General features: G+C 29.9%; 5 protein-coding genes and 1 long non-coding RNA gene across 12 annotated transcripts in view; 5 read left to right on the forward strand and 1 right to left on the reverse strand.

Moving 5' to 3' along the window:
• UBC22 (ubiquitin-conjugating enzyme 22) overlaps positions 1-390 on the forward strand; it is a 3,413-nt gene extending 3,023 nt beyond the window's left edge. For all 3 annotated transcript variants that reach the window (XM_028070833.2, XM_085671231.1, XM_085671239.1), the window contains one exon: positions 1-390. This exon is cut by the window's left edge and continues 101 nt beyond it. In XM_028070833.2, coding sequence (XP_027926634.1) covers positions 1-218 — 218 coding nt within the window. In that variant the 3' untranslated portion in view covers positions 219-390.
• Positions 391-5,079: 4,689 nt separating this feature from the next.
• Positions 5,080-7,210, forward strand: LOC114194871 (uncharacterized). The gene is made up of 4 exons (XM_085671398.1): positions 5,080-5,254; positions 5,421-6,277; positions 6,365-6,499; positions 6,580-7,210. Exons 3-4 carry the CDS (start codon positions 6,446-6,448, stop codon positions 7,060-7,062), a joined length of 537 nt encoding a protein of 178 aa, XP_085527524.1. The 5' UTR covers positions 5,080-5,254; positions 5,421-6,277; positions 6,365-6,445; the 3' UTR covers positions 7,063-7,210.
• A 10,837-nt stretch (positions 7,211-18,047) lies between these two features.
• LOC114183694 (transcription elongation factor SPT6 homolog) lies at positions 18,048-26,094 on the forward strand. The gene is given in 19 exon segments (XM_085671254.1): positions 18,048-18,138; positions 18,637-18,763; positions 19,170-19,242; positions 19,361-19,514; positions 19,934-20,045; positions 20,125-20,371; positions 20,469-20,678; positions 20,766-20,879; positions 20,975-21,361; positions 21,436-21,540; positions 21,615-22,394; positions 22,927-23,068; positions 23,178-23,665; positions 23,668-24,351; positions 24,808-25,017; positions 25,096-25,273; positions 25,276-25,596; positions 25,745-25,866; positions 25,868-26,094. Coding segments are annotated over 19 exon segments (4,551 nt in total). The 5' UTR covers positions 18,048-18,116; the 3' UTR covers positions 25,943-26,094.
• A 4,508-nt stretch (positions 26,095-30,602) lies between these two features.
• LOC146888862 (uncharacterized) lies at positions 30,603-41,517 on the forward strand. Of its 4 annotated transcripts, XR_014987452.1 has the most exons (6): positions 30,605-31,031; positions 31,147-31,240; positions 31,469-31,715; positions 40,999-41,037; positions 41,197-41,256; positions 41,338-41,517. It is a non-coding gene; the product is annotated as an uncharacterized LOC146888862 (long non-coding RNA). The 4 variants fall into 4 exon arrangements; XR_014987086.1 differs by having other exon boundaries at positions 30,603-31,031; positions 40,999-41,256; XR_014986693.1 differs by lacking the exons at positions 40,999-41,037; positions 41,197-41,256; positions 41,338-41,517 and having other exon boundaries at positions 30,616-31,031; positions 31,469-32,373.
• An 11,990-nt stretch (positions 41,518-53,507) lies between these two features.
• LOC114183735 (calmodulin-7) lies at positions 53,508-55,034 on the reverse strand. Its single transcript, XM_028070862.2, has 2 exons — positions 54,819-55,034; positions 53,508-54,074 (listed from the first exon to the last, which is right to left on the reverse strand). Exons 1-2 carry the CDS (start codon positions 54,892-54,894, stop codon positions 53,701-53,703), a joined length of 450 nt encoding a protein of 149 aa, XP_027926663.1. The 5' UTR covers positions 54,895-55,034; the 3' UTR covers positions 53,508-53,700.
• A 9,384-nt stretch (positions 55,035-64,418) lies between these two features.
• On the forward strand, positions 64,419-67,436 carry LOC114190408 (alpha-L-arabinofuranosidase 1-like). 2 transcript variants are annotated; one of them, XM_028079279.2, is made up of 12 exons: positions 64,419-64,559; positions 64,643-64,888; positions 64,965-65,083; positions 65,162-65,385; positions 65,473-65,618; positions 65,692-65,737; positions 65,825-65,877; positions 65,963-66,107; positions 66,188-66,306; positions 66,389-66,460; positions 66,534-66,694; positions 66,771-67,436. In XM_028079279.2, exons 1-12 carry the CDS (start codon positions 64,419-64,421, stop codon positions 67,204-67,206), a joined length of 1,908 nt encoding a protein of 635 aa, XP_027935080.2. In that variant the 3' UTR covers positions 67,207-67,436. The 2 variants fall into 2 exon arrangements, with proteins under 2 accessions (XP_027935080.2, XP_085523177.1); XM_085667051.1 differs by lacking the exon at positions 64,419-64,559 and having other exon boundaries at positions 64,811-64,888; positions 64,965-65,096; positions 65,187-65,385.
• The last annotated feature ends 4,653 nt before the right edge of the window (positions 67,437-72,089 follow it).

Below are 72,089 nucleotides of genomic sequence, written 5' to 3' on the forward strand. Positions count from 1 at the left end.
TACTTGGTGCTGACGTTAAAACCACTTCAGCGAGTGCTGCATTGCCAGTACCAGTACCTGCTGCAACAAGAGGAAATAGTCAGGAACAGGCAGCCACCTCTGTGATTACTTCTGCTACAGTCATTTCTACTGCTTCTGCACCTCAGAAGAAGGAAGCAAAAGCTCTGGTGGACAAGAAGAAGATAGATGCCAGAAAGAAAAGTTTGAAAAGATTGTAATGAAATTGTTCAACTGTTGAGGTTTTTATTTGTTGCTTAGTTTTACAATTCCATAGAAAAAGAGGAGTGAGTGGAGATGTGTCCTTCTGGAAAGATGGGTTCAACATTTGCTTTATACAATGAATGAGTTATTTCCATTGGGCGTAAAATGAATGAAATTGAACTTCTTGTCTTTGGCCTTGTGCTATACACCCTAGCAGAGTGCGTATAGGTAGATTGAAGTTAGGTTATTTTAGGATTCAAATTATTTAAAGAATTTTTCCTTTCTATTCAAACTGCTATCGTTTTAGATTGATGTTTTAGTTGAACCCAAATGTTTTTATGTGAAAAAAAAAAAGAAAAAGAAGCTTGATTATGTAAACAAGGATAATCTTAACATGTTAATGAACCAATTTTGAGAAAATTGTGGTAAGTAGGTATTGGTCTAAACCCTACCAAATTTGACAAGGCTCACGAGGCCTTCACTATCCACAGTGGTTTACTCAAGAAGTTCCCCATCAAGGTGGTGGAGGGTATTTTTCTTCTCCAGTACATGCTTTAATCTCAGTCTATCTTCAATAAAAATAAACAAAGATGAGTGGTGTTACTATTTCAAAAGTAACTGGGAGATGTGACATGGTATAAAACAAAACCTTGGATAATGTTTCACCTCATTTTCACTTATTCCATGTCCCTCTAACTAACCTCATTTTTAAAAAGTTGTCAAAAAAATTTACTTTCACAGATAGTTATTTCTTTAAAATAAAGTAAAAACTTAATTCATGTGTAGTTCTAAAGTTAAAGATACAATACCAACGGGATAGAAAATAAATGAAAAAAAAAATAAATTCCACTAATTGATTTTATGTTTCAGTGGAATTATTACAAAATTTTACATCAAAAGTGTTGCATGCTAGTGCCGTTTATAGGCAAATTTAAGTAATCAAATATTAAACGCTCTAGAACTAATAAAAGAAACAACAGCAACAAGTTAATGTTTAAGTCAAACTTCATTTAATATCTTAATGTGAGTAGAGGGAGGCAGAGCAACATTTGCAAACTGAGTCCGATTGTCGCAGAGCAAACTGTGCTGTAGATTAATGAAGGAGAGGGTCAATACTTAATACAGAAGCACTTAAATGGTGATAAAATATTTGCTTCATTTAATCTTTAGACCAAGGATTATTAGTAATTTGATTATTATCTGGTAATTGATTTGTTTCCGTTTATATATTTTTTCTCTGTTTCTATTTTTTTTTTTTTTGTAAAAAACTTAATTTGGTTCATAGTGCTAAGTCAGTGTTAACACCGTTTCAAGAATACATTATGTCAAAATGAGTTATATTTTATCTTATGATTCCTTTGCTTTTTTTTTGTCTTTTTTTTTTCTCCACGTTCCTTTACTTCACCTCTTTTCATCCCATCAACTTCTTTCACATTTCTAAACCTCCCATCACCTTCTTCTACCTCTCGCTACCATCTCTTTCAATTTAATCTAGAAAAATTATATTTTGACTCTTTTTTACTCTTATCACTTACTTTCTGACTTGTCTTAATGCGAGTCATTAATTATTTAAAAAGAAAGATATTGATATATTAATCAACAACTCCTACTATAAACTTCTTTACTTCCAATTTTCTTTGTTAAGTTTCATTCCAAAATATTTTTTTAAGATCAAAATTACTAATTAAGTCTTTAAACAATAAAATAAAATCATATGGAGTCCAGGGGTCGTGTCCTCTAAATTTTTGCAATTTAAACTTATTTATATATATATATATATATATAAAATAAAATAAATATATTGATATTAAAAATAATTTATATTTTGAAATTAAATAATTATACTTTTAATAGCAACATTTAAATGCATATAAAAGATATTATATTACTAATAAAAATAATCTATATTAAGAAATTGATAATATTTTTTATAAAATATTTTACTTTTCTATTAATCTTAACTATGGGTTATTGGAAGTTATAGTTATGAAGATTGATGACATTATTCGTGGTTAAAAACTAGTGTTTGGGTTGAAATATGAGTGGCTTATGATGGAGAAGTGTTAGGAATCCAAGTGTGATTCTAAGTCCCACATTAGCTAGAAATGAGAAAATGAAGCACTGTATAAGAATAAAAACCCATAAACCCATTGCCTTAAGGTTTTGGGTTGAGAGTGGTGTCAGTGCCTTATATGGTTAGGCCCAGATCTCATTGGTGTTTGTTCTTTCCAGTGATACCCCTCCTTATAAACCTAACAAGAAGGAATGAAGAAGACAGTCAAGAAAATTTTAATAAAGTGGTGTTCTGATCAAGAAAATATCTATTTATATTTTATACAAAAGTTATCCAATTAATTGTCCAGTAAAGAGATACACATTGACATATCCATAAATAATTTTTAATTTTAAATAATTAAAAAAAAATCTTATAGGACCCCTTGACATCAAATCCTTCAATGAAGTTAGGAATTTCATCCTTTCTCTAATGTCAGCCTATCCTCTCTTTTTCAAGATGTTAGTCTTTATCAATGTCTTGGAAGTCCTATAATCCATCAAGTGATAATAGTATGCGTTTTTTATGTCGTCTGATTATTATTTGTTTTTTATAAAATCTGAACCCTCAATATAAATATTCATTACATGGTTTTGAATTTTTTTAGAGTTATATTTCAAGTTTTATTGTTAATATTTGAATTTAATGGATAAGTCTAAATTAATAATACTTAAAGTATACATCATAGGAGCAATTTAAAAAACAATTCATATAATTTTCTTATCACAATTCTATACTTTGTACGATTAAATTTTGCACTGTATTTTTTTGTACTATTTATTCACGATGAATTTTACTTATAAATATCTTTGGATTTGCATACTTTTGTCATATTCATAATGCTTTTTTTTTTTGTTAGAATTCCATATAATTTCATATGATTTCATACGAGACCGAATAAACCCTTGTGAAGGAAAAATTGTCCAAGTCACAAGAGAAAGAATTGCAAGGCACAATTTATTTTCTGATTGACTCCTACATCTAATTGGTTATCTAATTGGTTGAGTTGGTGTTGGTTAAAACTTGAGGTTTGGATCCATTATTCTTTCTTTCTTTTCAATGTTGCAGTTCAACACACAAACAAAGAAATTAAACAAATTGTCCTTTGAACACCAAAACTCATGCAAAATCAAAGTAAACAGTTAAGTAACAGAAAAACACAAAAAACATATAATTTCTACAAATCAAATATAGAATTTCACAATTTTAATGAAGAACTCGAAAAATTAAAAACTTAATGGAATTGGATAAAATCTTAACCTTGTGTTTGGATGAAGCATTTCAACAATGCTGAGAAATTGAAATGCATTGTATTTGAATTGCTTCTAATTAAATTCCCTTCATTTTCTAAATAACTTGTTTGGATAAAGAAATTAAAGTACCTTACATTTCAATTTCTTGTTTGGATACAATAATTGAATTTCTTATGAGATAAAATTTCATTTTATCAATATTTATTTTAGGCTTAATTATGTTTTGAGTTCATGATAAATTTGGAAACGAGTCGGTCAGGTCAACGAGTCGGTCGGGTCGTTGGGCCTGCCCGACACGTCTGGGTCATCAAGCCCGCCCGACACCTCTAGGTCGTCTGGCTCTCCAAACCTGTGTGGGTCGCCGGGCTCGCCCGTCCTGCTTGGGCCATCAGACCCACTAACTCGTCTTGGTTGTTAGGTTGGTTCAAGCTAATTGAAATACTTCAAAAAAATGCATGCATTTAAAATGCTTTTTAATTTCTCTATCTAAACAAAGCATTTCATTGCAAATAATTTTAAATTCTCTAAATAAATGAATCACCCTCTTGAATTGCCTCATCCAAACAAAGCATTTTATTGCAAAGGGTTATACTTACAAAATTCTAAGAACAATGAACCTAACAAAATTTCAAAACAAAGAACGAAAACACAAACATTCAAAAAAATTTAGGTGTTATTTTTTTCTTATTTCATAAGAGAAAAAATAAGATAAAAGAGGATATTCATACCAGAACCTTGCTCTGAAACTAGATAATACGATCTTATCCACCAAAGAGTACGACCATTTTTGAATTTGAATCCTCAAGAGGTACAACAAAAAATCAGAAAAGAATGCAAAATAATACATATATTATATACGTCACAATCTTGCATATTGATAAGTAAAGAAAAATTCACCACAAAGAGAGGTAACTTTTGGATAAGAACTGATAATAAAGATGCCACAATCAAAAAGATTGATAAGTCAAGGAAGATCTCCACAAAAATATCAATATTTGATGAGAACCTGATGTCTAAGCCAAAAACAAAGAAAATCTTCTCTTTATTGAAATAAAATTCAATATATAACTAAGTTTTTACACCAACTTTTGGTACCTCTATATATGGACATAAGTTTAAGAAAACCTAGAAACTCTAATAAAAAACCCAAACTCAAAAACATAAAAATATAAACTAATTTCTAAAAGCTTGATGCTCCAAAACAGATAAACATAAACTAATTTTCTTAAGAACTTTAAATGTACTCCAAGCCATGATTTTTGTTATTTTATGTCCTTTGAATATATGTCAAAGGCTCCTCCTCAAGTTTTTACTTTTTTTTAGTCATGGGATAGTCCTCTATTAATATATTTATTATGTAGTGTTGAAAAAAAAATACGGAAACGTTATTTTGACTCCCTACTCTTAACTCACTTTTGACACCGGGACACGTGTCAAACGATTAGCATTAAGAGGACACGTGTCAAAGGATCAGCATTAATGTAATAAAAAAAATTTAACGTTTAATTTTTTTTGCAATAAATGCACATGACGTGCTTAAGTGGAAGGAAAAAAAATTGGCATGTCCAGAGAATGGTCGAAAACGAGATCGCGAAATCAAATAGTTGCAGAAGAATTGGAAAGAGGGTTTGAGAAAGGACAGAAAGGCGTGAAAGGAGATATGAATGTAAACGTTCACGCAGAAGCAATTGGGTAGACGACAATTTGAATCAGGGTTGCATCTACCGGAGGAAGGCGGCCAACGAGGGTAAGGTTTGTGGTTTTGAAGAACGAAATAACGTTTTCGTTTGAAGGATCCGAAAAATTGAAGTTTGGCGAACCCCATTACCATTTGTGCTATTCGTTGCAATTCAGGTATTGATTTAGATGTGGATGTAATTTTGTTGCATTTGATGTTGTCAATTTTTTGATAGGTTGGCGGCGGTGACAAACACTTGGGGGGATTTCTGTTTTCATTGCTGCAACATAAATCTCGTTCCATTTGCCTTTCAGTTATTGAATATGGGCAGTAAAGAGCATAACGCGGGCCTATTGATTGAGGATGTGAAGGTAGGTTTGGTTATGTGTTTGAAAATCCTTTGTGTATTGTGTATGTTAATGATAATATGGTATGATGTAACACAATTGTTTGTTTACACAAATGTTTTTCCGGCATTCTTGCAAAGCCAAATATGTTGGAAGTTTGAATGAAAAGTTAAGTGTGAAACAATGAAAGTCAATTGCACGCACACCATTTTGATGGTTTATGTCGTTAAACCATTTTGTTAAGATAAGTCGCAATTTGTTACCTATGTTATGTTATAGATGGGTTGAAAGGAGGGGTGGTTTTGCTATTGGTAGGGAAGTAGTTGAATTTAATTTGTTAGATGTTTGTTTAGGATTGGGTCTTTGGGTCTTGGGTGAAAAAATTGATATAAGTGACGATGATGAAGATAGTGACTGTAGGAAGTTATTTTGTAGTGGGAAAGTTCATGTTAAAAGGATTTATGAGTTTCTTTTGGAATATGACAATGATGGTGGTAGTATAGAATTGTTTACCAGCCTTTATATATTGTTAGGCATATCTGAGTTCCTGTTGCCAAATAGAGACGGGATTGTGTTCCCCAAAATTTTTAAGTTAGTGGATGACTTGCAAAGTATAGGTAAATACAATTGGGGCAACTTAGTGTACGACTATTTGGTTGGTAGCTTATGCAGTGCTTCAAGGGCGTTGAAGTATGAATCAAATACAAGTCACATTCATGTATTTGGATGTGTGTATATGTTGCAGGTAAAGTTTCGTTGTTTCATTTTCATGTTCAGTAATTACATAGTAGTTGGACATTTTGTTGTGGATAATTCATTTTTATTGTTTCAGTTGTGGTCATTTGATCATATATTTGTTTGCAACGCAACGTTTAATTGCGGCAAATCAAAGTTCCCACGATTGTTGCACTAGATGAATATTAAAGTTGGTGACAAATTAGTTAAAAGTTCCTTTGATAAAGAATTGGTTAGTGTGGAGAAGTTATAATATTTTAGTTAAATACTGTTATTTTTTAGTTTTTGTTAACTTGTTTTTGTTGTTCACAGGCTGTTAATGAGGTTGTGGTGTGTAACGAAGAACTTGGTTATGAGTTTGTGAGAGAAGCATTCCAAACTTTTGGGACTTCATACAACAGATCAATTGATAAGGAGAATGAAGAGCTAAAACGTCTTGTAGAGAATGAAGAACGTGAGATTGCTGATTTGGAAGCTGTTTTGTCTCATTTGGAGGATATGGTTGCAAAAAAGGAAGAACATAACCGTACGGAGGGTGACAGTAAAGATGATCAGCATGATGATGGTAATGATGAGGAGGAGGGTGATGTTGGTGTTGATTACACCGTTACTGACCCTGCATGTGATGTTGAAGGTGATGATTCTGGTGTTGATGATGTTGATGTTGGACAACAAAGCAACATGTATGACCGTATGAAGTCCCAACCTCGAAAGCGAATAAAAAGTCGTGCAATAAGGACGCCATTTGCGGGTTTTGGTAGTAGAAGGAAGACGAAGCTTCTTACAATGGGTTGAATTTGTTTTGAATGTAATGGTTGCAAAGACATTCATTGTTGACTTTTATTTTGTTGTTATTGGCGAAGTGTGTGGTCATTTGTTGTGTCCTTTTGTAGTGTCCAACGTTGTTTCCTTTAATTAGGCTTCAGTTGGTGAATTCTGTTGACCATACTAATATTATTTTTGTTATGTTTGAAGTACTTTACATTGGTGCCCATATATACTGTGTTTGGTGAGAACTGAATGACTTTATGGACTTCAGCATGTTTTAGGGATAAGGCAAAGTCAGTGACAGTATGTTACAAATGTTCTTACGGCAAAGTCAGTTACATACATTATTTGGTGTTAAAAAATTTAGGTCCAAGTTCTCAGTTACTGAAGTGTAACTCCCCACTTGTGGTTGGACAGGAAAATGTTGACATTTTTATCCAGTAATGAAGCATTATTACATTATTTGTAAATTTAAGTTGGCTATGTTCTTAGGTCAATTAAAATAATATAAAAAAAAATTAGCCAGTACCATCCATGTATGATTCATGAGTGTAGAAGTAAGGTAGCGAAATTGGTTACTGCATTTAAAGAAATGCTTACAAAAGAACTAAGTGCAAGTCCCCATGTATATTCGTTTAAGTCCACATATGACTTTTTTTTGTAAGTTACGTACAAGTGAACTTAATACAAAATTTGTATGACAAGTCTCCATGTATATTCGTTTAAGTCCACACATAACTTTTGTGTAAGTCACTTATACATGAACTTATTCCAAATTTTGTATGACAAGTCTCCATGTACATTGGGTTAAGTCCAGACATAACTTTTTTGTAACTGAATTATATTTGAAGTAAGTACAAAAGTTTTCCGACAACTTTCCATCTATATTCCTTTAACTCCCCATATAACTTTCTTGTGACTTACTTATAGGTGAAGTTGTTACAAAATTTGCATGACAAATTTCCATGTATAGTCCTTTAACTCCCCATATAAGTTTCTTCTAACTTACTTATAGGTGAAGTTGTTACAAAATTTGCATGACAACTTTTCATGTATAGTCCTTTAACTCCCCATATAAGTTTCTTCTAACTTACTTATAGGTGAAGTTGTTACAAAGTTTGCATGACAACTTTTCATGTATGGTCCTTTAACTCCTCATATAAGTTTCTTGTAACTTGCTTATAGGTGAAGTTGTTACAAAATTTGCATGACAACTTTCCATGTATAGTCCCTTGAGTCCCCATATAATTTTTTTTGGAACTTCAGTTTATGTCAACTTATTATGAAATGTGTGTGACAACTGTCCATGTTTATTCGTTGAACTCCACACGTAATTTTTTTGGAACTCAGTTATTGGTGAACAGAAATTGTTCGATAATTTTCCATCTATAATCGTTGAAGTCCACACATAACTTTTTTGTAACTATTAGGTGAACTTATTACAAAATTTGTCTGACAACACTCCATTTATATTGGTTTAACTCCACACATAAGTTTTTTGTAACTGACTTATATTCGAACTTATTTCAAAAGTTTTGTAACAACTTCCCATCTATATTCCTTTAACTCCACACATAACTTTTTTGTAACTTACTTTTAGGTCAAGTCATTACAAAATTTGCATGACAAATTTCCATGTATAGTCCTTTAACTCTCCATATAAGTTTTTTTGGATGTTACTTATAGGTGAAGTTGTTACAAAATTTGCATGACAACTTTCCATGTATAGTCCCTTAACTCCCCATATAACTTTATTTGGAACTTCACTTTATGTCAACTTATTATACAATGTGTGTGACAACTCTCCATGTTTATTTGTTGAACTCCACACGTAATTTTTTTGGAACTCAGTTATTGGTGAACACAAATTGTTCGACAAGTTTCCATGTATAATCGTTTAAGTCCACACATAACTTTTTTGTAATTATTAAGTGAACTTATTACAAAATTTGTATGACAACACTCCATGTACATTGGTTTAACTCCACACATAAGTTTTTTGTAACTGACTTATATTCGAACTTATTACAAAAGTTTTGTAACTACTTCCCATCTATATTCCTTTCACTCCCCCGTATAAGTATTTTGGAACTTACTTTTAGGTGAAGTCATTACAAAATTTGGATGACAAATTTCCATGTATAGTCTTTGAACTCCCCATATAAGTTTTTATGGATGTTACTTATAGGTGAACTTATTACAAAATTTGCATGACTAGTCTCCATCTATAATCGTTTAACTCCACTCATAATTTATTTGGAACTTCACTTTATGTCAACTTATTATAAAATGTGTGTCACAACTCTCCATGTTTATTCGTTTAACTCCAGACGTAATTTTTTTTGAACTCAGTTATTGGTGAACACAATTTGTTCGACAAGTTTCCATGTATAATCGTTTAAGTCCACACATAAATTTTTTGTAACTTTTAGGTAAACTTATTACAAAATTTGTATGACAACACTCCATGTATATTGGTTTAACTTCACACATAAGTTTTATTGTAATTGACTTATATTTGAACTTATTACAAAAGTTTTGTAACAACTTACCATCTATATTCCTTTAACTCCCCATATAAGTTTTTTGGAACTAAGGTAATGGTGAACTGATAAGAAAATATGTTTGACAACTGTCCATGTATATTTGTTTAACCGCCCATATAACTTTTTGGTTACTAACGTAGAACCGATTACAAAATTTGAATGACAACTTTCCATGTATATTCGTTTAAGTCCTCACTTTGAATTTTTGATATGAAATTTATCCTTTTTGAATTGGTTTGATTGTTATGGTTCGTTAATAAATTGGTTACAATAATCCGATGACAAGTTTCTAGCTATATTAGCATTACTTCCCACTTAGGTACAAAAACACAAGGGCATACCATTAGCTTTTGTAAAAAAAGTTCACAAATTAATGTACAATGTTTACTGCATATAAAGGATTGAAAGCAATTCTCTTAACATGCCCAAACAAACGTCGTTCACAATACATCATCGTGCTTGCAGCAAAAAGGACAGCCTACATAAACATGTACTGCTTTCGTCAAACTCAAATCAACACTAGCAAAATAATCGGTGTAAGTGTAAGTAAAATTATCATGTTGTCAACTTTCATCGCTGGACCAAAACCATTACATTCAGAGGTTCCCAATATCTGACCATTTATATTACAGACAACCCTACCATTAACAAAAAACAATTAGTATTACATAAAAACAAATATTAATATTTCACAAATAAATTACCTAATTAAGTAAAAGAGGACACCGTAATAAGTAACACTATTGTACAGCTTCAATAAGTCCACTTTCATGGCAGCAGAAGGTGGCTGGAATGAAACACATGGGATGACAACTGCACCCGCAGACAAGTCGTTGCTGCCACCAAAATCTGCTGCACAATTCAAGTCTATCCCTTTCGCCATTTCTTCTTCATTAACAGACACATCACCTGTTAAATCAACCTTTTGAACACCTTCACTTTGCTCATCAGCACCTTCTCCATCTTCAGCTACATCACATTCTGCATCAACATCTTCACCATTATCTTCCTCTGCAACATTACTAGCGGACATTATCTTTTCATGGAGGAATGATATTCGCTTCTTCATCTTGCGTATGCTTTTTCCATGCCTTTTCAACCTTTTCAACAAAGCTTTCTTAGAAATTGACCTTTCATCTTCATCTTGATCATGAGCGTCACTACCCTCACCAAAAGTCAAAGCTGCACGAATTAACTCATTCCCATAATCCTCTTCTTTCAAACTCCAATCCCAAATTATCTGAATCACAAAACACATTACACAATAATTTTAATCAATGACAACCACATCATAACATTAAATTGAAACAGCAGTTCAATTTCATTACTTGGGTATCTACAAAATGCATCTCAATCCTTCTTGTCTTGAAGGTTACATCCGGCCAGCTGAGAATTCTTGGGAAAACAAAATCTCTATGTGGGCCACATAAACTGAGTCGTTCAACAGCCCATAGCTGCAACAAAAACACAAACTCCATTAAATGATTAAATATACAATGAAAAGGTAACTTAAACATATATAATACAAATGCTTACTTGTAACACTATAGCTGAACCGCTCAAGCAGATCTCACGTTGACCTAATGCCAAAAATGCCCGACCAATGCTCCTAACCAAATAACTATGTACTGCTTTCGCCCAATTGTACTTTGACAAACCGTCTATATTGTCTTAAATACTACAAGGAATATTACAGACGTTTTTTGAATTCCTTGGAAAATATAGTACGGCGAAACAAACAAAGAGATACATACAACATACATTATCCACATCATCAACCTCGCTCCCTACCAACAACTTCATCTTCTCAATAACATTGTCACTTGTTATCAATTGACCTCTCAAAAGTGAACCCACACTACCGCACACGTTCCTATCAAATTGTACATCTATTCCACCAACGCCTAATCCTAAACACATACAAATGTCACCTATGGTTAAAGGGACAGATCGTTGCATGATACGAAAAGAACTGTTTACAGAAAACCAACGCTTAACCAACTCTAACATAAGTGGGTTGCAAATAGGTAACGCTTTATCCATATGCAAACACCATTTGAATGGTGTGTCTCTAATCTTTGCACGGTGCCTATCCAAGATAAACCCGTTCATTTCCACAATGTACTTTGTATAACAGAAAGTACGCAGCCGAGCCTATCATACACCACAAACATAAACAATGTATAAACAACCAAATTCCCAATAATTGGTACATCAAGCACACAACAAAAACCAATACAATATTCAACCAACCTTATCATTAATTGCATTGGTAAGAGCCATGAATTCAAACACTTGAATTCAATAACACCAAATATCACTGCCCAATGGAAAACAATTCGTATTTAGTCACACAAAAATTTTAAAACAATTAACCACAACAATTATTAAAAGTTCACATATCCAATTATTACAACAACCAAATGAACATATTCAAACATGGCCAATAACCATATAACAAAATGGACATATTCAATCATAGCCAATGCATTTGGAACTAAACAAAACAAATCACACGTACACACAAAAGGAAAATCACAACAAACATCACTATTTGACTTAGAATGTACAAATAAAACTTAAATAAAAATGACACAATTTGGACCGTGTGTTTCAAAAACATAAAACTATAACCCCATACATAAATCACACTACATAGACACCACATTTTAGGATACAAAACCGTGACAAACAATCTTTCTAAGTAAAAATTCAACATGGCTGCAAATTCGATTTCTTCAATAATCACAATAAGATTGTAAAACAAAATCAGAACCTGGTTGCAAAGAGATGAAGAAATGTGTCGCATTGGTGCTCCAACTAAATCCTCCACCTTCTTCTCCGTCTTTATGCGAAAGGCCCAACCTTTACCAAATCCTCTCCACGATTCTCCTCTGCATTCTGCAACGACGCAAACGGAACAAAAAAAAACACAGCTGTTAACTCACAAACAACAACCACAACCTCCTCCACAATTACATCCACCGGGAAAGGCCACACCTTTACAAACATACTCACACAACCCAGAAATGGAAGGACAAACGATACCCACCTGAGAACTTCAATACGCACAGACCAGGTTCTATTCTCCGGCAGCCTTCACTTCACGACGATGATGTGTCGACGATGATGTTTCCTGTGACTTCTTTTCCCATCGGCGAACACTTCGCTGTTTTGTCGTTTTTTCCCTCTCAAAACCAAACCTTCACTTTTCACTTCACTCGACAATTGGTCTTGTTCCTTTTTCTCCAACCACCCGCACGTGACACCATTTTGTGGAAAAAAAAATTAAATAACTGCACTGCTGTGCGTTTGACACGTGTCCCGGTGTCAAAAGTGAGTTAAGAGTAGGGAGTCAAAATAATGTTTCCGAAAAAAATATGTCATATTTTTTTCTTTTATGCTGGGAATGTAAAACTTTTACCACACTTTTTATATCAATTTTAATATCATTATTTATACTAATGAAAATATATGTTACGTACACTTTTTTATGATAATAATAAATAATAATAATAATATTATTATTATCATTGTTATCATTTTAATTATGAAATTATATATAAATAATTTTAATGACTTTACTGTAAATGCTTTTTATTTATTTTATAGGTAGTTTTATAATTAAAAAATAGTTAAATTTTATAAAACCGGTGAAATTAGAAAAAAAACAGTTAAATTTAAAATATATTAAAATTGATTAAATAGTTATTTTAATTTTAAAAAAAATAACTATCTAATAGTAATTATAATTAATGAAAAGACATGTACTATCTAATAGTAATTAGTTATACTAATGAAAACATATGCAATGCCTAATAGTAATTGATTAGGCTTTCAAATTTTTCTTTCAGTCTCAAATATAAAGAAATCATTGATTTATTGCCATGAAAATTTAACCTATATATCTTTCATGTTATAGCTTTTTGGTAGATGAGTTAAGAAACATTAAGTAACAACATCAACATTTAATGTGTTCGGTTAACCTTCTACTTCTTGTTTTTCACATGTAACAATATAACCTTAGACTTGATTAAGATTTTTCTTAATTTTTAAATGTATTCCTTCCAACCACGCTTCATTATTCCTATTGTTTGTCTGTTATGTAGGATATTGTTGCCATCTTATCTATTTTCTCATAAAGGTCCATGCTTTTTTTTATTTCCCTAATTAATATCTCTGGTGAAACACATTCTTAGAAGTAAGAAAACTAAAATTTGCTAAACATTTACTTCTCATGCGTTCATATTAAAGGCTGTTTAACATTCCTTTAAAAGAAAAAGAAGACGAAGAATGTAGTACCAAAAAAGAAAATGGAAAGAGTCAAGGGAAAATAAAATAAAAAAGATAAAAAATAGTAATAAAGATATAATAATTAAACAATTTGAATTAGAAAAATACTAACGCATAATATAAATCTGAAGCAAATGAACCAACACATATACTCATTCATATCATCAAGTTATAATTGGAATAACAAATAATTTTATTTTAAATTAATTCATTTATTACATGGTTAATGATAAGTTTTTTTTTTTTTACTTTTGTTTTTGTCTTATTTCTTGTATTATACTTGGCATCAAAGGAGTAACAGAAAGCAGATAAGATATCGTGTCTAAAATATTTAAAGATACCTCGTAATATTTGATAATATTTAAAAATATCTTATAATTTTAATAATATATTAATATTAAAAAATATCTTTTAATATTTAACTAAATCTAATATCTTTTTAATCAAATAATTATTTATCAAATCTTATTTTTTAAATAAAATAAATAATTAATCATTGATTTTTATATCTCATATTTATCCCAAAGAAAAAAATCATCTTAATTGCCATATACAAACTCAACGAATATCAAGTTTTGTCTCATTATCTTCACCGAATAAAATAAACATATACTCGTACTTGTGTCCATACCCTCTCTCTTCCTATTTTAATATCAATTAATTAATTTTTATAAAATAATAAAAAATTACAACGAAAGAAACATAGTATTAACAAATATTCAATGTGGTACACATTATTAAATATTTAGAAAGAAATTATAATTATATACCTTTCAAATTAGAGTACCAACTAAAAATTGATACGAACCAAAACATTTATTAAATCTACAACGTTAATGGAGCTTAAATGATAAAATTTATGATTAAATATGTTTTTGGTTGCTTAACTTTCACTCAAAATTGGAATTAGTTCCTTTTGAAATTCATAGATTTAGTCATTTTAACCAAATTTTGTGAAGTTTATTTGATGTTTCAAATGCGAAACATCAAATAAACTTAACAAAATTTGGTTATGAGAACTAAATTCACGCATTGCTAGAGTTTGAGAACTAAATTGGATCAAAGTTTCAAATATAGACTAATTCCAATTTTTCACTGAAAATTGAGGAATTAAAAACATATTTAACTCTAAAATTTGAAAGTGTTTTTTAAAAAATTATAAAAGAAAAATAGATAGTCAAATGAAAAATAATTTAAATGTTTCTTTACTTCCATTCTTTCAATTATAATGAAATATTTTTTTTTATACATTGATAAAAATTAAAATACACCATTCTAGCAAAATCACACATAAGAACAAAGATTGAACTAATAATAATTTAAATTTAACATATATTTATTATGTTTTAACTTCAATATATGTTCGATAGTGATAAAAAAAATTCATGGCAATCACATTAATTGACATATATTATTTGAACATAACTACACATTTCATGATAAAAAGTATCTTCAATATTTAGCTATCTATCTATCCATATATGTATATCTAGTTATCAATATATGCATATTTATTTATCTATCTATGTATATATGTATATTTCTCTCTCTCTCTTTCTCTCTCTCTCTCTCTATATATATATATATATATATATTTGGTTACTTAATAAGTTACGAGTATTTTAAAAATTTAAATAAAGATAGGATGGTCGGGGACATGTATTATGACGAGAGTGGACAAGGACGGCCATTATGGTGGGTGGGGACGATGCAAATATGTACATACCTATACCCATCTCTATATCGAATTGAAAATATAGGATATTATCCATACCAAGTCAATACAAGATTTCACATCAAAACGTGGAGACGAGCTCAAATAATATGCATGGAAACGAGTTTATTTGTCATCCCTAAAAGCAACATATACTTAGGGATGCCAATGGGGTGGGGCGGAGACGAGTTTCGCTATCCCATGCCCACCCCCATAGAAAAAATTCATCCACATCCTCATATCCAAACCTAACGGGTATCAAACTTTTATCCCATCCCCACCGGGTAACGGGTATCATCTCGTACTCATACCCGTATCCATTTTCTTACTACTTCAATATTAATTTTAATTAATTTTTATAAAATAATAAAAAAATATGGTAAAGAAAACATAATATTATCAAATATTCAATATTAAGAGGATGATTGTTTCTTGGATATCAAATATTTTGAAATAAATTATAATTGTTTACATTTTAGATTATAATACCAAATAAAATTTAATGAGAACCAAAACATTTATTAAATTTGCACACATTAATGAAACCTAGTTGAGAAAATTTCTAAATATTTAAAAAAAAATATAAAAGTAAAAAAACATATTCAAATTAAAATATATTTTAAATGTTTATTTACTTCAGTTTTTTAAATTCTAATAAATCTATTTTTTATATACTAATAAAATTTATAATACATCCCTTGATCAAAGTAAGGAACAAATAATAAATATAATAATAAAATTTTAACATAGATATTGTATCTTTTAAACTCCAATATGTGTTGATGATGATAAAAAAAATTCATGACAATTACATTAAATTTTTATATTGTAGTAAATAAAAATTATTTACACAATTATAGTAAAAAATTACAGTATTGTTGATAATGTGTTAGAAATAAAAAATAACTAGATAAAATATATTGAAATAGTATTCTATATGATGAAAATAAACAAAAAATAAAAATATTAAAAAATTAACAAATGTTTAGAAACAATTTGAGAAATTATCAAAAGAAATCAAACAAAGGAAAACCAATGTATAATTAACATGAAAATTACCTTAGAGGTCTAAGAAAATTTTTCAAATATCAATATATATACTCAATGGTTGAGAAATAACAAAAATTGTTTTAGTAAAACAAAAGAGTTCTTCAAATGAAACAAAAATTAATAATAATAAGTAAAGAATTTTTTTATATTATCTAGTAAATGAAAGATTTGTGCTATTAAACATTTAAATTGGGAGTATTAAACATTCTCATGTGAGAGGAAAATATACAATAAATAAAAATACTAAAAAATAATAGAAATATTTAAATGTGAAACATAAAAAATTTGTAATTAACATACATCATTTTAACATAATTAGATAAAAGTTATGATAAGATGAAAAATATAGTGGAGATGCGAATGAGTTTCATGACAAACCAAATAATTAGAAGAAATAAAAAATAGAAAGTATGTATATATATAGAGTTACTTAATTAATTGTGAATATTTTAATAATTTAAACGGGGACGGGACAAACCAAATAATTAGAAAAATAAAAATTATATATATATATATATATATATATATATAGGGTTACTTAATTAATTATAAATATTTTAATAATTTAAATGGGAACGGGTATTATGGCAGGGATATGTACATCCCTATATCTATCCCTATACACAATTGAAAAAGTCAGGAATTCCTCGTGTCCATACCCATATCTAGTCAATGCAGAAATTTTTCATCAAAACGGAGACGAGTTCGAATAATATCCACGAAAACATATTTATTTATCATCTCTAAATATACTTGATCAAATAATCAACTTATACTTTGAGATAACAAATAACAATAATAAGTTAACTTTCTTTTTCACTTTTTTTATTTTATTTTTTGTAGTAATAGAAAACACAAGATATTATGTCTATAATATTTAAAGAGATCTCAAAATTTCTGACGTTATCTAATCTAAGAATGTCTCACAATTTTTAATAATATATTAATTTTTACAAATATTTTTTAATATCTAACATTATCTAATATCTTTTTAGTCAAATAATTATGTACCAAATCTTATCTAATATCTTTTTAATCAAGTAATTATTCGCTAGATCTTATCTAATATCTTTTTAATCAAATAATTATTCACTAATCTTACTTTTAATTTTTTTTAAATACAATAAATAATTAATAAATCATTATATCTTTTATCATAATTTTTTTAATATTTTTTAAAATTAAATAATTAATATATGTTTTTTTAAATTTTTTAAGAAATATTTAAATAAAAATAATTCTTAAATTATATAATCAAGAAAATATTCTATCTTGTACTTAAAATAAATATTTGATATTATTTATCTATTTTCTTAATTATTATAATTTATAATCTCACACCTATTATTACAAACCAATACTATAAATATAGCGGAGAAGACCCTCGTCTTTTCATTCTTTTGTTCTTGCATTGATTTCTGTTTGATAGCAGTTGCCTTCCTTCCGTCTCGTTTACTCTATCTTTTTATTAGTTCGTTATGGCAATCTCAGACGAAGAAGGTGAACCCTATCCTTTGGTTGTTCAATATTTTTTTCGTATTCCGATGTTTGAGAGCATGGAATTCTAGTTAGCTTGTGAATCATAAGTCTTTATCTTTTACGTGTGTTGTATCATTAATCCGTGCCCTTCCCTCACATTTTTCGAAGTTTAGTCTTGGTTTGTGACAGTGTTTGTATGAGCTAAGGTGTGGTAGACACACTTCTGAGTGCAGTTCAGTGGTTCAGGGTGATGCTCATTTTAGAGTTTTGTTTGTTCAAATGGTATCAGAGTTTTATGGTATAGTCCCGTTTGTGGTGTCATTCAATTGCCGGTTGAGAGTTTAGCTTTGTTCTTGTTTGATTTTTATGTTTTTTGTTTTTTTGCTTGTTATATAATTGTGATCTATTTGATGCTGTCTTATTTTATGGAACTAATTATGTGAACAGAATTATCTTCGATGGCCTTTATTCAATATCATCTTATTTTTCTAATACACTTTCTTTACCTTCTAACTTCAGAAGGGCAGGATGGGTATGAAAATGATGGATTTATTGTGGATGACATTGAGGATGAAGAGGAACAAGTTCAAGAAGAGAAAGCAGACAGTGATGATGAGCGACAGAAGAAGAAAAAGAGGAAGAAAAGGTTAGTTTTCTGTCCTCATGTTCTTTCACCTATGCTTGTGATTGAAGTTGATGTATTTGTATGTTTAGTGAAGAAAACGGAATGTCTGATAATAAATAAATAACTTTAATTAAAATGGATATATTTGATAATTACTCTTGCATTCCTTTTACAAAACCTTTCCTCTGTTTTTTAAACTACATAAATCATACATTTAGAAGTTCCATGCACATAGGCTTGTTTTTGCCTTTTTCTCTCTGCTACCGCTTAATTCATTCTGTACCCCTCTAGTGGGAGACAGGCAAAGGATTGAAAAAACAAATTGATTGTCTGCTTTTGTCCGTATTTCTTGTTTAAAAATTAAAACATTGATACTAGTGGTCTTATTTCATTATAGATATTTAACGAACTAATGTCACTATTTTAGGGAAGAGTATGTCCTTGACGAAGATGATTATGAGTTGTTGGAGGACAACAATATACATATTCACCGCCGGAAGGTTCTGAACTTTTTATATATATAAATATATATTTTAATTTTTTTATTAGTGTTTGAATTTAGTGGATCATTACTATAACTTGTGTACAAATTTTATTATTTTTTTTATAATTCCTAAGAAGAGCACAAAGTTCAAGCGACTGAAAAAAGGCCGGAGGAGCACTGAGGAGGAGCCCTCTGGGCTGTCTGATGCGGAGGATTTTGTTGGAAGTGGTAAAGTTGGACTAACGGCTGAGGAGAAGCTTAAAAACAGCTTATTTGGTGATGATGAAGGTATGTTCTGGTTATGGCGGTTTATGCTTTTGGTTTTTCAGTGGCTGTACTTTATTGTTTTTGGAAGATTACTTTTCACACAGATCATGGAGATTTTGACTTTGAAGACCACTTTTGATAGAAAGAGTTTACTTTGAAAGTGTAAAATGTTTTTTGAAACTAAAACTACCAAAATAGTATTGAAGTTATTTAAATATTTCCTCATATGTTACTGGTAAAATAGTAAACAGTCCATTTTACTTAAAATATTGTCCTCATGTATTCTGGTTTCTCAGTGAATGTTTTTGGCGTTGTAGTTGGTATAATAAATTCAAAACACTTCATGTGGAATTACATTTTGTATGCCAAAAGGTAACACATGCTCATTCATACATGCTCCAATAACCCCAATCACTTATTATGCCTCTCATGAATTACAGGAGTTCTGTTTGAGGACATTGCTGAAGAGGATGCTGAAACCGGAGAAGAGGATGAAATGGCTGACTTCATTGTGGAGGAAGAAGAAGTTTATGAGAATGAAACTCCTATGAGGTATTTTATATTTTTTATTGTTGTTTAAAATTAGGAATCAATTATCTGATGTTCTAACGATCTGTTACGGCATTCTAAGGCATAGGAAGTTGAGGAAGAAGGAAAGTAGGCAGGCTCCAGCAGTTTCTTCCTTAGCTCTGCAAGAAGCTCAAGAATTATTTGGAGATCCAGATGAGTTAATTCTGAATCGCCAGAAAAATCTTGAAATGAGTGAATACAGAGAGACTAAACTTGAAGATGAATTTGAGCCTATTGTTGTGTCTGAGAAATATATGACAGAGCAGGATGACCAAATTAGGAAGCTTGATATTCCAGAGAGAATGCAGGTCATCAGGGTTCTTTGTGGAAGTTCAAAATTTCCTGATTAATGAAAAGTATTTTTGTGTGATGAAATGTTTTTTTATTCTATTTTTTATTGTTTAGATATCAAATGAAAGTACTGGTGACCCGCCATTGGATGGAAGTAGTATAGAACAAGAGAGTCAATGGATAGTTAATCAACTTGGAAATGGAGCTGTCCCTTGGATTTACAAGAAGGTCCCAAACTCTAAAAATAATGAAAAGGATGACCTACCGATCAACAAGGATGATATTATCAGATTTTTGGAACTGTATCATGTGCAAAAGTTAGATGTCAGTAAAATATGCTCCGTGAGTTTTTTGCATCTATTGTTAGTTTTATGATATCTTCATTTTCATAAGGTGAAAATTTGTCTTTAGATCCCTTTTATTGCTATGTATCGGAAGGAGGAATGCTCAAGCCTAATAAAAGACCTGGAGCAACCTGAAGCTGTTGACGAGAATGACAAGACACCTACTCTGAAATGGCACAAGGTCTGTGAACTTTGATTTTTGTAGTCTTTTGATACTATTATGCGTCATTGGTAATTTTGTTAAAATTTTGCTATGGATTCATCGTGCACGTGTAGGTTCTTTGGGCTCTTCAGGACTTGGACAAGAAGTGGTTGCTTCTTCAGAAGCGGAAGAGTGCTCTCGAGTCATATTATAGTAGACGGTTTGAAGAAGAGTCCCGTCGCGTGTATGATGAAACGAGACTAAACTTGAATCGTCAATTGTTTGAATCAGTCATGAGATCACTGAAGGAAGCAGAGACCAAGAGGGAGGTTGATGATGTTGACTCCAAGTTCAACTTGCATTTCCCACCAGGTGAAGCTGGTGTTGGTGAAGGGCAATACAAGAGGCCGAAAAGGAAGTCCATGTATAGCACTTTCATTAAGGCAGGTCTGTGGGAGGTTGCGAGCAGGTTCGGGTGTAGTCCTGAGCAACTTGGATTACGTCTAACTGTAGTTGAACTGGTAAGTATGCTTTGATTTGGAACTGCTGTTTGTTTTGACCCAATACTAAAGATTTTGTTCTCCATGCCTTGTAGCAAGAGTTGGAAGATCCAAAGGAAACACCTGAGGAGATGGCTTCTAACTTCACGTGTGCTATTTATGATACTCCTGAAGAAGTGCTTAAATGTGGCAGGCACATGGTATGTATATGTAACTTTGTTCTTAATCATTCTAAGGGAGCCCTTGTTTGATCTATTTGTTTATTTTGTTTCAGGCAGCTGTTGAGATAAGTTGTGAGCCTAGCATTACGAAACATGTTCGTAGCCACTTTCTTGACCATGCAGTTGTGTCAACTTGTCCTACTACTGATGGAAATAAAGTAATAGATTCTTTCCATCAGTTTGCTGGGGTGAAGTGGCTGCGGGAGAAGCCATTGTCTAAGTTTGAAGATTTGCAATGGCTCCTTATACAGAAGGCAGAAGAGGAGAAACTCCTTCAAGTTACTATTAAGTTGCCTGAGGAGTATCTTAATAAGTTGATAGATCAGTTCAATGATTATTATATTAGTGACAGTGTTAGCAGATCTGCTCAACTGTGGAACGAACAGAGGAAGTTGATACTGCATGATGCCATTTTTCGATTCCTTTTATCATCAATGGAAAAAGAAGCAAGAGGTGTATTGGCAAGTAAAGCAAAGAATTGGTTACGTATGGAGTATGGGAAAGCATTATGGAATAAGGTTTCTGTAGGACCTTATCAACAGAAGGAAAATGATCTTGGCTTAGATGATGAGGCTGCTCCAAGGGTTATGGCATGCTGTTGGGGCACTGGAAAGCCACAAACAACTTTTGTCATGTTAGATTCATCAGGAGAAGTGTTAGATGTCCTCTACACCGGGTCTCTTACTTTTAGGTCACAGAATGTTAATGACCAACAACGGAAGAAGAATGACCAGGAGCGAGTGTTGAAGTTTATGACAGATCACCAACCACATGTTGTTGTTTTAGGAGCAGTTAACTTGTCTTGCACCCGATTGAAGGAAGATATATATGAGGTGAGCATCTTGGTTTCTATGTCTATGTGCGTGTTGATGAAATTGTTTGAAGGATTAATACCTATCCCTGCATTGTTTGAGTTCTTGTACCATTTCATTCTAGTCGCCTAACCTTACATGGAATGGAAGTGATCAGTTGTCAATCCTATTTTAATTGCCATACTGCCCCCTCTTACAGATTATGCACTTTGTGATTTCAATTCTTTATAATATGCCTTTTATTTTTTTCTCTTAAATACACTGCTAGAATATCCTCCTCCTCATCCCGTGGCCCTATAAAGCATGCAACTTGTAGAATGAACTTTTTTATTGAATTAAATTGGACATCTGCAACTCATGGGTATGTTGATTTTTTATGATAGTTTCATTTAAGCTGTAATAAATAGCTTGAGTAATGGTGTCGTTAGTTCGTATTGTTCTAAGTTATTTAATATGATTATAGGTTGTTTGATTCATGTATTCATCTCCATGTAGTGGGAAAAGGCTCTTGTGATATGGTGGGTGTTACCATTGTTTGCTCTACTTTTGTCAGGTTATTTTTAAGATGGTTGAGGAAAACCCTAGAGATGTTGGACATGAAATGGATGGGGTCAGCGTTGTCTATGGAGATGAATCTCTTCCACGTCTTTATGAAAATTGTCAAATTTCCTCAGACCAACTTCCTTCACAGCCAGGTAAATATTGTTTTGATTCTTTGGTTTGTTATTTATTTTAGGAATCCCATGTTCATGCTATTTTTCTTGCATTCATAGGCATAAGCTTATGGTTTTTTTACTTTAATAGGTATAGTGAGGCGTGCTGTTGCTCTTGGTCGTTATCTCCAGAATCCATTGGCAATGGTTGCAACATTGTGTGGACCTAGAAAGGAAATCATGTCATGGAAATTGAGCCCTTTAGAGAGTTTTCTCAACCAAGATGAGAAATTTGCTATGGTTGAGCAGGTCATGGTAGATGTGACCAACCAGGTTGGATTAGACATTAATTTAGCAATAAGTCATGAATGGTTATTTGCTCCATTACAATTTATTTCCGGGCTTGGTCCGAGGAAGGCCGTATCCTTGCATAGATCTTTGGTAAGGGCTGGTGCCATTTTTTCACGGAAAAACTTTCTCACAGAACATAAACTTGGTAAAAAGGTATTTGTCAATGCGGTTGGTTCCTTGCGTGTTCGGCGAAGTGGGTTGGCAGCTGGCCGCAACCACTTTATTGATTTGCTGGATGATACAAGAATTCATCCTGAATCTTATATCCTTGCACAAGAGTTGGCCAAATATATATATATGAAGAAAATGGAACAGGTGATGAAAATGATGATGATGCGCTCGAGATGGCCATTGAGCATGTGAGAGACCGGCCTATTTATTTGAAAAATCTTAATATTGATAGATATGCTTCCGGTACAAGACGTCAGAACAAAATTCAAACTTTATATGACATGAGAAGAGAATTAATTCAAGGGTTTCAGGATTGGCGCAATCAATATAAAGAACCAAGTCAGGTTGAGGAATTACATATGATTTCAGGTGAGACTGAAGAGAGCTTGGCTGAAGGTAAAACTGTGCAAGCTACAGTTCTAAGAGTACATGCTCATAAAGCAATATGTGGGCTTGAATCTGGAATTACTGGAATCCTCATGAAGGAAGACTATATAGATGACTGGAGAGATGTAATGGAATTATCTGATAGGCTACAGGAAGGTGACATGCTCACTTGTAAAATCAAGTCAATTCAAAAGAATAGACATCAAGTCTTCCTTGTTTGTAAAGACAGTGAAATGAGAATTAATCGGTTACAGAATAACCGTGATATTGACCCCTATTACCATGAAGATAGGAGTTGCTTTCAGAGTGATCAAGACAAAGCTCAAAAACAAAAGGAACTTGCAAAGAAGCATTTCAAGCCAAGGATGATTGTCCATCCACGCTTTCAGAACATAACTGCAGATGAAGCAATGGAGGTTTGTTGCTTAGCTTATTTTTGTTAAATTTTGTATTTTATTGATCTTATTAGAATGATCTTTTGATGTTGTGAGATTGTTTTGGTTGTGTTGCACCTCCGGACATGTCTTGTTAGGCAGAAGTTAGATTTTTGTTTTTGGTGACAATTTTCTTTAATGACTTCATAGTGATATTTCCTTATTTTATTCTATAAGTTCATTGACGGCTTCTTGTCTTGAAGAATAAATGAACTTTGCTTGTTTGACTGTTGGTCTTTAGAGATCGCATATCGAAATAAATCCATTGGTTTCTACTTAAAATTTGTGTGGGTTCATAGTGTGATGAACTTGGAATTTGGCACGCAATTTTGTTTCAAGTAGTTTCTGAAAAAAAAAATCTTAATTAGTTTTATTTCTTTATAAAATATTTAATGTTTAATATGTTGCTAGCTTAACTATGCCTTTGCCTTTATGCAGTTCTTGTCTGACAAAGATACTGGAGAAAGTATTATCCGTCCTAGTTCACTGGGACCTTCATATCTTACTTTAACTCTTAAAACTAGTGATGGAGTATATGCACATAAGGATATAGTCGAAGGTGGGAAGAAACACAAGGACTTTATAAGCTTGCTGCGAATGGGGAAGACACTAAAAATTGGAGACGACACTTTCGAGGACTTAGATGAGGTAAAGTTCCCAAAATTTTGTGTATGTTTTGCTTATGATTATATGGCTAACTCCTTCCCTCCGCTGGTTGTTGCTTAGGTTGTGGACAGATATGTAGATCCGTTGGTGGCTCACTTAAAGACAATGCTAATCTATCGCAAATTTCGAAAAGGTACAAGATCAGAGGTTGATAAACTTCTGAGGATGGAGAAAGCTGAGTATCCTATGCGCATTGCCTATAGTTTTGGCATCTCCCACGAGCATCCTGGCACATTTATATTACTTATTTAAGAAGTCAAAATCCACACCACGAGTATATTGGCCTCTACCCAAAAGGATTCATGTTCAGAAAAAAGATGTTTCAGGACATCGATAGGCTTGTAGCACACTTTCAAAGGTATATTGATGACCCCAAGCAAGATTCAGTCCCCTCCATTACATCGGTTGCTGCTATGGTACCAATGCCTTGCTCCGCAACTGGTGGCTCGGCTGGGCCACCATCTGTGGGCAGTGGATGGGATGGTGGTTCAAATAGTGAGGTTGGTAGAAGAGTTCACTCTTATGATAGGGATCGATCTTCTACTCCTGTTTGCAGGACAGGTATGTTGATTTAGTTTTTGAATTTAGTTATAGTTTTTTATTTCTTCATATATTCTAATTGGAGGTTGAACTAATTACATTATTTTGTCTAGTTATCTAATCTGTACGATTTTGCATTTTTTTAATCTAAATTTATGTCCTTATTTAGGACGTGGTGAGTATAGAAACAATGGAAATCGGGACGAACATCCTAGTGAACGAAGACGTGGTCTGGGTCGAGGTTCATATAAAAAGAGACGACACAATTTCAACAATGAAAGGCAGGACTCTTGGTTATGGAGGCAGCAGGTGGGGTTCTAATAATACAAAATTCAAAATTTTCCAAGAAGGAAAGCTTTTACTGTGATTGGGGAGGTGGAAGTAACGGTGATGGTGGTTCAGGTTTATATCTTAGAAAATAGTATCAAATAGAAATTCAGGTTTAGAATAGGAAACAGAACAATGAATAGTACTCGTAGAGTCATCTTATATTACCATAATATTATTACGATCTTTTTATCTCTGGGCCAACTTGAGAGTCTTTCACTTTGCAGATATTAAAAGATTTTATTAAAAGAATTGATATTTTTTTCTTCATACACAGTTTTAAGTTGAACTCCTATTATTATTGATTAAAAGTTGAAGAAGAACTTTTTAGATTATATTAAATTAATTAAATGGTTGTTAATAACATATGTTGTAAGATACGTAAGGGTCCTCCTTCCTACGAACCATATAGAGGGAAAGATACCTGTAATAATCTACCTTTTCAATATTACATCTTTGCTTCTGCTCTTACATCAACTTTCAATATTTTCAATATTAGGTTCAAAACTTTTAGACTGTGTTACTGTTAATGATTTGTGTTTGATGAAAACATTGAGGTTTTAGAGGACATTGTAATTTTTAAGCTCACGCTTATTGTGTTGGTCTCCAAATTTTATTTTTTTTGGAATTCATGGCTTACTCGTATTTTAGTTGTTCATTATGGATTTTAAATGTTACAACTATTTGTCTTTTGGCGTTTTGTTTTTGATGATTTCTTAGTGCTTAAGTGCATTTTTGAATGAAAAATATATATAATTATTTGTATGGGTTAACTAATGTTTTTAGTCTCTTAATTATTAAACGATTTTGGTTTTAGTCTTTTTCTTGATCTTTACTCTAATTAGATCCTCATCCTTTCAAAAGTTATGAGATAAGTCTTAATTGTTAATGGAGTTAATATTTTTTTGACTTGGCAAACAGAGTGCTAGATCAATATTTTATTTCAAACACGTAGTAGATTATTTAATTTAAAAAGATAAAATGATTTTCCATTTCATCTTCTTCCCGAGCACAGCTTCTCTCCCAAATCTCTACTAGAGAGGATTCTTCTCCAACATCTACCCAGATCGAGGGTCTTTTCAGGAAGAGACCCTACTATCGCTAGTTGTCGTCATGTCGCTGCTGTGAGGCTTGTTGTTGATAGATGGGACAAATTGAGGCCACGGAACATGCAAATGTTGAAGTTAGAGAGGATAACAAATTTTGTTAGTTGAATATGAAATAGTTAACAAAAATTATAGTTTGACAAAAAGAAAATTTTGATAAATTTGACATTATTTTTTACACCAAAGATATTGAACTTTTAATTTTTAATTTTTATATTTTTAATTAAGTTTTTCACTTTAGTTGAAGAAAAGATAAAGGATTGTCAAAATTTATTAAAATTTTCTTTATTAAAATATCATTCCCCATTAGTTAATGTTGGTGAAGAGTGATTTATTTTCAGGGTGAATCTTTGGGTTTACCCGTGGTTTTAATTTTGATTTTAATCATTCAATGATCGACTGCATTGCAATTTTCATATAGTACAATCTTCTTATTTATTCTTAAGATTGTTGTGGTGAATTCAAGAAATTAACTTTGTAAAATAGAGAAAATTTAGGTATTAGTATATGCTTTTTTAAATTATATTTGATACCTTGATTGTCAAGGATCCATTTGTCTGCCAAATTTGTCTATCTCAACTTTAAAACTGAATTAGATTAATGGTCTAAATTAGATTTATTTTCAAAACTAAATTAAGTATAGTATAATTTAGATGTATTGTTTTTTAATTTTGTATTCAATTTCAACATTAAGAAATTCAACTTGTGAGATTTACAAACTTAATGTCGATAAGTAAAAGTTACAAAATTTCTATTCAAAATTAATTTTCTATTCAATTTAATATAATGTCAATGAGAAAACAAAGTCATCACCTACCACTTCTAAATACATAAAGATAAAAATACAAAAAATAAGCATGAATAGGTAGTGAAACACAAACGTTTTAAACTTTCCCATTATACTCTGCAATTTGGTATTAGTTGATGCAATAAGAAAATTGCAAATAACAAAGACAAACATGACAAAACTTAATCTAACATTTACCAATAGAATGTCAACTTATTTGTCATTAGACTTAACTTCCAGGTGGATAAAGTGACAACCAGAAAGAATAAGAGTGTGGGTGATCTAGGTTTCTAAAGTTCCTTTTGGCCTTTGAGACTCAAATTATCCTTAAAATGACTGAATCGATTCCCTCTTCCTTTTGAACCCTACATTTTCGATTAGCATTCAATTAGAACAAACTCAAACAAACATAACCCTAAATGCACTCACCAAACACAAACATTCAAAATAATGAAACCTTTATGCAAATTAACCTCACTTGCAAAAATCATGATTTCAAACTGTTTGGGTGTGTCTTTTATTCTCTAAATTCTTCTACGCCGCTTTCTTAACCTTCAAAATTCGAATGTTAAAACCTTTCATAAGAAGTGTGATTCTTCCTTTCTTCCTTTAATATCAAAACTAAATCAAGTGAAATACATTTTATGAAATTTCTCATACCCCTTAAAATTGTTTAATAATTGAGCGGACTAAAAACATAGTTAACCTATTGTATTTATAAAGAAGATAAATGAGTAAAATATAATTAAAAATAGTATCAAATGATTGTAAAAGGATAAATTTGTTAATTTTATCATTTAATCGCAATTAAGCCCAATAATTAATTAATTAATTTTTATCATTTATATTACCTTTGAATTTATAAAAAACGAGTTATAATGAAATTTCAATAATGTTAGAGGATATTTATATTAACTTATTTAAGAAGTTTAAATCCATTAACACCACAAGTACATTGGGCTTTACCAAAAGGTTCGGGTTCAAAAAAAAAAATGTTTGAGGACATTGATTCAAGGGAGCTTCTCCCTACACCCCAAAGCATTTCTCCTGTACCTCCAAAACTTTCTTTATTCTCAATTTTACCCTTAAATGAAGAAAGAGAAAAAATAGTAAAAAAAAATCAACTGCACTGCACTCTTGCACCCAGTCAGCGAATCTGCTTTTGTTGTAGGCCTCTGCACCCTCAAAGAATATCAATTCTATGTATGCCAAAACGATGACAGAATCCGTTTCAAGATTTTAAGAAACAAATTTCACAATTCATTTTGCTTTTTTTTTGGTTTTGTAAGAAACAGATTTTACAATCCGTTTTATATAAATTAAATTAAATTAAAAAATACTTAAACTTTAAATTGAAAAATTATTCATTGTATTATAACTTTATCTAATTTATTTAAAGTATATGATTTTTAAATTTTAAATATATTTTTAAATTTTTTTTGTTTATTTATTATGTTTTCATATATTTTAATATATATCTAAAAATAAAGTAATATATATATATATATATATATATATATATAATTTGATTTGTAAATAACTTTTTGAAAAATAAATTTAATTATAAAAATAAATAAAACTAAATGATAATTAAACTTTAAATTAGATAAAAGAATGAAAATTTATTCCAATTCTTTTTAATTTTATTTTAAATATAATGCTTTTTGAATTTTAATTATTTTTTTAGTTTATTATTTTTTATTTTAATAATATTTACATATTTAATGTATATTTTAAAAATAAAATAGTATATTAATATTTTTTAACAAATATTTTAAAATAAATATATGAAACAGAGGTTAAAATTCGCTTCAAAAATTTATATTATAAAACGGATCTTAATATCCATTTTAATTTTCTTTTAAATTTGGTTAGACATGTCAAAGTGAGCCAACCCGGCTCACACGGGTTGACTCACCACGAGCCGGGTTCAAAATGAGTGAACCCAACCCGGCTCACTTTTTGGTGAGCCAGAAATTTTGTAACCCGGCTCAACCCACCACGGGTTGGTGGGTTAAGTGGGTTGGCTCACCAACCCACCTAAAAAAATTATTTATTTATTTATTTTATTATTCAAATATTTAAATAAATTTTTAAGTAACCCATGTGATGACAATCATAGTAAAATCAAGAACCAATGCTTTGATCATGCTCACCACCAATATATGAAGAATTATTTCCAAGAAAGTATCCATTAGTCTAAGAAAGCATGACTAATATTACAAATTTTCTGTCATGCTATTCAACAAAATATAAATAAAAAAACTATACATTTTTTTCATACTAATTTAGAAAAAATTGTTTATAAGACGGTTACTTGAGTAATTTACTATAAAGATTATAGTTAAAGATTAAAGTATCAACATATATATAACTTGACAATCAAATTAATTAAACATTCAAATAATTCAAATATAATTAAGCAACATTCTAGCATTTAAAAATATGAAATTGTGAACAAATATAATTGGAGTAGTAAATAATTTAAAAAAAATTAAAAGAAAATTTAAAAAAAATAAAAAAAAAAAATTGTAAAAAAATGTTGGTGGGTTAAGTGGGCCAACCCACCTTCAACCCGGCTCGAACCCGTTTAACCCGTGGGTTAAGTGAGCCGGGTTGAGTTCAACCCACGCTCGAACCCGTTTAACCCGTGAGTTAAGTGAGCCGGGTTGAGTTCAACCCACTTTTGAAAAAATTGAATTTTTCTCAACCCAATCCGGCTCGAACCCGTGGTGAGCCGCATTGGCTCACGGGTTGAAACCCATTTTAACATCTCTAAATTTGGTATACCACGGATACTGAAATCCCCTTCATAGTTTTCAGAAACTGATTTCAAAATCCATTTCGGTCGTATTTATTTAATAGCATGCGTTTTGACGAGAAAAATCATCAGTTTTGACGATCCTTCACCACATCTACCCTCATCGCCAGCAGCACCTTCTTCTCCTTAAAAGCAGCCTCCCCTTCGACTGCTCCGCCTCTCCTCAGGCTCACCCGTCGTCGCCAAAAGCGTCGAGGGCGTGCACTACCCCTTCCTCTTCTCCCTCTCCGATTTCGGAACCCTCCCCGACAAGCCTCACAAGAACCTGCTCGAGAAGGCCAACAGCGAGGGCAACGTGGGTATGGCCACCTTCGACGCCTCTGTCATGGCGTTTCAGGAGTCCGTAGTTGTTATGATGAGGGGAAACGGGTGGCTGAAACTTTGATGTTTGATTACCATAGACAGCATGGCATTGGTAATTTTCGTGTCTTCTTTTCCTCACAGTAGCTTCTCATTTTGTCTAAGGCATATGCAGTAAGTTTTTCCTTTTTCTTTTAACTCCTCGAGGTGCTTTTATCTTTTGAAAATAGAAATACGCATTGCAAGAATCTTTAACACATATGGACCACGCATGAATATTGGCGATGGGCGTGTTGTTAGCAATTTCATTGCTCAAGCACTTCGGTAATTACTTGGCTGTTTTCTGGTTTAAATTCATGCTATAATGTTGTTACTTTTGCATGGTTTGTAATGGTTTAACCATTGCATGATTTGTTCCACGATCATGCCTGATTGCAACTCGAGATCAATCACTCATATAATTGTTCTAAATTTTAGTACTTTAAGTTTGGTGACTCGCTATAATTTTTATTTCTTTCTTAAACTCATTTATATTTTGATTCAATTCTTTAGCAGCAGCATTCATTTCTCCTTTTTTCTTCAAGTTCAAGCTGAGTGGTAAAATGCCTTGGAATCCTCGGAAACCAGAATCAGCAGCTATCTCGCAAAATCAGGCTAAATCGTGGTGGCTTGCGTTGGTGTGGCGTCCCAGGTGGGAGTACCTCACGATGGCTTCGTTCTCTGTCACGGAGGTGACTACCATGGTGGTCACGTTCTAGTGTGAGAAGTTTCGCGTTCTGCCATGGTCGTCGCAGCAGAGGTGGGTGGTCCACACTTCCAGTATTTAATTTTACCCCCAAACACTTTTCAAATTTCAAAAATATCCTTCAACCATTTAATCAAGATCTCATCCAAAAAGTTATTTTTGAATGTCAATGTCTAGAAAGAAGGTTTCTTAATGTCGACATAAAAATACAGTGAAGATTATACAAATGTCAAAAAAAGAAAAAAAAAAAAAAAATATATATATATATATATATATATATATATATATATATAGATCAATATATATAAATACGTCTAAACTAGAAATTCTTAACGTATACATCAAAATAGCAGCAATTTAAAAAATAATTCATATAATCTTCCTCTTATAAATCCGTACTTTGTATGATTAAAGTTTGTACGATTAAATTTTTGTACAATAAATTTTGTATTTTTTCGTTTGAGGATATAGACACTTTAGGGTGTGTTCCTTTGTGTAGATGGATATGGGGGAGAGTGTGAAGATGGATTTGTGTAGATTTAGGTGGATGGATATTTGTGTTTTTTTGAGTGGATTTAGAAGGTAAAGTGAGTGGATTTGGAGATAATTTTTATGAAAGTTAGTGAAAGATTTGATTGATGTGATAGATAAAATTATATGTTAAAATAGATATATTTATTAAGTTACCATAATACCCTTGTGTAAAAAAAGAGAATGATTTTGTAATTTGATGTTATAAAAATAATTATAATTAATTAATACGAATTAAAAAAATATTAAAATTATATAAAATTTTAATAAAATTTTAATTATTATATATATCTATATATAATTATATATATATATATATATTAATAAATATGATATTAATATATATATATATATATATATATATATATTATTAATTATAATATGTATTGTTAATTATTTATAAATATGTTTAATTATTATTATATATAATAAAATAATAATAGAAAACAAATTATTTATAGTATATTATGATTAATAATTATATATATATAAAGGGTATGAAAGTAAAATCGTTAAAATCTATTCAAATCTTTCTATTGTTGAGAAGATGGATTTTGGTAAAAATTTCATGAATCCATCTTCTCTTTTCTGCGCAAATCACTGAATGGGAACGCAACTTATTTTTAAATCCATCGTCTCTAATATGTGGTAAAAGTACAAACCGCGCAAACGAACAGAGACTTATTGATTTGCTGGATGATATAAGAATTCATCCTGAATTTTATATTCTTGCACAAGAATTATATATATATATATATATATATATATATATATATATATATATATATATAGAGAGAGAGAGAGAGAGAGAGCATGTGAGAGACTGACCTAGTTATTTGAGAAACCTTCAGGTTGACTAATGAAAATATGCTTCTAAGACAAAATGTTAGAACACAATACAAACTTTCTATGACAGGAAAAGAGAATTAATTCAATATTTTAAGGATTGGCGCAATCAATTTGAAAAACCAAGTCAGGATGAGGAATTCTATATGATTTCAGATGAGACTGTGCAAGTCACATCTCGAAGAGTGCATATTCAGAAAACAATATTTAATATACCGAACTTGTTATAAGTGTTTTTGTACGCAGTAATATAGTAATATACGAATTTGTGTTTTGTACGCGGTAATAAACATTTATTTAGAATGATTTCATGTGAGCTTGACTTATTTTCTTCTTTTTCAATCTTTCGTAACAAATCCATAAATTATTTTTAATTTTAAATAATTAAAAAATATCTTATAGGAGCTCTGTCACATTAACTCATTCATCTAAAATGAAATTTGAATGTTGTTTATCTAGTTATATTTTGATTTTTATGGGTAATATTTGAATTTAGTGTATAAATCTAAACTAGTAATTTTTGTACAATAAATTTTGTCCTATGATGAATTTTACTTGTAAATATCTATGGGTTTGCCTACTTTTGTCATTCATATTTCTTGTATCATAATTCTATATCATTTCATGTGATATCATTTCATGTGAGACTGAAGATACCTTGGTGAAGGCAAAATTGTGCAAATCACAATTGGAAGGGTTGCATGGTAAAATTGATTGGGTATGATGATTTCTAATTTATTTATATGTAATTGAGGTAGATTCTTACCTATACTGCCCAATTTCAATATAAACTAGCTATTTTCTAGGTAACCTCATAGTAATTAATTATTTTTTATTAATTATATTATCTTTGTATTTATCAATAATCGATTATAATAAAATTTCAATAATGTTTAAGGATATTTATATTAAGATATATAAGAAGTCCAAATTCACAACATTGGACTTTACTTAAAAGGTTTTCGGTTCATGACAAAAAATGTTTTGAAGACATTGATTGGCATGTGACTTACTTTCAAAGCCAGACATATTGACGATCCCTAGCATGATTCAAACACTTCCCTCATATCATATCTAACCATGCAACTAGTGGGTCTGCTGGAAAATTTGTGAGTGATTGGGAGGCTAGCTCAAAGAGTAAGGGTGGTTTACGTTCTGGTAGATGATAAATGATGTCAATGTTGTAAATAATGATATCAGTGGGACATAATTTTATCGAATAACACTCATACACATACAATAGAAACAAGAGAGGAAGAGAGTGTTTCTACTCAATATGTTTCAAACTAAAATTGATACATAACTCTTGGTACAAGATTAACCTTTTATAGGCTTTACAAAACATTATAATTGTTTCGGTCTAGGAATGATGGCCAAACCAGAACAATAATTCTCTCTCTCTCTCTCTCACTCCTGAGTTCACCCCCCTTTTTCCTTAATCCCTTATGTATATATAGGGTCCTTTAATCCTTTTACTGCTATTTTAATGTCAGATCTTTAGCTAACCAACCTACCCACTTCTCCACTATTCTCTCCTAAAATCTCGCATGTGGGTGGTTATTCTTAAAATCCAGTGATATTTGCTCGTCACCTCGGTCCAAGTGCTCGTTACCTCGGTCACCTCGGCCCAAGTGCTCGTCACCTCGGTCCAAGTGCTCGTCACCTCGGCCACCTCGGCCCAAATGCTCGTGACCTCGGCCTATGACTAAAACTCGTTGTTTTATGATAAATATTTATCAAGTCGGAATCCTGATTAGCACGTTGAGGTCGGCCATTCCCTGGACGGTACAATAATATTAATTTTTAGATAACCCACTCAAGAAGGAATTGTCAGTAAAGATCCTTTCAACTTGTGACTCTAATTGAATGGTGCTTACAATTTTGTGCAATTTTATGCGGTGCCTACAATTAGCTTTACCAGTGTAGCTGCCGTTATGCTTTCCAATAAAGTTACATAGCTTTCTCATAAGGTAAGTTTTGGTCCAATCAATCATTTTCTATCCGGTCAAAGTTTTCAACTTCTGCAGCTTGATTTAATTACTGACATTGCCTCCCTTAAATCAAGCTTGTATCATTCCAAGCATTCTTTTTAACTTATAAAATAACTCAGCTTTCAGTGGCTTTGTAAAAATATCTGCAGCTTGTTCTTTAGTTGGACAATATTCGATTGCTACTTCTTTCTCAGCTACCAGTTCTCGGATTTTATGAAGCCGAATATCTATGTGCTTGGATCGTCCATGAAATACTAGATTTTTGCATAATGCAATTGCTGACTTGTTATCACAAAATATCACTGTGGGAGTATCTTGCTTATGATGCATCACTTCAAGCATTCTTTTTAACAATACTGTCTGGATTGCACAACTAGCTACTGCCATGTATTCTGCTTCGGCTGTTGAAAGAGCGACAACAGGTTGTTTCTTTGAGGACCACGATACTGCTCCTATTCCTAGATGAAATGTATACCCTAACGTGCTTTTTCTTGTTTCAACATCTCCTGCCCAATCACTATTTGTATATCCAACAAGCTTCACAACTTTAGTGTTAGCATAAAAAATTCCCTCAGCTAGAGTACCTTTGATATATCTGAGAATTCTCTTTGCTCCTTGTAAATGACATGCATGTGGCTCTTCCATGAATCTGCTTAGCAATCCTACTCCAAAGACTATATTTGGTCTAGTAACAGTTAAATATCTGAGGCTTCCAATCAAGCTCTTGTAATATGTTGAATCAATTCTTTTTTCATCATTATACTTTTTCAGCTTCAACTTCTCTTCAACAGGTGTTGAGATTGGCTTTGAATTCTTCATCTTGAATTTTTTTTAAATGTCAGCAGCATACTTCTTTTGAGATATAAAAATTCCATCATCTTGCTGAATGACCTCAATGCCAAGAAAATATGACATTAGGCCCAAATCTGTCATCTCAAAACATTTAACCATGGCCTTCCTGAATTCTGCAATCATCTTTGGATTATTGCTAGTAAAAATTAGATCATCAACATAGAGGCACACAATAAGAATATTGTCAGAGTCAACTGATTTGATATACAAAGCATGTTCAAACGGGCATCTCTGAAAACCATTATGCACAAAGTAAGAATCAATCTTCTTATACCATGCCATGGGTGCCTGCTTCAAGCCATACAATGCCTTCTTCAATATGTAGACTTTATCTTCTTTTCCTTCAACTTCATATCCTACAGGCTGCTCAACATATACTTCTTCTTCCAAAGTGCCATTCAAAAAGGCAAATTTAACATCCATTTGATGATTTTTCCAATTATTTTGAGCTGATAGTGAGATAAGCATACGAATTGTATCTAATCTCGCTACAGGAGCAAATACCTCAAAATAATCAATACCTAGCTTTTGTTTGTACCCTTTTGCTACCAACCTTGCTTTGAAACGATCAATTTCTCCACTGGACTTGTACTTAGTTTTGTACACCCATTTTACTCCAATTGGCCTTTTGTATGCTGGTAAGTCTGTCAGCTCCGATGTTTGATTCCTCTTGATGGCATGAATTTCTTCATCCATTGCTTTTCTCCAATGTTGATTATTTGAAGCTTCTTCAAATGTTACAGGCTCACAGTCTGCAAATAAGGCAAAATTGATAATTTCTTCATCAGATGGGTCATTGTCATTACCCACAACATAATCCTCCAATCTGAGTGGTAGTCTCCGTTGCCTCTGTGGTCTGCTTGATGTTTCCGGCTCATCAGGTGTTGGATCTACATGTCTATTCTCCTCTTCATAATTTTCTGGATTTACTGCATGCTCCTTTTGTTCTTTGGAAGACCAATCCCACATTCCTTCTTCATCAAATGTCACATCTCTGCTGATAATTACCTTCTTTGTCACTGGATTGTAAAGCTTGTACGCCTTTGATTTAGTGTTGTACCCAATGAAGATGCACTTCTCTCCTTTGTCATCAAGCTTTTTCCTGATTTGATCTGGTACATGGGCATATGCTGTACACCCAAAAACTCTAAGATACCGGATTGAAGGTTTCCTTCCACTCCAAGCTTCTTCTGGTGTTTTATCACAAACACTCTTTGTTGGACACCTGTTCAAAATATACACAGTAGTAGAAACTGCTTCTGCCCAGAATTCTCTAGGCATTTGTTTCGCCTTTAGCATGCATCTCACCATATCCATAATTGTTTTGTTCTTCCTTTCTGCTACTCCATTTTGTTGAGGAGTGTATCTTGTTGTCATTTGATGTTGAATTCCATGGTGGTCAAAGAAATCTGCACAGGCAAGGTATTCTTGGCCTCTATATGTCTTCAATGCTTTAATTTTGCAGCCACTTTGTTTCTCCACAAATGCCTTAAATGACTTAAAGGCATCACAAGCTTCTGATTTCTGTTTCAATAAATACACCCAAGCTTTTCTGCTAAAGTCATCAATAAAAGTAATGAAATACTTACTACCGCCATGTGTTGGTATCTCAACCATGCATAAATCTGAATGCACAATCTCCAATGGCTTTCTTGCTCTCCAGGATTTTCCAGTTGGAAAAGATTCTCTGTGTTTCTTTCCAAATTCACAAGTCTCACGTATACCTTCAGGAATGTTTATAACAGGCAAACCAGATACATACTCCTTTTTAGAGAAAAAGTTTAATCCAGAAAAGTGGTAATGTCCAAAGCGCATGTGCCACAGCCAATCATCATTTTGTATAATGGAACTCAAGCAAGGAATTTTATCATGTTGAACTTTCAAAGGGAATAGGCGATTAGGAGTCATTTTTACCTTGGCAATGAATCTCCTATTTTTGTTAATCAACGTACAATAGCCATCATGAATCTGCATGTTGTAGCCTTTCTCTGATAATTGTCCCATGCTCAATAGGTTATGATGAAGACCAGGAGTATAGAAAACATCAGAGATGAAATTTTGAGAACCGTCCTTCAATCTGATTGCAACTCGACCTTTTCCCAAAATCGGAATGTTTGAGTTATTTCCGAATTTCATGGTAGATTTTACCGTTTCATCCATCTAGTGAGGAAAATAACTCCTTTTTCCCACACATGTGGTTGCTGCAGCCAATATCTAGGTACCAAATATCTCCATCGCCTAAAAAATTGTTTGCTATGAGAAGTAAGGTTTGTGGATTATCAAAACTTTCACCAGTATGCTGATATTGATGTTCTGCTATATTTGCATGTTGTTTGAATCTACAATCTGTAGCTTTATGCCCGAACTTTCCACAGTGATAGCAATTGAAATTTGTCCTCTCCTGGTAGGTGAAGTTGCCTCTTCCTCTTCCATGGTTGGTAGATCTGTCATTGTGTCCACCTCTTCCTTGATTAGATGGCCTGAAATTGTTGTCTCTCCATTGTTGATTGAAACTACAACGACCTCTTCCTCTGAAGCTGCCACGACCTCTACCTCTGAAATTTATATTACCATCTTCACGACCTCTACCGTCTTTACTTCGGCTAGATTCTACTATGTTGGTAAAATTCACCTAACTTTTCAAGGCTTCTTCATTTGCTTTTTCAGTTTTCTCCAAAATTTTGCTCACATGGCTTTCAATGCTACCTTGCAATTCTGCAACCATCATGATGTTTGTGTCGTGGGACTCAATTATTGTAGTCACCACATGATCAAATTTCATCGGCATTGTGCGTAGAATTTTCTCTACCACCTTGCTTTCAGGGATGTCTTCTCCATACACCTTCATCTTATTGACAAGATTTGTTACCTGTGAAAAATATTGTTCCACGGTTTCTGAACTGGACATCTCATATCTTTCATATTCTCGACGCATGGATTGCAATTTGGATTTCTGAGCTTTCTCTACTCCTTTGTATGACAGCTTCAAAATGTCCCACGCTTCTTTGGCTGTTTTGGCATTTCCTATTTTGCCAAAAATTGAATAATCTACACCTTGGTGAATTTGTGATAGCACCAACTGGTCCTTCCTTTGAGTTGCATCATCAGCTCCTTGTTGTATGCCTGGTTCAATAAAGCTCCAAATATTGTGAGCTTTCAAACGGGTGGACATCAACAATGCCCAATAATTGTAATCTAGTTTCCCATCTAATTTGGGACCGGACCAAACAATATTATAGTTTGTGGCCATCTTTCTTTCTCAAATAGACTCTAAAATTTTTGATAAAGTGAGAACTCTCTTGTTCCTCACACCCTCAATATTTTTTGTAAAATTTTCACTAACTCTTTCACAAACTCACAAAACCAATGCTGGATCTAACCAGCTCTGATACCAATTTGATATCAGTGGGACATAATTTTATCGAATAACACTCATACACGTACAACAAAAACAAGAGAGGAAGAGAGTGTTTCTACTAGAGATGGCAAATAAACCCGTGCCCGTGGGTATCACCCGAACCCGTCCCCGTTTTGACGGGGAATCCCCGCTTTGACTGGGTATGGGTATGGGTATGGGTAATACCCAAAATTTTCAACTGGGGATGGGGATGGGGATGGGGATATATATATACCCGCCCAAATACCCGTCCCTGCTTAAATTACTAAACTATTTATAATTTATTAAATAATCTAAAAAATATATATAAATAAATAATATATTTACACATAAAATATAATATAATATAATATAATATAATATAATATAGTATATATACATATAAATAAAATATACTTTTATATATATATATATATATATATATATATATATATATTTACACATATACATGTAATATAATATAATATAATATAATATACATATAATATATATACATAATAATATAATATAATATATATAATATATATGTATAAAACAAATTAATCATTTAACTAGTGAGATCTTTTATAAACAAATTTATAAAAATTTAAAAGAAATATATATATATATATATAAAAGCATAAAATATCTACGCATATACATATAATATATATACATAATAATATAATATATATTATTATATTTATATTATTATATAATATAATATAATATATACTTAAAATAAATATATATCTATAAAATATATATATATATATATATATATATATATAAACATAAGATATCCACACATATAATATATATACATAGTAATAATAATATAATATATAATATAATATAATATATATAAATAATTATATATATGTATAAACATAAGATATCCACACATATAATATATATATACATAGTAATATAATATATAATATAATATAATATAATATAATATATATATATATATATATAACATATTTCTCATTCTCTTTATTTTTTGTTATACACTTTGTTTACTCTCTCAATTGTCTGGTTTGTTTTTCAAGATTTAATTTTGAAGGTAATTTTTCTTCTTCTTATTACATAATTTTTACTCTCTGTACATGGTTATGTTCAAATAGGTGTTCCTCAATTTCATTCTATGAAATAATTTTTAGGTTACACATTTGATTATCTTTATTTATTTATTTATTTTCATGAAAATGTTTGACTCTTATTTTGTAGCTCTTCTTTTTGTTACTTTGGTTATACACTTTTTTACTCTCTTTTAATTGTTTGGCTTGTTCTTTAAGGTTTAAGCAGATCTTCAAGGTACTTTTCCTTTTATCATAATCTTAATTATACATTTTTTTTTTCGTTATATTATGTTCAAATGGATATTCTCAAATTTGGGTCACACATTTAATTATCTTTACTCCTTTATGATAATTTTATTTATTATTTATTTTTTGTTTCATGATAATGTTTAATTCTCAATTTTAAGTGCTCAATTGCATAAATCCTTAATTTAATTCAAGATCAAAAGATGAAGAATCTATGTTTAAATTTGAATTATTATTAATTTAATTTTGTTATTTGTGCTATTTCGTTTAAGTGGTATAATATAAATTTTTAATAGTATAAAAAATATTTGAAATATTTTTAAACTTGATTATTGGTTTTCCTTTTATATTTTGTTAAAAAAGAAATTAACCTTTTTACTTTGTTTGATTTTTTTTTGTTACTATGTTAGTTTCTAGAGAAAATGAGCACAGGAGATCAAGATTTGCAGGTACCAAGTCCACCACAGTGTTCACAACAACCAACTCCCTTTCAAAGTTCCAATAATGACAGTCAATCTCCATTGAATCCATCTACTCAAATTTATTAATATTTTTTGTTAGTATTTTTTGTGAGTTCTCATCTAATATTCTACATTTGGTGTTTGTAGGTGTTAAAAAATTAAAAGGAAAAGATGTTCTCATGAGTGAAAATGAATCTGATGAAGAAGGTACATTATATTCTAGTAATTAAAATTTTCAATTTCAATTATTATATCATATCTAATTTTTCATTTTTTTTCTATGTGTAGGTGGGATCGAATGCAAATGAAACCACTGATCATTTGTAAAATTAATAAATATTTTGGTTATTATAAAATTTTAGTAATGTGTAATTTTTTAGCTTTTATATAATTATTTGAATTTCATTTAGTTGTTATTTGATACTTTAATTTGAGATTTATACTATTATAATATTTTTCTTAATATTTGACATCATGAAAATCAAAAAGAGTATGTTATTTTAATATTGAATATTTTGATAGTATCATGATTCCGTTGGTGTGATTTTTAAATTTTTTTTATAAAAAATATTTAATTGATATATGGAACAATAAAAAAATGGGTATGGGTATGGGTATAAGAAAATACCCGTTACCCAGTGGGGATGGGGATGGGTCAAAAGTTGTATACCCGTTGGGTTTGGGGATGGGGATGGGGATGAATTTTTATTATGGGGATGGGGATGGGATCATGATACCCGTACCCGCCCCGCCCCGTTGCCATCCCTAGTTTTTACTCAATATGTTTCAAACTAAAATTGATACATAACTCTTGGTACAAGATTAGCCTTTTATAGGCTTTACAAAATATTATAATATTAATTTTTAGATAACCCACTCAAGAAGGAATTGTCAGTAAAGATCACTTGTGACTCTAATTGAATGGTGCTTACAATTCTGTGCAATTTTGTGTGGTGCCTACAATTAGCTTTACTAGTGTAGCTGCCATTATGCTTTCCAATAAAGTTACATAGCTTTCTCATAAGATAAGTTTTGGTCCAATCAATCATTTTTTATCCGATCAAAGTTTTCAACTTTTGCAGCTTGATTTAATTACTGACTATATTTGGGAAGGAATTAAGTAAAACAGAAATGATATTATAAATTTTTAGTCTCTTATTTGATATGCGACCTTCCTTTGGAGTTTTTTTTGTTTTGTTTTTTTGCGATATTTTTCAAAGCGTCCAGATGTAATAAGAAGTATTTTGTTTAACATTTTTTTCTTTTCATTTCTCAAGAAGTTAAAACTATTTTTATAAAGTTATATATATATATATATATATATATATATATATATATATATATATATATATATATATATATATATATATATATATATATATATATATATATATATATATATATATATAAGTAATGCTTTTGTACATAGTGATATATGGATATGTGTTTTGTACGTAATAATAAATGGAAATGGATTTGTTTGGAATAATAATGTGTGAGCTTGATTTATTTTCTTCATTTTCAACCTCTCTATGATTACAGATTCATCAATAATTTTTAATTTAAGTAACTAAAAATTTTTTATTGGAGCTCGGTCTACATCAACTCCTCCATCTACAATAGGTATCTCATCTTTTCTCTAATATCAGCATACTCTCCTCTTCTTCTTGATGTTATTCTTTGACAATATCTAAGGATGAAAGTCTAGTAATCCATGAAGTCATGATAAGCATTTGTTTTTATGTTCGTTTGATTTTTTTTTTTCTATAAACGTTGAACCCTAACTATAAATATTCATTACAAGATTTTTAATATTTTTTATACAATTATATTTCAGTTTTTATTGTTAATACTTTAAAATATACATCAAAATAGGAGCAATTTAAAAAGTTATTAATATAATTTTCTTACCAAAAATTTGTACTTTATACGGTTAATTTTTTTAATGTAAATTTTGTATTATTCATTATGGATTTTAGCTATAAATATAATCCTTCACCATAATTTGAAAAAAAAGTGGAAATATATATATATATATATATATATATATATATATATATATATATATATATTTTGTTGAAGTAGTGGTTGCTGAGAAAAACAATTTTAGTAAAGATTAAGTTTAATTAAACGAGGATTAAATAAAGTTGTCAAAGAGATTGCGATTTTTGGTAAAATATGTGTTCCATTGAAGTCATACAATGGTAACTTTTGTCTAAATGTTAAGATGTTAAATATCGAATTTATCATTGACAACTTCAGTGTAAATAGGGTTAAATATGTTTTTTATCCTTTAAGTCAGTAAAATTTGAAATTAGTCCCTCTTCGAAATCTTATACCAATTTAGTCATTCATCTTTAAAAATACGTGAATTTAGTCATTTTAACCAAATTTTGTTAAGTTTATCTAACGTTTCAAGCACATTTTATGATAGTATTTGAATTGTTTACGCCGTTTGACACATTTTCGTTTCAATGTTAACTCAAATATTATAATAAAATGCGTTTAAAATGTCAAATAAACTTAACAAAAATTGGTAAGAAAGACTAAATCTACATATTTATAAAGATGAAGGACTAAATTGATATAAAGTTTCAAAGAGGGACTAATTTTAAAATTCACTGAAACGTGAGGGATCAAAAACATATTTAACCCATGTAAATATAATGTATAGTTAGATGTATAATCGGTTGTAATTAAGGCTTGAGACTGTACATATATTAAGCAACTCATTAAGTGAATCCAATAGATTAAGCAACACATTTTGTTGTTGATATCGCATATGCATGATAAACTTGTTTGATCTGTATGTGTGTATATCGTCAAAAAGGTTTCTCTACTTTTGAATATAATTATCTCAAACAATGAACAGAATAATGTCTGATACAGAAATATTGGAACAAGCTTGTATATTTTACCTCAATTTGGTAAACGATTTCTCTCTTAAAGCTTTACATTGAAGTTGCTAATGGTAAATACAACTTCAATGTATTTAACATTTTAACATTTACACAAAAATCACTAATGACATATACTACTTTAGTGTATTTAACATTTTAACATTTACGATTTCAATAGAACAAATTCTTTAACATAAATTGTCAATTCTTTGATGACTTTGCTTAATCCCTATTTCATTAAACTTAATGTTTAATGAAATCGCCTTTTTCGATCATGACTTCAATTGTATTAACGAAATCTAGAGATGACAAATAAACCCGTCCCCGTGGGTATTGCCCGAACCCGTCCCCGTTTTGATGGGGAATCCCCGCATTGACTGGGTATGGGTATGGGTATGGGGAATCCCCGACTTTTTCAGTTGGGTATGGGGATGGGTATGGGGATGTACATATACCCGCCATAATACCCGTCCCCGCCATATCTCCATTCTCGTTTAAATTATTAAAATATTCACAATTAATTAAGTAACTCCTATATATATATATATATATATATATATATATATATATATATATATATATATATATATATATATATATATATTTTCTATTTTTTTTTCTTTTAATTATTTCATTTGTCATGAAACTCATTCTCATCTCCAATATATTTTTTATCTTATCATAACCTTTATGTAATTATGTTAAAATGATGTATGTTAATAAAAAAAAATATTATGCCTCACATTTGAATATTTATATTATTTTTTAATATTTTTATTTATTATAAATTTTCCTTTCACATGAGAATGTTTATACTCTCAATTTAAGATAATATAAAAAAATTCTTTACTTATTATTATTATTATTATTATTATTAATTTTTGTTTAATTTGAAGAACTCTTTTGTTTCATTGAAATAATTTTCGTTATTTTTCAACCATTAAGTATATATGTTGATATTTGAAAAGTTTTCTTAGTTCTCTAAGATATTTTTCATCTTATCATACCTTAGTTATACATTTGATTTCCTTTGTGTGATTTTTTTCGATAGTCTCTCAAATTATTTCTAAAACACACATTTGTTAGTTTTTTAATATTTTTATTTATTGTTTTTATTTTTATCATGTAGAATAATATTTCGATATATTCTATCTAATTATTTTTTATTTTATAACTCATTGTTAATCATAATGTAATTTTTTCACTTTCAATTCTGTTTGAAGTGGTTAAAATTATATATATATATATATATATATATATATATATATATATATATATAATGATATTTAGGAATAGTATATGATAATTCACTACAAGAAAAACATGAAATGGTGACTGATTTAGTCAGTAACCCATATCAGTCACTATTTTTCATCATTGGTGGTAGTAGTTGATTTATTGTCTGAATCAATGACTAAATTAGTGACTGATTCAATGATCGAATCGATAATTGATTTAATGACCAATTTAATTACTAATTTATTTGTAATTTAATGACAAATTTTTTGGTCACTAATGATATTTCTATTTAATTTTAACCACTTCAAACGTAATTTAATAATTAGTTCTCTAATGTATTTTTTATTTTATCATACCTTAATTATACATTTGATTTCCTTTGTGCGATTTCTTTCGATAGTCTCTCAAATTATTTCTAAAACACACATTTGTTAGTTTTTTAATATTTTTATTTATTGTTTATTTTCATCATGTAGAATAATATTTCGATATATTCTATCTAATTATTTGTTATTTTATAACTCACTATTAATCATACTGTAATTTTTTTCACTTTAATTGTATAAATAACTTTTATTTACTACAATATAAAAATTTAATGTAATTGCTATGAATATTTTTTTGTCACTATCCAACATATATTGAAGTTCAAAAGATACAAAATCTATGTCAAAATTTTATTATTATGTTTATTATTTGTTCTTTGTGTCATTTTGATCAAGTGATGTATTATAACTTTTATTAGTGTATAAAAAAGAGATTTATTATAATTTAAAAAATTGAAGTAAACAAACATTTAAAATATATTTTAATTTGAATATTTTTTTTCCTTTTATTATTATGTTTATTATTTGTTCTTTGTGTCATTTTGATCAAGTGATATATTATAACTTTTATTAGTGTATAAAAAAGAGATTCATTAGAATTTAAAAAATTGAAGTAAACAAACATTTAAAATATATTTTAATTTGAATATTTGTTTTCCTTTTATATTTTTTTGAAATATTTTTTAATTTTATCAACTAAGTTCATCAATGTTGTAGTTTGCAAATTTAATAAATGTTTTGGTTCACATGAAATTTTATTTGGTATTCTAATATAAAATGTAAACAATTATAATTTATTTTAAGGTATTTGGCATCAAAGAAAATCCTCCTAATATTGAATATTTCATAATATTATGTTTTCTTTACCGTAATTTTTTTTTCTTTTATAAAAATTAATAGTGAAGTAGTTAGAACACGAGTACGGGTATGGGTACGAGATTATACCCGTTACCCGGTGGGGATGGGGATGGGAAAAAAGTTTGATACCCGTTGGGTTTGGGTATGGGGATGGGGATGAATTTTTTATGCGGGGATGGGTATGGGATAGCGAAACTCGTCCCCGCCCCGCCCCGTTGTCATCCCTAACGAAATCATACTCCCCTTCTACGACTTCTATCATGACTTCTTCAAAACAAAGTCGTGCACATGAGACACATCTTAATTTTGTCTATGATTTTTTAAAACCAGACTCAGATCTGTAATATCAAAAATAAATTAACTCACATTAGAGTTTCAATTAGTTGTTCATTACTCGTATCTTAGTTGTTCATTAGAGTTTCAATTAGTTTTTGGGATCATATTTGAAAAGTGAACATGCAAGAATTCAATTAGGTTTAAGGCTGATAATTTGTATGCAATAAGTTGAAAGGTTTATGGGGTTTTAAATGTTACAACTATTTGTCTTTTGGGTTTTGCTTTTCTTTTAAGTGCGTTTTTGAATGAAAATAAATAAATAAATAAATATATATATATATATATATATATATATGGATAAAATAATTATAAAAAAAGTATTTTTTTGTATATATAAAGAAGATAAGTGATTAAAAAAAAGTAAAGATAATATCAAATCACTAACACAAAAAAGCCTTTTAACGTCCGACATTTTCGACCTTTGACGTCTGCCCAAACACCGACATCGTATCGGGACGTCAAAATAACATCGGAAAAATAGCAGACGTCACTTGACGTCGGTGTTTTAGGAGTCCGACGTTATCCAACGTCGGGGCTAGTAACACAGACGTCAATTTTCGCGCTAAAATGAGGGAAAAACCTGAGCAGTTTAACGTCTGTCAGAGCCCGTCAGACGTTAAATAACGTCGGCCCTGGTACGATCAGACGTTAAATAACGTCTGTCAGGGCACACCAGACGTCAAACTGCTCCATATTTTTAAAAAAAATTTGACTGTTTTTACAACATCCATACACCTGAAAATCAGAAAATTCCCAGAACAATTTCATAATACTTTCAGCACAAATGATTGTAGTCTGAACTGGTCGAAAGATCATTTTTATTCCTCTACCACTCAAAATATTTCAGTTATATATGAGGGAAATAAAAGCAGAACTAGGTTGAGGTACATGATTGTTTGTTAAACACTAAAGCATTGATTTTTATTAGTAAAATGATTTTGTTTATATAGATTATCATGGTTTCTATAACAACATTTATGTACTTAAGTACTTAATATGTATGCTAATATTGTTTACAAGTCTAACAAAATTTTTGCTCGATTTCTCCACCTTGAATCTCTTTCTTTTATTAGTAAAAGGACCAACACAATTTTCAAAATATTGATACAAATTGGCACAACTAACCGTATGAAGGCTGCATAGTTAGCATAGACACTTCAACACATCTCCTGAACAGATGCCTTCTTCAAGTCCACCAAATATGTGCACAATTTCTTAATTTCCTGAGGAACAAAGTAGCTTTACTTAGAGCATGAATGAAACATCTGAAATCTTAGATTACAGTTGCTTTTTTTAAAAAAATGTTGTTTATGAACTAAGCTGTATTTTGGAAAATAACTTAAATTTGATGAAATAAAATCTAGAGAAAAAGTTGTTCCTTTGACTTGAAAATCTGAAACTTACGATCATTCTTCAACAGTTTCATTTTATCATACACTCTTTTTTATATGTCAAAACTCTTTCTTTTTTCATCCAAACGAACTTAATTATCTTACAATCACTTTTCAATTGACTTATCAAAACATAGAACATTATGATTATAATCAATAATACATATAATTGATTATTAAAATAATATAATTTTGCAATTGTCCAAAGCACACCCTTATATGTCAGCACTACACACATGACTTTTTTTATCAGCAAGCACTACATATGACTAAAGCCCTGTTTGGATAATTTTGTCCTTAAGACTTTATAGGAGAACGAAATAAAGAAAAATAAATCAAATAAGTTTCTCCAGCAGCTAAAATTAGCTTCTAAGCTTATTTGCAAAAGATCTTTTGTATTAGCTTCTCCAAAATCTTCTTTTTAACTTGAATAAGCTAATTTCAGCTTAAGGAGAAACTTTTTTAATTTTTCTACTCATTTTCTTCTCCTTCTAGTGCTTATGGAGTAGTTTGTCTAGCTCTAATTGAAAAAAAAAAATTATGCCAAAGTGGCTATCACTACATGTTGAAAGCTATTCTACAACTACTTATAAGTCCTAAATAGATGTTGAAGGAGACATGTATCTAATAGCCATATAGAGCACAGAGAAGGTAGGAAAGAAACTACAATTTTTCCCTTTTTAGCCAGTTAAAGGAGTCAATTACAAATAAAACCTATCTCAAACTGTAAAATTTATGAATAACAGGATTCACAAAGGATATCACATGTTGTCGAGGTGTACCACGTGATACTTCAATCCAAAATAAAGCTTGTCCTCTCTTGACTTCCTAGCTTTAAGGACTGACTTTATTTTGAATTAAAAATTAACTTAGAATCTACTGTAAAGAGAAAATCAAAAGAAATGAAGCCTGCAATAATGAACTTCGTATATCTAAGTCTAACCAGTTGAATGATTTTCATAGGCCTCAACACAAGCCTCATTTAGGTATAAATTAAGCTTCTATTATTGAGATATTAACAAACACGCAATTACCGTACACACACACAAGTAATTCTATACATACAATGAACAAATATATACATACAATGAAAAACTAACCTCCTCTAATTGAAAGACAAACTTTGAGAGGAAGTCTAGGGTCTCCGCACACTGCTGGCCAAATGGGAACGAAGAGCAAGTGGGACGAATCTCAAAACGCTGCAAATGGGGATGAAAACGGAAAATAATCGGTTCAAAACGCGTAAAATCAACCCATAATTAAACCCCAACAAGTTTGATGGCGAAAACCTTTCGAAACTCACCTGGAGGGGGTCGGAAATGGCATCGCCGGCGGGAACTCTCGTGGAAAAGATGAACAGCGCGAGGGTTTCTGCGTTTCGCGCAGAGATAAGCTGAAACTTAACGTCGGGGGTGTTATGTCCGACGTTAAGTGACGTCGGGGATGGGAGGGGCCGACGTTAAGTGACGTCTGGCGCGCGCTGGTCCGACGTCAAGGGACGTCTGTCGAGGTGGGGGCCGACGTCCTTTTTTGAGTGACGTCGGGGTATTTTTTAACAGACATTAAGTAACGTCTGCCCCCTCCACGTCAGACGTTAAAAATGTCTCATTATTTACAAAAATGCCACTGCTCATTTTTAACGTTGGGCTTTTTTTAGGCAGACGTTATTGGGGTGACGTTAAAGGTCTTTTTTGTGTTAGTGAATGATCGTAAGAAAAATTGGAATGTGAAAATACCGTTACTTTTTTTAAATAGTGTATAAATAACATAAGAAGGTAGAGATCACTATTTGATTTTGGCCCGTATAAATTGCCACGCGTTGATTTAAGTATAATTATACATCAATCCAGACATACCAATTTGGTTATGAACTCGTCTGTTTTTAACTAAACCTATTTTAAGTGGAGAAAATCTATAAATTTGAAATGGGTATACTTTGAATAAAATGTTGATTATCATTTAATGACCAATAAATAATTAATTTATCAATTATATTATTCTTTCACTTTATAAAAGATTGGTTATAATGAAATTTCAATAATATTTTTGGACATTTATATTAACTACAGTACTACGAGTACATTGAGTTTTACCCAAAAGTTGAGGACATTGATTGGCTTTTGGCATACTTTCAAAAACATATTGATGATCTCTAGCACGATTCAGACCCGGCATTAGATCTAGTCATGCAGCTGGTGGCTTGGCATCTGTGTGAATGATGCAAATATTGTACATAAATTCTTAACGAAGAAATTAAGTAAAACAGAAATCATATTTTAAACTCTTTAGTTTCTTACTTCATTTTTACTTTGATGTGACGGCTTTTTACTTCTTTTATTTTTGTTCGATACTTTTAAGCGTTCGGGATGTAGTGATGGGGATTTCTTTTAACGTTGTTCACTTCCATTTTCAAAAAGTTTAAATTATTTTGTTGCATATAATGCTTATAAATAAATTAAATTTCATAAAAAGAAATCTAATTTTCATCCTTCAAAATTTGAAATATATACATTTTAGTTTTGGAAGTTCATTTTAAAATAAAAAAATAAATAATATTAATATTAGAGACCTAAATATTATTTTAGAAACATAGCATAACATTTATCGTCTAATGGTCTCATAAACCTTAATTTTTCAATATTAAAATAAAAAAAATTATTTTATAATGTCAAAAAGTTATTAATTTTTTCATTTAATTGTAATTAAGGCCAATAATTAATTAATTCATTTTTATCCTTTATATTATCCTTCGAAATTATAAAAAACGAGTTATAATGAAATTTCAATCATCTCCGAGGACATTTATATTAACTTATTTAAGAAGTTTAAATCCATCCGCACCACGGGTTTTGTCTAACACAGTGTTCGTATGAATGAATTGTATTGTTGAATCGACTTTAAGAGAGTGGATTTTGGTGATCCACTTGGTTCGTTTTTCATGATTTGAAGGGATATGCGAGAGCGTATTTGGAGAAAAAGATTTTAAACAAATTAATCAAGTAGTTACTTTAATTATTTTGAGTTCTTTAATTTTAAATTAATTGAATAATAATCTTTTAGAATAATTACTTTTAAGTCTTTTATATTTTCATTTCTTGCATCACATTGCTTACATATATTGTGTTTGCCTAACCTTTTCGTTGTAGGTTTTATAAGAACTAAATTTTTAAAAATTAATTTCAAATTTCTTAAAGAGACAATTTTAGATTTATCCAAAGTAATGTTTTTGACTACTCGTACAGCAATTCTAAAGTTGCTATAATTTTCTATTTTTAACTTTGCGATAACCATCACCTTTTGTCTTATTTTTTCTCACTTCTATCTAAATATTAAATTTTGAAAATTTTATAAGAAAATCAATATATATATATATATATATATATATATAAATTCACAATCTAACTGAAAATTCCATTTCTCGAAGAAAATTATGATATGTTTAACTCATTTTGGAGTACAAAGGTAGCTCTCCATCACCACAACATTTGACTTGGAGGATAATGCTCAATAAAATAGAATTAAAAGAAAATTTAAGGAGGAGATGATCATAATTATTACAAACATTATGTGCTTTATGCGGGTTGATGGAGGAAGATACAACCCACTTATGCTTAACATGTATTACTGTAGACAGGGTGTGGGACTTGTGTAATAAATGAGTGGGTGGGTATAAGTTCAATGCAACAACATAATCACTTAGATATACATTTCCAACAATTATATTTATTGGCTTTGAGCAACAAAAGAAATAAATTATGGAAGTGCGTTTGAATTTCTATTATTTAGAACATATGGCAAAATTAAATGCGTATGAATGAAATACAAAGTTTCAAATGTTTTTTTTTTCTTCTTATAATGATCGAAATTTATGTTCTATTGAATGCATCAAATTTGTGACCTAGTATCCTCTACTTAGAATTTATGGGAGGAAACCAATGTTCTAACCCAATCAGACTTCCTAGTCTAGAAGTCTCTATGGTTTTTGCAGATATTTATAGAGGTAGATTCACTACTTGGGCGTACAACACTCTACTATTTTAATAGAAATCATAGTGGCAGCAACTCTGCGTCTTACTATAGCACATGAACCTGATTTTTAGATACAAGGACTGCAATATTAAGGGTTGCACTGCACTTCCATTATGTGCACAACTCTTATTCACAAAATTGGGACAATTATAGCTCGGAAATCAGGGGTACATTACAATATTTGTAGCTGATGTTTTTTTTAACGAAGGTAGTAAAAGGAAATGTGTTTTTGTTGAGTATAATTGTTATATCTATGACAGAAACAATAACTTTGTATAAGTGTGGAGACACTCCTAGTATTTCATATATATATATTCGCTGCTGATAAAAAAAAAATCATTTGGACCGTCCTTGATTCAAAATTTTACGTCTACCTTTATAATAAATTAACGTTAACTTCAGTTTGTGTGAATAGCTAAAAGAGATATTTTTATTGACCCAGATAAAAAAATTCATTTCGACTTGGTAAATGAACAGATTCTCTGGGAACTAAATGTTGTTAGTGAAGTCATATCCGATATGGTTGTAAGTAATGCTAATATTTCACCTGTTAATATTGGAGAATGAAGTTGAAATTGTAAATCGAGTACTAGAAAATGAGCAGTGCATCTTATATCTAATCATCATAAGAGTAATGCTGATTTGAGTTTGAATGTGCACAAGAATAAAGCATGGAGTTCACTGGAGATGTGCATTCAGATGATGGTAGAAAAGATAATGTATATATTAATAGGGTCTAACTGGAAGTTACATTGGAAAGGGGATTTTTGTTTGTTGGTATATATTATCTTTTTGGACACTTATAAAGGAGGGATTCAAATTCTCATACTAAAAAATGTCGAGTTTGAAGACTGTACATTTCATGATTCTCTATGCCAGGAAGGACTGAAACAGAACATCAAAACCTACAATGTTGTATTCAACTGCATAAGACAAACCAAAAATGGGGAATCTACTTTTGCTTGGATTGCTAAAAGGGTGGAAAGCAAGCACAGATAGGATTCTGAAATATCATGTGCTACAATAAAGGTAGGAATTGATGGAGATATAGGGATTGGAGCCTACTAAAATAATGCAACTATAACATGCTCACAAGAGAGTCATCGATGAAAATAAGGAATAAGTCTTATCATATTACTCCTACTTCAGCGAGTTGAATCAGAAAAACCAAGGAAGCATGGCAAAATCAGAATTACAACCTAGAATTAACAAAAACCTAGAGTTCAAAAGGTTGTATGTTTCAATGCAATGAAACAAATATTTGTGCGAGTATATCAACCGTGTTTTAGTCTAGATTGCAGTAATTTCAAAGTTATTTTACTTACCTTGTCTTAGACAATCACTAGAAACCAGAGTTAAATAAACATCAAAAGACACCATTGCAACATAATGACCATTAGCAGCAGTGATTTCCACTAAATGTCGTTAAGATTGAATTCAAAAAGCATCATATAAAAATTTAGAAAGAAGACAGAAATGACAGTAGACAAGGACTAGATGTTCTATATAGCACAGTCATAATTCAGAAATTTTCATCAATTGAATTCAGAATTTAGTGGAGATGGTGTACCATCACTTGGCCATCATGACCTTAACAAACTCCTCATAATTTATTTGGCCATCACCGTCAACGTCAGCCTCTCGAATCATCTCATCAACCTCTTCGTCAGTGAGCTTCTCCCCAAGGTTGGTCATCACGTGACGGAGCTCAGCAGCAGAAATGAACCCATTCTGGTCCTTGTCGAACACTCGGAACGCCTCTTTCAGTTCCTCTTCAGAGTCAGTGTCCTTCATCTTTCTGGCCATGAGGTTCAAGAACTCAGGGAAGTCAATGGTGCCATTGCCATCAGCATCTACTTCGTTGATCATGTCTTGGAGCTCTGCCTCAGTGGGATTCTGACCCAAAGAACGCATGACAGTTCCAAGCTCCTTTGTTGTGATGCAACCTGCAACAACATCAAACACCATGTAAAAATCACCAAAAGAAAAAACTCCCAATTTGACTCATGCTTGCAAATCTTAAACATGCTCAAAGGGATGGATGCCACATACACAATGATAACAAGATTTCAAATCCTTCTGCAATCTGCTTAAAACTTAAATGTCTTTCAAATTATCTTTTATTTGGACTTTTCAGATCCCTTCCCCTAGGATTTCAAATAAAATTGAAAGAAATAAGAATAAATAAATCATTTTTTTGTTCTATCATTCTTCTACTGGAGGCGATAAACTATATACCCCAGGTTTAAACTCCACAACAATAATCAAGCTAAAACAATTCTTGCTAGTTCTTCCAATCTTCTGGAAGTTATTTTGTTCTTAGAATATCTTGTAATTAAAATCTGGTTTAGTATTGAAAAAAAAAAATGAGAGGATTCTTATAAATAACAACTTAAGAATATATTAAACTTTGAAGAATCAATAAAATTTACCATAACGAAGGTGAACAACAATACTTTTTAATAAACGGACTCATATTTTCGTAAAATACGAATCATAAACATGGGTGGAGTTCTTTCCGATTGCAATCATGATATATCTGAGGTATTAATTTTGGGAAGCAAAACCAAAAAGAATTAATAAATTGTTTCATTTAATCTTTTCTCTGTAGAATAAAGTGATGAGGATAACGAATCGAAAATCGAAAGAAAAAATTGAAAAAGAAAGAGAAGTGATTGGTGGGAAGTTACCATCGCCATCCTTATCGAACAAGCTGAAGGCTTCCTTGAACTCGGAGATCTGATCATCGGTGAGTTGATCTGCCATTGTGATTGGAATGAATTGCTCTTTCTTTCTTTGAATGGATTTTTTTTTCTGCTTTTTTTTCTGAAGAGAGAGAAGAGAAACGAAGAAACTGCAGAAAACAGCGTTTGAATCTTATTCCGACAAAACCTCTCGTTTTATCTTTTTTTCTTTACCGTAAATAAAATTTACTTATTTCCGTTTTTTTCTATAACAACTCCTTATTTTTCATCTAACTGTTCTCCTATTTTATTCCATGGCCCATTTCAAAATTAATAAGTAAGTCAAATATTACTCATTGACCAACATTTTATTTAGAAAAATATATATTATTAAGGTTCACGCGTGAGAGCGAAGACTTTTCTTTTTTCAAAATATATCTAAATAAAAAAAATCCACAATATACTAAATAAAATTCTGCCCAAGTTAACTCAATGGGTATATACTTACCTAAATCAACCTCTTAAATGTTCATATTGTAAATTTGGTATCAATTTCTTTTATAGTATTTTTTTACCCTTTTTTATATTTAAAATAAAGTTTAAATTATTTTTATTTTATTAAAAATAATTAACAATTAATCCATTTAATTGGATTAATATATAATACATTTAGTACTATTAATGAAATAATTTTAATGATAATTAATGTTGACCGATTTCTTTAAAGTAGTATAATTAATTATCATTAGTATTTAATTTAAGATTATGATAATTATTATTATTATTACTAAATGTATTTATTCAATTAATAAATTTCATAAATTGTTTTTTAGTATTTAAGAAAAATAATTTAAATTATTTTTTAATTTAATTAAATATATTCTTTTTGAAAAACTAAATAAAAAAATCGTATATTATTTGAATTTATGGGAATTAGAAATCAAAATATTATATTAAATAATAAATTTAAAGTAATGTGATTTAAAATTATTAATACTATTCCATATCCGTAATTGTTACATTTAAAATATAAATGAATGTGTAATTTGTAACGCAAAAAAAAAATAGAGAGAGTTATATTTATAGATTGCATACATGTAGATATTAAGCAAAACTAACTCAGGCAAACCTAAGACATGCATAAATATACTTAAGATATAATAATAGTATTTTTAGTAAAGTTTTTAAATAGAAATTAATTTCTACATAGCTCAAAAATAAAGATAAGGACTATGATTACACACCACACTATATATCCATATGCACAAAACTACTCTTTAAAATTTTCTTGGTGATCCACACTTTTATTGTCTCGTCTCACTATTATCTAGAGCCTCATATGCTTAGGTCACAAAAACAATCATCGCAAAAGAGAATAACATAACATTCAAAACATAAAAAGAATGGGTAAACTTATAATAATTTTGAACCATTCATAATACTTATACTCTCACGTCATACTAGAATTACTAATCGATAACAACACAATTCATATTATAAAGGAATTCACCAATATACTAGTTCTAGACTTAAATCTAGATTTATGCATTTAATCAGATAATCATGCACTTGTCATGTGATCATGGATAAAGTGTCATGATTAACCCAAATTTATCAAGTTTCGATCATATATTGATAGGGTAAATTCACTTGTATCATTGTCAAGATCACAAATAAGTACATAACACACTGCTAACACATCAAGTAAAAATGCTCTTTACAAAAGATAAACCTAAGAAATAGAGTAATAGTAAGTGACTAACTTTTCTAAACGAGGGCAATAATGAAAACTTACTTTGTTCAACTCTTTGACTAGATGATTATGTAGAACTCTCCACTAGGAGTGATCCTACATACCCTAGTCTTCAATCATATTGTGGTCAAAATTGAAGAGAGAATGCAGAGAGAACACCTAGAGAGAAAGTTTAGAGATACAATAGTTTTATATAAATGAATTTTCACTATTAAAATTTTTTATATAGTTTAAACCTTTTAATAATAAAATATTAGTTCTATTTTTCTATAAAAACCACCACAAACCATTTTGTTGGTTTTCACATAATTAACAATATACATGAAGTATTAAATTAATAAAAATAATTGATAATAGTAATTATTATATTATTATATTATGAACTAGAAAAAAAGTAAAATATTTATTGAAATTATTATAAATAATCTTAGTTATTATAGAATATATTAGCTATTAGTTATTATAAAAAGTAAATTATTATAAAATATATTAGTAATAAAAGTAAATATATATATATATATATATATATATATATATTAGTGTTAAGTGTAACACTACTCTTCAAAACACAATTTCAACAAGTGTATTGAGTTAATTGTACACAAAAACAAGTGTATATCTACAAAGGCTTGTTCAAAATCTCAAACAATTTAATCTATCACTGATTTGCATAAAACAATGTATGACAAGATATTAAGGCAAAATGTAAATAAGAGCTAATTATGTTTGAAATAACTAATATACATAAGTGTATTGAGATTGAGATTGAATTTCTCTTATTTCCTTCGACTGTACTACCACGGATTCAATGTATAATAATGCAATTATCTAGTGTCATTAAAAATACATAGCTCATTCTATATCAATTCCTTCAATTTAGAAATCTAAGGACTTCACTCACAGCATTGATTCCTCAACCACTAATGAATGAACCCTTGGTTTAAGTGTTGAACTTGTCTCATCTAAAGCATTCAAATGTATTCCTAGCATTCCAGCACATTTGATGATTTGATTGGACCTTAGATTTAAGATTAGTTTCCTACTCAATCTAAATTAGTTAAATAAGATGAGTGATTAAGTCATCCAACATTCAAACATAAATCAAATCATTAAAACTAAATAAAAGCATAGTTATATATATATATATATATATATATATATATATATATATATATATATATATATATAAGCATCAATACAAAGAATTTGAATAAGCTACATCCAACCTCAATACAAGAGAGTTTATCCATTAAGATGATGATTCTAGTTACAAGCACATGGATTTGTTGTCCCTCTCTCATAACCTCTTAAAATGCTACAATGAAAAGCATAGAAAATTGTCTAAGAAAAGGTATAAGAGAGAGCTCCCTAAAACAAAGTAGCACTATGTTTTTATAGAAATAAAAGTTGATGTTCAACTCCAACCTTCAACAATCAATAGAGGTTTCCTCTTATACAGAGTTTTGTTATGACTTAAGCTTCTGCTTTGGTGTTCAGCCTAGAGGTTTCGTCATTGGGAAGGTTTTCTTTAGGCTTAACTCTTCATCTTAGTGCATAAGCTTTCCAAATTTGATCAATTTAGGATTCTCTCTTCTGAGGGTTTTCTTCCATGGTTCAACCACTCGCTTTGGTGCTTTGTTGTGAATACAAGGTTTGACATTTTCTTAACTACCTGTTAACGCTCAAACAATCATGGTGCTTAGTTGCATTGTTCTTTTAATTTTGCAAAAAGTGTTGCATTTTCATAAAAAATCATTAAAATTACACTTAACTAATTACTAGTACCATATTTTGTATTTCTAAGCTATGAGGGTATGGTTTACTTAAGAATATATCAAATTCATGCATCTTAAATGTAAAAACATATATTAAATCAATTAAATTGTAGATTTATCAATACTTGTGAAAGTTGTTGAAACAAGGATAAACGATGTACTATCATTCTTGGTATTTCTTTTTATGTATCTCATAATCGTGTTGTAATTTATTATATCTTTTTTCTTTAACAATCCATTCAAATTGCTGAAAAAATTTTTTTTGATATTTATTTAGTCCAACTCTTTATACATGAACTAATGCTTTTATTTGTATGTTGCTCGTGTCAAGCATAAAAACATTTATATATTTTATTAAATATAAATATTGATAGTTTATAATATCATATAAACTAGATATATTTTAAATAATTCTTTATAAAAAATAAATTTCTATTTTTTCCTGAATTACAATTGTTTTGGTAGATTCTATTCCAGCCGAATTTGATCGATTATATTTGACATACTTATGTAAAACTTGTAGTTGAAGTGTTTATTCTTTTATAAATGAGTAATTAAATTAAAAAAAATTATCAAAACCAAGTAAATAATATATATATATATATATATATATATATATATATGGGATAAATTGTTTTTACTTTACGTAACATTCATCAGTCTTATTTATATTTCGAAATATATATAAAGAATTTAGAAATATAAGATTGATTGGTGATAAATATAAAATAAAACACAATCTTTCTTTTTTTATTTATATATATATATATATATATATATATATATATATATATTAGAATTTGGAAATTTAGTGAAAATTTGTAAAGAATAATTAGTTTATGTATGACAATATGCAAATCTCTTTTACAAAGAATTTTAAAAGAACAATTCAGTTTTGCAATTTACATGTATAAGTAACTTAGGAAAAAAAATTAAATTATATTAATTTAAAAATATTTTAAGTTATAGAATTTAAATTAAAGGACTAACAATTTAGATTTTATATTATAATACGTTTTTAGATTAAAAAATAATATAAGTTGAACCGTATTTTTTAGAAAATAATAATTAAATTATTTTCTAAATAATGCTACAGACGAACTAAAGTTATTTTATTAAATCACTTTTTATTTAAATTATTTTTTAGAATTTATACATTAAATCACTTTATCTAAATACTCAAATTATTTTAGTTTTTATAGTTTTACATTTTTACATATGTAAAAAAAGAATTTTTTAAGGTGTTTTTTTTTTCTTCAACATAATTTTATTAATTTAATAAAAGAATATTAGTGCTAAAAGAAATTAGGCCTTTATTCTTTAGAGGCTTAAAGGGAGTGTTTTATTTTATTCACTCTTGAGTCGTTGACAATGTCTCTGATGGTGACAGGTGTCGCCTATAATGTCTTTGATGGTGACCAGTGTCACCGACAGTGTCTTTGATGGTGATCGGTGTCGTTGACAATGTCTTTGATGGTGATCAGTGTCACTGATAATGTCTTTTATAGTGATCGATGTCGTCGACAGTGTCTCTAATGGTGACCGATGTCGTCGATAGTGTCTATGGTCGATCATGGGAGTCACGATAGTTGCAGGCCTTTGGTGCAAACCTGATTGGCTTATTTACAAATCTAGGGCTTATCTAGGGATGCCAAAGCGGGCCAACCGACTTGTTTTGGCTTGTCCCGCGTTTTGACCCACAAAGTGAGGACAAGGCTGGCCTACCCCACATTTCAAAAACGGGTTTATTTTTCTGGCTCACTTTGTCCCGCGGGCTGGCCTACATTTGTGATGATCAAAATATTCTTTTTTTTTTATTTTCCCATAATATTTGATATTCATTTCCTATCGAAATAATTCTAATTAATCTACCTAATAGAAGACAAGAAATAATAACAAAGATTATAGCTAAAGTACAATAGCAATATGTCACCTTATAAGACATATGCAAATTTGTTAACCTAAGAATGCATAAAAAGATATTTCATATTCAAAAATTAAAATCGTTATTTTATATACAAAGATTATAAATAATAATAATAAAAAGAATTTACATAAATAGAGTGATGATGTATGGTGTAAGGAATGAAAAAAGAAAATATTTAATTTTGTAAACGTGTCAGCGAGTCAACTCGCCCCACCCCGCCTTTAGCTCGCGCGGGCTACAAGGACCTATGTGGGTCATCGTGTTCAATATTTATTGTTTATTGTTTATATAATTTATGATTAAAATACCTTTTTGGTCCCAATTTTCGTCTAAGTTTTGTTAAATAAGTCCTAATTTTGTTTTTGTGCTCAAATAGATCCCAATTTTCGTCAATTTTGTTCAATTAGATCATTTTTTGCTAACACCATTTAAATCATTAACGGCCATGAACATTGATTGCCACGTGTCACTACATGGTTTTTTTCTTAATTTTTTAATTTTTTTTAAAACTTTTTTTAAATGTCCACGTGTCAACCCATAAATGTACCGTCAATGTTCTATATTCAATTTAGTCCCTATATTTGTTATTTTTGTTCAATTTAGTCCTAATTTTGTTTAAAATTGACTAATTTTGTCCCTATCGAAGATGTGACAAAATTTAATTTTTATATCAAAGTTATAGTGATATGAATTTTAATATATTATATAAAAATATTTAATAAAAAATGTGAATTTTAATATAAAAATTAAATTTGCTTTCAATTTGGAGATGGACAAAATTGGTTCATGTAAACATAAATTGGGACGAAATTGAACAAAAATAACAAATAGGGACCCGATTGAATATAGAACATTGACTTTGACACGTGACACGTTGTTGGGTTGACACGTGGATATTTTAAAAAAATAAAAAAAAACCACGAAGTGACACATGTCTGTCAGTGTTCATGATTGTTAATGATTTAAACGGTGTTAGCCAAAAAGGACACAATTGAACAAAATTGAGGAAAATTGGGACCTATTTGAACACAAAAACAAAAGGTTAAAATACTCCCTTGATCTATGTTTTTGTTGAAAAATCTCAAATAGGTCATAAGATTTTTTTTAGTCTCAATTAGGTCCATATTTTTGAAAATGTGTAACAATTATGTCCATTATGTTAGTATGGTGTAAACGGTGTTAAGGATGTACTACGTGTCAGCTCCACATTTTTTTGAATTTTTTTTGAATTTTTTTTGGATTTTTTTGAATTTATTTTTTTGAAAATTATTCATACCATGTGTCACGTCAATATTGTGCCACGTGTCAAGTCAATAAGGTGACACGTGTCAAATCATTGTCTCAATCTCAATTTGGTCCATATATTTGTTATTTTTATTACATTTCAGTCCATTTTTTTTAAATTTTTTTTAATATATTTATTTTAACTTTTTACAAAATTCTTTTAAAAATTTATATTTAAATTTATAAAATTGTTATTTTTAAACCAACTCTAACATTTGTATATAAATTATTTAAAACAATTTTATAACAAGTTAAAATAAATATTTTAAAATTTTAAAACAAAATATAAAATAAACTTAATATTATTAAATTTTTTAATAAAAATATCATTATAAAATTTATATAAAAGTTAAATTTAATCTCAATTTGGAGAGGATAAAATTGAAAATTAAAAAAAATGGATTGAAATATAATTAAAATAACAAATATATGGACTAAATTGATATTCAAACAATGACTTGACACGTGTCACCTTACTGACTTGACACGTGGCATAATATTGATGTGACACGTGACATGAATAATTTAAAAAAATTTAAAAAATTTAAAAAAAAATTTAAAAAATTTAAAAAAAATTAAAAAATTTAAAAAAATGAGGAGTTGACACATAGCATATCCTTAACACAGTTAGCATCATACTAACGGAATGAGCCTAATTGTTACACATTTTAAAAAATATGGACCTAATTGAGACTAAAAAAAATCTTAGGACCTATTTGAAATTTTTCAACAAAAACATGGACCAAGGGAGTATTTTAACCAAAGCAAAATTAAGACTTATTTGACAAAACTTGACGAAAATTAAGACCAAAAAAGTATTTTAACCGTTATTTATTGTGGAGAACTATGAAGCCTGCATACAGACACATACTCAGATACGACATGGACACAACATATATATACATATTAGTTTCAAACTTTTAACTAACATATTGTCAACTAACACAAAAATGAATCTAATTTATCTATCTAGTATCCAAAAAAGTGAAAAATAATGATCATATAAGATTTTTTTCTTTATTTTTATAATCATAATAGAAACTTATGTGATAAATTTACAAGTTTATGAATTGTTTAGAAAAATTTTGAATTTGTGGTTATTAACATTGTATTAGAATCATGTCAAAGACAAAAAAATATATTTTAAATTAAACATTTTACTGATACTAATATGTACGTGTACGAGTATCTGATACATGTTGAACACAAAATACGTCATTGATATGTGAGTGTGGTTGTGAGAGAGGCACAAGATGACTAAGAGCGGCAAAGAAGACAGAAGAGAGATTAGGTTAAATTTGGGGGTGTGGGGGTAAGGGTAGATACGTGTAAATAAATAATAAATAAGAAAGAGGAGAAAGGGTGTGGTAATTAATTTTTAGCTAATAAGTAATGTGTGAATTTCAAAGATTTTGGGGTACAGAATAAATGGTTGGAAGTGAAGGAAGAACCCCTTTTGTCACGAAAAAACAAATTCTCAATATGGCTGGGCATTTCTTGCTGCAACCCCTTTTTCTTCCTGCACTCCGTAAAATTTAGATTTCCACTTTACCTTTTATTAAAAATTTATTTAAACCTCTAAAACTATAATTTCACACTCTCTTCTTTATCTTGTTGCGGCTTCCCTTATATCGATATAAACAGACTAAAAATTTTATTTATTATTTCATCATTATTATCAACTGTTATTATTTATTTATTTAATTTGAATATACAGTCACGTGTGAGAGAATTGGATATATGTTTTAATAAAGAATCTTAAAAGAATATTTTCGTTAATATATAAAAATTTGGAATTTTGTTTTAGTAAAGAATAATTTAGTTTATATACGAGCGATTGGAAATCTTTTTTTTTACAAAAAGTTTTAAAAGAATAATTTACTTTCTAATAACTTTAAAATGTTGACTTAGAAATTCTTATAATTTTAAATTATTTTAAATATTTTAAGTTATAGAATTTAAATTAACAGAGCACAAAATTAGATTTAATTGTACTCAGTTTTTAGATTACATACATATAATTTGAACTAACTTTTTTCAGAAAATAATAATTAAATTATTTTCTAAATAATACTGCAAACAAACTTAAATTTTTACGGAGAAAAACTGAAAGCTTAACTGTTAACTTAATTTTAACTACAATCAACATTCCACATTTTTTTTCCTTTTTTTCATTTTTTCCCAATTATCTGTTATTTATGTAAATAAAGTTGAATTTTAAAGCTCAATTTTTCATACACATACTTAATCCATAAGGTTGAGAACTAAATTTCATTCCGAACTAAAAAATATATATTACTTTTGTTTATTAAACAATATTTAAAATAAAAAATAATTTTAAATATGTGAATTTTCAGTTAAAATTGTTTTGTTTTAGATAAAAAGAAAACCAAAATCTCATCAGAAAATAATAATTGTTTTCTAAAATAATAGTAAATTAAAAGAACAATTTTAAACTGAAAATTGGTACTTCAATCACCTAAGGAAATAAGAAAATAAAGTAAAAGAAAGATAATACTAAACTACATATTTCATATTGTTTAAACTAACACTTTATTATTCTAATTTTAGAATATATATTTATAACAAGATTATACATTAGTATAATTGACATGAAGTTAAGAAGAAAAAAAATCATGATCACTTTCTAAAAGAACATGTAACCTACCTTATTCGTTTTCTTCTCCAGAAAATTTTAACTACTTTACTTCAATTTCAGAAAATTACAACCGAAGAATTTCAACCGAAGCACTTGGTCTTAGAAAATTTAAACTGAAATACTTAAAGATGAGTTCTGCTATGCTCTATAAATACAGCATGGAAGCAACAACAAAAGGCATTGGAAGCAAGAAAGAAAAAGAGAAAAAATGAGTATGAAGATCTTTCTTATTTACTTGACCTTCTTCACACTTTGCTGTTATGCTGAGCAAAGGTCAACTTTGCACATAAATGCCACGGAAGGAGCTGGAAGAAAAATTCCAGACACCTTCTTCGGAGCATTTTTTGAGGTAATTTAGTTTTATTTAGATTTGTGTGAATTTTGATGAAATTTATGGGTAGTGATGATGAATTATGTTTGCATCCTTGGCAGGAAATAAACCATGCAGGAGCTGGAGGACTATGGGCTGAGCTTGTTCGAAACAGAGGCTTCGAAGAAGGAGGCTCAACTGTTCCCTCAAACATATATCCGTGGACAATGGTGGGAGATGAGTCAACCATAGAGATCTCAACCGATCGTAGCTCTTGCTTTGATCGAAACAAAGTTGCATTGCGTATGAATGTTCTCTGTCATTCATCTCATGCTGTTGGCATCTCCAATCCTGGTTTCTGGGGCATGGTCGGTGTCTTCTCATCTCACTACTTTTTTTTTTCTTTCTCTTTTAATGTTTCTAATGTCTCTCGTATTCCTTCAGAATATTGAGAAAGCACACAAGTACAAAGTAGTTTTCTTTGTCAAAGCAAGTGGTTCCATTGATCTTGACGTCTCGTTTGTTGGATCCGATAATACGAAGCTGGCATCAAACAGCATTAGGTATATATATGGAGTTATGATAAACAATTAATTATTAGAATTATTTAACATTGTATTGTATTGGTGCAATGGTGGCAGGTCTTTCGATCGCAATGTTACAGAGTGGACGAGGATGGAGACTGTACTGTTAGCTAAGGCCACTGACCACAATGCAAGTCTCCAAATAACGACAACGAAGAAAGGAGTTTTATGGTTAGACCAGGTTTCAGCTATGCCCCTCGACACCTTCAAGGGTCATGGATTCCGAAAGGACCTTGCTCAGAGGGTGGCCGATCTCAAGCCCACATTTTTCAGATTCCCTGGTACGTAGAACGTAGTTTATAGGTTATAATTAATTAAGGTTAGAAAATATATAATAATGGCGGTTTGGTTTCCATAATATTATATAGGTGGATGTTACGTTGAAGGAGGTTATATGAGAAACGCATTCAGATGGAAAGACAGCGTTGGAGCATGGCAGGAGAGACCTGGACACTTCGGAGATGTTTGGGGTTATTGGACCGACGATGGTTTTGGCTACTTTGAGGGCCTCCAAGTAAGTACCTTTTTTCTTTTCTTTTTTCATTATATCCTAAAAATCTTATCTTTCTCTTTCCTTTCTCCATCAGTTTTCTGAGGATATCGGTGCCTTACCAGTGTGGGTCTTCAACGATGGTATGTTTCGTTCAATAAAATTATTTGGAATAAAAAATTTCAATACAATTACATTTCTTACTAACCGCATATTTGGTTCATATATAGGTCTCAGCCTCACTGACGAAGTGGATACATCTATGATCGCTCCTTTTATTCAAGTCAGTTTCTTCCATTTTCTTCATTATTTAGCATTTCTTTATATATTAAATTTGTAATATATAAAGATTCTGAATTGTGTAACAGGAAGCTCTGGATGGACTTGAGTTTGCAAAGGGTTCAGCAGATTCAAAATGGGGATCTCTGAGGGCTTCCATGGGACATCCCGACCCATTCGATCTCAGGATTGTTGCCATTGGAAATGAAGAATGCGCCATGTCTAAGTATCGAGGTATTTACATCTCTGCTTTTCTTTTTCTTTCTCTTATATATGAAACAAGAACATGATCAAGTGGTGTTTTTGTTGCACAGAAAACTACCTCAAATTTTATGATGCCATCAAGCAAGCTTATCCAGATATCCAGATCATCTCAAACTGCGATGCTTCTCAAAAACCATTGGATCATCCAGCTGATTTCTACGATTTTCATGTAAAACTTTTCTTCAATTTTTATTTTGTAACAACAATTGTCTACAATTCTTTGTTAATGTATACGTATGTACATATTTTAGATTTATACAAATGCGGAGGACATGTTTAGGAAGCATACGAAATTCGATGACGCACCACGATACGGCCCAAAGGTTTGAGCATTAATTAAGTTATGATTATGATATGATTATTGCGACGGAAGATGAAGTTTGATTATGTTTGCAGGCGTTTGTGAGTGAGTATGCTGTTTGGCAATCGGACGCTGGGAATGGAACTCTTCTGGCTGCCGTCGCCGAAGCTGCATTCCTAATTGGATTGGAAAAGAACAGTGACGTGGTCCACATGGTTAGCTATGCACCGCTCTTCGTAAACACCAACGACAGAAAGTAATTTTCTTATCTTTTTTCATTTCATTTTTGTGTATTAATTAATTGATGGTGTTTGATTTGAAATGGTGTGTAGGTGGACACCGGATGCAATTGTATTTGACTCTCACCAGAGCTATGGAACTCCCAGCTATTGGATTCAACAGTTTTTTAGCAGTTCAAGTGGAGCCACTCTGCTTGATTCGACTCTTGAAACCTCTTCCGAGTACATTGTTGCATCGGCAATCCAATACACAAATCCTGCAGAGAAGAAGAAGTACTTGAGAATAAAGGTTGTAAACTTTGACAGTGATCCCCATAACTTTAGGTTTTGTATCAGTGGACTGGATTCCAAGGTGGAAGCATCTGGAGCAACAACAACAGTGATGACAGGACCTAACGTCAAAGAAGAAAATTCGTTTTCAGAGCCAAACAGGATTGTGCCACAACACAGTTCTCTGGAGAAGGCCAGTGGAGACATGAATGTCGTACTTGCTCCCTACTCCCTTACTTCATTTGATCTCTTGATATAGAGTGTCAACACGAATGCATATTTTTTTTTTTTATTTTGTTTTTTGTTTTGTTTTAAATAGGACATATATAAAGTATTTTTTTCATTGAGTTAATACACATTTTTTTCTTCTCGTTTCTATTTATTTCTTTTTCTTATAACTGGATTTTGGGAGGTCAACAGAGTGATATTTGTGAAATAAAAAAAAAAATAAATCCTTATTTAAATAGCTGATACCAGAAAAAAAAAGGAAGAGAGAGATAAAATTTTATTTTTAAGTATTTTTGTCCTTTATATGAGTTGTTGCACTGTCAGCAAGACACAGATCCTCGTCATTGGTGTTAATGCCAATATTCATTTTTCATATAAACATAAATATCAATATTAGAGATTTTTTGTAAAAAAAGAGATATAAGATTTTATTTTTGTCCTTTATATATATCAGTATTTTTGTATCCATAATTCTTTACGAAACTTGTAACTGATTATGTTTTTTTTCTCCTTTTTTACAATAATAACAATAATCTAACTAAGTTAGAACATAACACACTAAATGGTTTAACTAATCAGAACATTAGCAGGCTGTCTAATAATCTATCTAAGCTGTTGAGGCTATTAAAAATTTATGTTTCGTATGATAATTAGTCACAAAAATGTTTAGTCGCTAAAAAAAAAATATCTTTATTTTTATGGTTGATTTTTCTTCAATTTTTATCAATATTTTTTTAATTTGAATTTTTTTATTTGACTAATAGCATTAAATGTTGTTGATTTGTAACCAATTTAATAAATTTTATTTAAAAGATAAAAATTAATTAAATTAAATTAAATTTAAAAATAAAAAGTTTTAGATTAATGTTTAACATAAAGCTAAATTAAATTAAATTAAAAAACCATATTTAATTAGATTAAATTAATTGAAGATAATTTTTAGATTAATATTTAATATAAATTATGAGTATTTATATTATTTATTTTTTGAATTTTGTTGTTACTTAAATAACAACATTTTCCTGTTTATAAAAATTGTAAGATTTCATGTTTGTATTGGTTTATTCTTTAAACTTCATTGAAAGATTGAAAACCTTAAATTTGAAAATCATATTTCCTCCCAAACTCACATCAATGCTTGGATATTATTGATGCATGTATTACCGAATGGAACCAAATACGAAGAAAGGTCTAAACAAATTGTCAATTAGGAGAAAAATATATTTGAGATTTAAATTTTATAAAAAAAAATATGTAATCGTGATCACCAGCGAATTTTAATTGTGAAATAGGGAGTCATTGACTCCCCAATTTTTTATTTATTTATATTTTTATATGTATTTTAAAATTATTTTTATATATTATTATATTATTTATATTAACTTCTTTATTTTATAAACTTCATGCGAGGTTTTTTTTTTCTATTTTATGTATCTTCACTTTGTTTTTTTCTTTTTTCACCCTTAATTTTTCTTTATTTTTAAAATAAAATTATATCAAGGTGAAATTGAAAAGTCAAAAAATATTTTGAATCAATCATTTTTCTTTTGAATAAATTTATTTTTTAACTTTTTATAAAATAATTTATTTTTTTATGTAATAAATTTATCGTATTATTCGAATATAATAAATTTATCTTTCTCAAGTAGTAATAAATTTATATTAAAAAAGTTATAATAATAAGTAAAAAAATGGATTCTTTTCTCCTCATGCGAACACTTTGCTTGACATGAAAAAAAATTATTTAGGTTAATCAAACTTGAAAATTTTCGTTGAATTTCCTCAATTGAAACAGTATAGTATGATAATCTAAGAACTATGTAAGTTTAAGTCATTGTCCTCCACTAAGTACTCTTATATAACTTTTTCTCAAAATTTTAATTTTTCTAAACAGAAACATATTGATTGATATCCTCTAAAATAATTTTTATTTTTAATAAAAAATTATAATATAATTAGAGATTATATTTGTAGTAATTAATAACCCAAAATTCATGACTGAACCAAGTTATTAATTAAATAATCTTCATTAATTAATAAATTTTTTTCTAATTATACATCCTTAAAGTCTTTTATAATAATTATTTAGTATCTTATAGGATCCATTCCTTCCCCTTGTTTTCATTAAATGTATGTGTCTTTTGCTCTCTTAAAAAAATATTTACAGAACACAGTTTTAATAAATATGTATTCATCGCTAGTTGATTTTCCTTCAATTTTTGACTCACGTACTTTTATTTTAATTTTATTACATGACTAATGACAGTAAATATTGTGTATCTGCAAGAAATTTGCATAAGTTTTTTTTAATAAAAATAAAATTCGTAATTAATTAGATTAAAATAACAAAATGATAAATTTTAAGTTTATGATTATTTTTGTCTTTATATTTTCTTTTTGACTCAATTAAATTTTATTACTATTTTAATAAAATTAATTTGATCCTTCCATTTAATTAGCATTAATATTATTTAAAAATATATATGTAAAAATTTGGAAAGTGACGTGTGTCAAATTAAAATGATTCAAAAGTAAAAATAATCTAAATTTTTGACATGACATTTTTAAAATTATTTGGGAATTTTTGACCAATTTTCTCTCTTTTTTTTTAACGAAAAAAAAAAGTGTGATACCTTGTACAGTTTAAAATGAATTTCAAAGCGAATCGAAGGACAGGAAGAGCTGAATTCCCAGGCAGCTCAGAGTCCGTTGTCGGCACGCGAGCAGAAAATTGGGTGGCAGCGGCCGTGCACTTTTGGTGCAATTATTGATTCAAAGGAAGCGGTGTTGTTCGGTGAAACAAATTCAATTCAACCTGCTGCATTTTTAATTCTTTGGCAATTTTAAAGCTGTTTCATAAGAACACAGATATTTGGTTTAAAATTTATCCGTTCTTTCTATCCTAAACTTTTTGTTTTACTATTTTTTTTCTAACTTTGAATTCGAGTAATATATTTATTGGATTCCTTTGAATTTTATAACCCGGTGAATTGAATTATTAAAAGTTTTTTTTATTTCATTTGAATTTTAAAAATTTAAAATTAGGAGATAATATTAGTATTTATGTTTTAAGAACTCTTTTAAATTTGAGTTTAGATTTTCATAAATTAATAGCACAAATTAGAAAATCACATTGTAAATGTCTAACAAGTTTTCATTTATTTCAAGTGTGATAAGTAATATTTATTTAATTATTTATTTATTTATTTCATTTCATATTTCATAAGACATGTTTATATACATATAGTTTCATGGCTGATGAGTCCGCTCTAACCCACTTTTGAATATGTTATTTTAGGAGGTCTCCAAATGAGGGACCAAAAGTAAATTCAACTCCCAAAGTTTCCTCTTAATTGCGTTAGGTTAGAGATAAAGTGGATTTGACCATTTATAAAGACTTTAATTAACTCTTAAAAATAATATCTTTAGTATATGTTAAAGGTACAAGTTGAGCCATTTTAGACCGAATGTCAAGTCAAGTCGAAAGTCGAAACGGACTAAAAATCGATACGGACTAGTTCGGGCTCGAAGGTCTAGACGGGTCATCTTGGGTCAAAGGCATAGACGGTTTGGCACATGTTCATTCTAACAACGAGTCATCCCAAGTTGAAGGTTTAGATGAATTGTTCTGAGTCGGCCTAAGCAAAAGGTCAAGATAGACTGACCCACAATGAAGGTCGAGATAATCGGACAGAAGGTCAATTAGAACCAAAGGTCAATTAGAGTAAAGATCAATTTAAAAGAATAATATTTTTGCATGTTTAAAGAAAAACCCACCGGCTCTGTGAACTTTTTTAATATAAAAGACTTTTTGGTCAATAGATTTTTTTTTTGCGCTAACCCATGTGAACCTGGACTAGATATTGTGAAGATGACCAAATTGACAACTTTGTATACACATGTAAATTTACTTTTCACAAATTTTTTTTTGATGTAGAAATCATTTATGATTATGATTTGATTAAAATTTTATAATTATCTTTAGCGCATGGACTCTTGATTAAGATTTTATAATTATCTTTAGCTCATAAAAATTAGCATGTATATAACATGTTTATGATTTTATTTTCATTAGTATAAATTACATCGGTTAAGTCAACTATAAAAAATATTATATTCACAAACTTTTATTGACGAAATAAAAAATCAATTAATAAAATATGTTACATAGAATCTATTAAAAGTTTCTATTAAATATTATATTACTTATTACATATACTTGGTAAAATGGATGTCAGAGTTTTCATTTTAACTTTGACTATGTTGTGGTAAAATTCGTTGATAAATTATCCGTTTGTAATTTATTTTTTTCAAAATTCATAAATCCATTAGTAAATAAATTTTTGAAATTGTACATTTTTTTAATCTCTCGCTAATTCTGTTGGTAAATTTGAGTAAAATAGATGCCAATTTTCTCGTTAAATATGACAAAATATGTGTTATAAATTAAGTGGAGATAAGTGAGAAAAAGAAAGAGAAAGAGGAGGAAGAATATGAGGAGAATACGGAGACAACGATGACAATTGCGATAGCGACAACAACGATGACGACAATGACACTGACGAAGGAGGAGAAGGAGAAGGATGAGTCGAAGGTGATGAACACATAAGAAAAAATTAACGTTGTTGAATTAGAATTATATATATTTATTTTTAAAGTTTGGAGATCAAAATATATCAAAATTTGAAATTAAATTGAATTCTAATTTCAGGTCCAAATTTAAATAGTCCAAACATATTTAACCCCTTTCATTCAATTTAAAGTGTTTCATAATTTAATAGTAATATTTGATATTAACGTTCTTGAAATTATGAAAATAAGACAATTATCCATCCATTATCTTGGTAGAATACTAAATAGAAACAACCAAAACCATTATATGACTATCTCATGTTAAAATTACTTTTTAAAAAG

This window comes from Vigna unguiculata, chromosome 1, assembly GCF_037176805.1.
Source record: "Vigna unguiculata cultivar grain cowpea cultivar isolate G323 ecotype 2 chromosome 1, ASM3717680v1, whole genome shotgun sequence".
NCBI lineage: Eukaryota > Viridiplantae > Streptophyta > Magnoliopsida > Fabales > Fabaceae > Vigna > Vigna unguiculata.

What these genes read in the sequence shown, in the direction of transcription:
- LOC114194871 (XM_085671398.1), top strand. Translation starts at nt 6,446, where the DNA reads ATGAATATTAAAGTTGGTGACAAATTAGTTAAAAGTTCCTTTGATAAA. An exon ending in GTTCCTTTGATAAAGAATTG is followed by an intron (nt 6,500 to 6,579) that starts GTTAGTGTGGAG and finishes TGTTGTTCACAG; the next exon opens with GCTGTTAATGAGGTTGTGGT.
- LOC114190408 (XM_028079279.2), top strand. Translation starts at nt 64,419, where the DNA reads ATGAGTATGAAGATCTTTCTTATTTACTTGACCTTCTTCACACTTTGC. An exon ending in TCTTCGGAGCATTTTTTGAG is followed by an intron (nt 64,560 to 64,642) that starts GTAATTTAGTTT and finishes CATCCTTGGCAG; the next exon opens with GAAATAAACCATGCAGGAGC. An exon ending in TGATCGCTCCTTTTATTCAA is followed by an intron (nt 65,878 to 65,962) that starts GTCAGTTTCTTC and finishes ATTGTGTAACAG; the next exon opens with GAAGCTCTGGATGGACTTGA.
- LOC114183735 (XM_028070862.2), bottom strand. Translation starts at nt 54,894, where the DNA reads ATGGCAGATCAACTCACCGATGATCAGATCTCCGAGTTCAAGGAAGCC. An exon ending in GTTCGATAAGGATGGCGATG is followed by an intron (nt 54,075 to 54,818) that starts GTAACTTCCCAC and finishes ATGTTGTTGCAG; the next exon opens with GTTGCATCACAACAAAGGAG.